The 72,089-nt window shown below is 40.1% G+C and overlaps 1 protein-coding gene across 1 annotated transcript; it reads left to right on the top strand.

The window, feature by feature from the left end:
* Positions 1–11,750: 11,750 nt before the first annotated feature.
* ROR2 (receptor tyrosine kinase like orphan receptor 2) lies at positions 11,751–63,733 on the top strand. The gene is made up of 10 exons (XM_075727097.1): positions 11,751–11,857; positions 13,215–13,243; positions 15,332–15,409; positions 26,256–26,543; positions 27,614–27,644; positions 52,387–52,514; positions 56,390–56,704; positions 58,477–58,722; positions 60,426–60,628; positions 62,291–63,733. Exons 1-10 carry the CDS (start codon positions 11,751–11,753, stop codon positions 63,731–63,733), a joined length of 2,868 nt encoding a protein of 955 aa, XP_075583212.1.
* The last annotated feature ends 8,356 nt before the right edge of the window (positions 63,734–72,089 follow it).

Raw genomic sequence — 72,089 nt, 5'->3', positions numbered from 1 at the left:
ATTTTACCACGAATTGTTAGTCTACTATGAATTACTGTTTTATGACTCAGGCCAATAACGTCACTTCAAATTTGCTTAAAAGCCTTGTTACAGTACCATAATACAGTATATATGTTGCCTCTTTTGTTTATGAAGTAGTTTCAGAAAGTCCTGCCAAACCAAGTTTGCCAAACCAAGACTGAAAGTTTGCAATAGCCTTTGTCTCATGGAAGGTGATGGGTAGAAGGGTGAATTATGGTAAGGGAATTCAACTGTTCTGTGACAACTAAAAGTTGAGTTGCTGTGGTGTGGCAAGGGTACGTGTTCCTCAAAGCTGACTTTTTGCAGTCTATGAATCTCCTTCTTCATCATTATAACTTAATTTTACTTTTGCCATTTTGTAGAACTTTTTTTGGAAAGGGATTTATGCCAATTAAGGACTTTGTCTGTTATTGTTCTTTTCTCAAGCTCCTATCAGCAGTTGTAAGCATGCAAGAATTGCAGTGCCAGATATTCATTTCTGACTTATCTCTCAATTTCTGCATGAGCTGTGAAATTTAGATTCTTTTACAGGTTTTGGAGGGAGGGCTTGAATTTTTTTTCATATTTATTTTTGTGCAGAAGAGGAGAAAAATAGGAGGGAGAAATATGTATATGTAGTGCAACCTGTTTTGTTTCCTCTATATGCACAATAATTCTCTTTTTCTGTTCATTTATTATATTTAGATTGACATGTCATGTTTGCATGTTCAACTTCACTGCTTCTCTCTGTTCTCTATGTTGTGTTAGTGAGGCAAGTATAAGGACAAAATGGAGTTAATTTACCTTGTGTTATAACTAAAATTTCCTGCATTAGTAGTTTGAACTGGCTTGTAGTTTTGTTGGAGATAGATATCTTTATAAACACGCAGAGAATTTTTTTTTTTGAGGAAAAAAGTAATCTACTGTTCATCTTTTTCCAAGCAGGAAAAAATGCAAATAATATACAATTTCATTTAATAAATAAAAAAAAAAGAAAATAAATATTCTTAGAATACATTCCAGGTATGACTTTCATTACCCGAGGAGGCATCTTAATAGGCTTTTCTAATGATATTTTTCTTCTGAAAAGTCATACTAGCAAAAATGATGTCTCTGCCATATCACATAGTCAGGAGATACTCATGGACAGCTAAGTAACTGAGCAGAGCACTTAATAACCTATTATCTGTATGGTGCTTACCTTATCAAATGAGTGAGGGTAGGTATTTCAGATTAATATATACAAGACAGAATACAGAGACAGAGCAGAGAAAAACAAACTAGCCAAGAATGACAAGGTCGAGGGCAATATATCAACTGGTTGGCTTTCTGGGTCATAGTAGTTTTAAATATTTGAGAAGCCATTCCAAGAGTAAAACAGAGTTCTTTGTTTTGTTTTAGCTCTTTGACCAGATCTTATCTACATTCATAGAGCTGGACTGTAAATCACCAAGTCTCTTTCATGTTGGCTGCTTTGTAGAAAACCTAAGAGGCAGTAAATACTAGATGTAGTGGAAGATCCAGAGAAGCTTTTTCCCAGTGTGTTCTTAATTTAATGTCTAGCGATAGAAAGTGCAGCGCATGCAAATAACCACTCCAGTCTTTTCAAAGACACATTTCTTCAGTGCCACAGCAGACAACTAATGATTAGGTTGTGGTTAGCATCTCACTTGGTGCTTTGTACAGAATTCCCTAAAATTTTCCCAAAAGCATGGGAACATGCATACATACCAGGGAAAATAACCTCCCATACCTTTAGTAACACAGTAATTTCTACCTAAACCAAGTACTCTGCCAAGATTTAAAAATTTGGTTGTAGTTGAATTTTGTAATAGGAAGATGTAGATTCTCACATACCCCCAAAGAGTGAGGAGGAAACAGCTGGATGCTCACAAAAAAAAAAAAAAAAAAAAAAAAAAAAGTGGTAAATAACAAATATTTTAAAAAGGTAAGTGCTGAGAAAGTAATGTCTGATGGTACTAGAGAAGAAAAATATCTGTTTCCATGAAACTGGTGGCAGATTTAATAAACTTTCCTGGTCTTTGGTACCATGATAGATCACCTCAGACCACTTTAATGATGGCATCTCTGTGACTGCCAGCAAAGATAGCTAGTGGTTGCTAATTTTTGTGGTAGTCTTTTGCCATGTAAATGGTAAATGTTATTTACTATAAATGAGGCTGAGCCCTGAGACAGCCATCAGATAACTATTTCTATTGCTGTGGAGCTTTGTGAGGTCAAACTCAAGCAACTAGGCTTATTTCATAACAGGAAATCTATGCTTTTGATGGGAAATAAACTTGTTTGCCTTGTATTAATGTTGACTAATGTGTGCAGCAAAATGGTCAGACGACTGAGAAGAAATGCACTCTGCTTTGAAGTCATCTTGCCAGCCAACTGTCTTGTGCTGTTGTGAGCTTCCTTCTCCCACCCTACTTGACTGGGCATGCCTTTGTCACTGCTACAGCTTGGCTCCGTTTGATCTTGAATGAGCCCCTGGTCTGTGTATGCTGAGCTCAGACTGCTGTCTTCTCCATTTCTGGCAGTTCCCTCTCTGAATCAGCTACTATGCCAAATACCACAGATCACAGCTTGCGCAGTAGCGCAGAATGAGCTGGTAATTATCTGACGAGCTCTGTACCAGCCAGACCTGGGAAACTCACATAATGCAGGGAAAGTGGTTTGACTACATGTGCAAGGAAGGATGGAAAGATTTGATTCTAATTCTATTTTAATACCAGAGGAAAGCCAGATAGTATTTTAGAATATACCCAGTACTGAGAATAAACACGAGCATTTGCAGTTAAAAAGTCCCCCATTAAATTCACCAGTTTTATGTCTTTCCATTGTGTATTGAGTGCCAATTATGCATATGTTGCTTCCATGTACATCACACAACATGGGGTGCTTCCATTGAAGCTTCATTATCAACAGAAGTCTTAGATTCCTACAAGCATCTAAAATTATGTAATTTTGCAATGTTATTCTCTGCTATAATGGCTGCTTTGATTGCTGTGTATACATATTTATTCTGGTTCTAGCATCCTCTCCTGCTTATTAGAGTTAGCAGTCTTTTTCTATACTTTAGAGCTAATGCAGTTTTAAAGCAGTCCATAATTAACATTAAGGAAGGCAACTGCTTATACAGTTGAAACAATTTATTTGGCAATTGCTCACACTCATTACAAAAAGTTCATATGTGAGGACGTTTAGATTGGCACAGTTGACTTTTGCTTACAAAACTTTATGGTAATGTATAACACAAGTAAGTAATACCTGTGCAAATATTTGCTTAAGGATAATGTAAACCACGGCTGTCCACTTTGATTAAGTAAACAGTGGTTGCAAGGGACTGTATCAAATATAAAAGTAACATTTGGATCTGAGCAGAATACCTGCTATGTATATTTTGAAATGTTGAAACATAATAAAATGCATGAAAACAGAATACAAGTATGTCCCAGTTTTAATTCTCACTGTGAAGAACATTCTTCTTCCTTAAATCACAGTCTTTTTCAGTCCCAAAGCTGAGTGATCTGCATTATGGCTCACAAGTGTTAGGAATGAAGACCAGCAAGTTTGGCCATTTCTTGGAGTAGCTGTCGGCTTTTGCGCACCTCGCACTTCAGGGTGGAACCAACCAATTTTCCAGCAGTAAATGCTGTTGGTTCCACACAGCCTGTTCCACTCCCATCTGTGATTATGACTGCAATAGTTTACTCACAGATGTGAGCTATTTGTTGCATTTGTTAAAAATAAGAAGCTATCACTTCAAGTGAGTACTTTTCTGAAAGAACGTCTATGAAATCTCAGCTGTGGTTGTATGTGACTTTCAGACAAGATTTGTTCAATATATAAGTAAGAATTCGAGGTCATGGTTCAGTGCCATGAGTTAACCTTAAAATCAAGAATTAGGATGTGTGTGTTGTTTCTCACATGTCATGAAAACAGGTGTTTTACAGCCACAGTATTTTTGATGGTATAGAAGCAAAACTGACCCACATGATGAACAAAAAACTATGTCAGTCCTGCTGTCACAGTAACAAAAAGGTGGGAAGTTTGTAGTTTGCAGAATAGGACTTCCTACATGCAAGATGCAGAGCCCTTTGATGTGAAGACGCAACTTTGAAAGTGCACTGCACTTTACTCAAGTGTTGCTTTCAGGACTAATTAAAAAGGCAGTGTGGCAGCCTTGAATGTTGCTGTTGAAATGAAATTGTAATAAAATGGTTAAGGCTGATCTTGTGATTAGCATCAGTTACAATCATTAAACTGGGTAATGAGGAATGATAGTGTGAGCTCAGGAAATCCCTGCCTAGCTTGGGGAAGTATATAGCATTTGGGTGGAAACTGCTGAGGTGGAAGCTTTGAGCTTGCCTGCTAGTGAGCGCATGCCCAGCTGTCCTCTGCACCGCTGCGTTAGGGAAGCTGCTCCTTGCTTTGCATGCAGGCAGGTATGGCAGAATGGTTCTTCTATTATGTCTCTCCATTATGTCATTTGGAAATGGCCGTGTTGGCTAGTGTCAGTGGGACTCTGACCAGATTTTCATTTAGTTCTTTCACTGTCCACCCACTGAAAATGGCATGTATCCACATCTGGAAACACTCTGCTCACTCTGTTTTCCACCTCAGGGCTCTACTCTTTTTTTATTAATGTTTTTGAGAAGAGTATAAGCAAATAATATCCCATCTCTTTCCATAAAGAAAAGTGTTGCTTGGCTCTGTCAATTAAAGACAAAACCAAAGAACAATGCTATCAAAGTCCACTTATGCATCTGAGCTATTTTTTTCCCCCGTAATAATGAAGGTAGTTTAAACAACAAGAGAAACAGAAATGGCAGTTTCTTTCAGAGCAGACAACCATTATGGCTTCACTGTACGCATTCAGCTGTAATCCAAGAAGTCAAACAGATTCTTCAGTAGGAAGAAAAAGATTTTTCCTATCTAGACTGGACAAGCAGCTCATTAGCAGAAATACTGTGTGGTTTAGACATTTACTCTCAAATGAAGAAATATAAGTATTATTTAAAGTTTATTATTAATGTTATTTAAATAACTAACTCCAAATAAATAACCATGAAAGTGTAGAAAAACCTACTAAAACAGATCAATAACATATCTTTTAAACTTTCAGTTAGAATACCTAGTTTCATTTTTCAATGGCTAAAATATAGATCAGGTGTTAGTTTCCTTTACATCCTGGCATCCTTTCTTATCTTTGTCCTCCATTTTCTACACACAGATGCAAATGTGCATGCACACACACAGACTCACACAATGATGTTTAGCCACTAACAATATTTGATCTGGTCACAAGTGCTGGGAGTGCTCACTTGTGACTTGCCTGGCCAAACCACCTGCACAATGACTTGCTCCCTCCATACTTGCTCCGCAGTCATCAGTACAAACTGAACTGTTAGTGGGGGAGATGAATGACTCTGTTTTTGTGTATATAGACCACAGCTAATTAGTCATTATAAAGAGCACTTTCAGTAGAAAATTAAGAATTTTAAGTGCTTGATCTAGAAACCAAGATACTTTGCATTAAAAAGAAATTTGCTCTAAGAATTGAATCTGGTGTATTTAACTTTATGCCAAATGGTTATGAGCAAAACCTATAGTAAGAAATAATTTTGACTAATGAGCAGCTGCTTCTCTTTGAACACAGTATTTGGTGTTACATATTAGCAGCGTAACTTTGTAAAATCATGTTCAAATATGACTTAGTGGAGACAAATCCTAAGTGGGTAGGTAGAGCTCCACGGAGCCAGAAGCATACTTTTCTATCTCCTTGCGTCTTTTAAAAAATTGTGATGCTTGGTGATAGTAAAGAACATGAGCATCTATTCAATGATTTTATTTAAGGATGAACATTGCCCTATCATTGGCTCTCTGCCAGCCTTGGTTTCTTAGAGTATTGATAACTCAGGCCTCTGAACTCGGTGCCCAGGTTTCTCAAATTAGTGTTTAGTATCAGGCACTGGGGTTCAAGAATTAATTATTCATTGGTCTCCACTGTATCCTTTCTGTCAGGAAGATGGGTATAATACTTCCCTGTAAGTACTTTTATCATTCAAAAAATGCTCTGATTAATATAAATGTGCTATTTACTCTCAGTATTTTCCAGAGAGCAGAGTGGCTGGCTGCAGCTACCCTACCTTCCAAGACGGGTGCTGCAATTCCTGCTTTTCAAATACAATTAGAGAGTGAAAATGCAACAAAGTGTAGGAAGGTTTTTTTACATTTACAGTGGTTCCACTGCCTGTAGTTGTCAACCCAGTCAGAGTAATTATTAGGATAGGTAATAGCAGCTTCTAATATATTCTGTTACACTCAGTTGTGATCTGTGCTGGTTTTATATTACCACCTAGACTGAGGGACATTAATGTTGTTTTTTGTTTCAAATATAGGGAAGCATTTAAGAGTGTGCTTAGAAATAGGCCCATTTTCAAATGTCTGTCTGACTAGGAGCATTTTTCTGAATTGGAGTCTTAAAGATTTCAGCCTAAGGCTGCGAACAGGACTGGCATTTTTGGATTCTAAATTATTTTTCAGGAAAAAAGAGCACTGTGAAAATCATTGTTTATCCCAGTTGATGGAGTGTTATACTCATAAATCATGATTATTTTCAACCTTTTGGTTGAGACTATTTTGTTTTCACAGCCAGAAGCAGTAAAATAATCAATCATGTAATAATGCCATGGATAATTATCATGTTGCTTGGTGTTCTTTGAGCTACTGCAGGTGTGTTCAGAGCCTCTATTGGTTGTGTTTAAACTGTGATTTTACAGCTGAGGTGGTGAAGAGCTTTGGAATGTACCCACAATTGCTTTACTTTTTTTTTTTTACTGTTTTTTTTTTTTTTTTTAGCATAATGCATTACCAACAAAGACCATTTGTTATGAAATCCAGAAAGACGTGTGCTTTTTCCATGGTTCAAGGCTTTTATATGATCTTTGGTATATTGACTTGGACTGCTCAACATATAGTTGTACAGAAAAGCTATGTTTGTGATAGCTAGTAGACTTAGTTCCATTGTTGCTAAACTAGAAATGACATTGAAATGCATTTGTGGTTTAAAAAGCCTCATGTATTTTATGCTGTAAATACTATGTGTTCATTCTTATGTATTCAACATTCAGAAGAGTTTTACTGGCATAATTACATCTTAATTTGTCTCCAAATAGTGCTTTAATTTTTGCCTTTCTTTACTAGGAGCAAAGCTACTACTCTGCGGTGACTGTAAGGTTTCTCTGCCACAGTCTGCAGGAGTAAGGTTTAAGTCTAGAATTTTGTGATGAGTTGAAAGTGGCATAAATGACCACAGTAATCAAAAAACTCCCTCCTGCCTTTTTTCTGCCCATTGCTTCCATGCTGCTCCCTTCCTTGTGATGACTCTAACACTTACGCAGCTGCACTGGGAACCACATCAGGGAGCTAACCTTTCCTCCTGTCAGCCCCGGGCAACCAAGTTACAAAAGATTAAGGGATATTTACTGCAGACATGAGATTTGGGTGCCTACATGCTTTTAAAAATCGTGGTAGACATCTGTCCGCATCTTTTGGCATCAAATGCTTTCAGCAATCTGGCCTAAGGTGACTTGGCCAGGATGTTGCAGGAAGTCCTAAGAATTGAAAACAGGATTTGGATATTCCTTCATGCAGGCTGGGTTCCTGTTTAATGATCTCCGCTCTAAGTTGTAAAATAAGAGGAGCTGGACTTTATTCTAACTTTATCAAAAAAGTGTTTTGGCTGTGAATTAATAGAATCATTTGTAATCCAAAGCTTATCATCTTCAGAACTTGCTTGTGCACTGAAAATGGTCACTCAAAATTAGTATCTTCCTTTCCATGGGTGCTGTTTGTTTTACTGTAATGTTGCGGCAGCTGTTAATGAAGGTTCATCTGTGAATAAAATCTGAATGAATCTTTACCTTCAGTTTGTCTCACTAAGATTTCTGAACTCTCATTTTAAGTGACAAATATGAGTTGCAGGAGGAAGAATCTAAGTTATTTAATAGGGTTGTATAATGAAAGTGTAAAGATTGACGGTACAATTCAAAATGCAGATGTGTGGTTAATGTAAAATATACATTAACAGCATGAGGCATTAAAACAAATCAAAGTATTCATTGAAGTCCGTGTTTGAATCCTTGGTAATAATATTTTAAATGACTTATCTGATTTTGTTCTTTTCACTCTGACTTCATAGTACTTGGTGAGGCGCCTGGCTGATGATTAAGAAGATAAACTGCATCTTCAGTATACTTTTTTTCTGGTTTGGAGGTTCAGTGCAGCTCTGTGTGGAAATCAAGAATCATTCCTCCTCTACAGTTCTGTGCTGGTGGCCAGCTGATTTCTTTTACTGTGTTTTAGAGTGGTTTGGTGGTAGGTTAATAAGGATTGTTTTATTAAATGAGGAAGTTCCTGCAGGAACCTTGTGAAATTTGTAAGGCAGCTTTTTCATCATGCACTTGACTACTAGTTTTCCAAAACAGACAACTGGTATATCTTGAATCTGTCTGTGGACACAAACATTCACAGTAACAGAGATTAATGCAATATCCAGATTCCCTTTTTATGCATTTAAATTACAAAAGGATGTCAAACTATAGGATTTTGAGTCTCTGTTAAGATGTGTTTGAGAAATGAGGTCTCACTGTGCAGAATGAAGGTGGTTCAACATTTGTGTTTGTTTGGAATTTTATTTTAAAATCAATGATAAACTTTCTGTCCAAAACAAATAATGAAGCCCTTTTCATTACTACAGACCATAAACCTCAGATCTGCCTTTGTCCCCTAGTGTAGTCCCCACATTTTGTAACAGAGTGTTTTTCCTGATACTTACTGAAATGAAACCATTTCAATATAGCTATTAGGTAAAATAGAAAAAAAATCTAAAGACGGAAAAATTCATACTAGTGGAACAAGAGATTTGCTTCAATAAGGAATGCTTATAAATTGTGGGAATTTATTCTGTATAACTCAACCCTGGGTCTTGTAAAAGGTTTCTTGTGTGTGTTTTCTACCAGCTTTCTGAAGGTTCTGTGACTTGCAGGCTGGTGTTGGTTTTTCTTTAAATATACTTATTTAATGTTAATTTGATGTTATAACAGAGCAGGCTTAGAAAAGCTTACTGCCTTTCTAATGGTCTCATAGTGAGAGCTTTTTATTACTATGAATTTAGCTGAAGGTAAATTTAAAGAATTTTGGATGGCTAAAGAATAAATTTAAATTAACTAGTTAACCTACTATCCTGTGTATAGTATGATTTGCAAGCTGACAGCAAGCTAAGAAGTGCCTGTTTTTCAGACTTCACAGTTGTCCGAGTAGAGCAAATGCAACAAAAAGTGCAGGTTATTTCCCCCATGTTCAGCTATTTTTATGTGAAGCTGCAACAGTTAAGCAATGTGTGCTGTGGAGGTTCTAATCTGCCATCACTATGAAAGGGGTGCACTGATTTTATGCTACAAACTGCATCTTTTGTAGACTATTCACCACCCTTTACAGGTCTGCCAAGCCCACTCTGCAATTGGTTGCCAGGGGCTGCAGATGTTGGAAAAGAGAAATTTCAATGAAAGGCCCTGATTCAGCAACGCAAGCAGCCTGCCTCTCCCAGCCAAAGTAATCAGATTGGCAGCTGAATCAAAGGGTACAGTGGGCCCTTTGTTTAGGAGCTCCAGAGGTTAGTAATTGACAGAAGGTCAACAAAGTTTTATGAAGAAAAGAACAGAATATTAGAGGGTATTAGGCTGAAGAGAGGGAGTTTGGGAGTTTTATGTTATTGGAAGAAAGTTAGAGCCTGAGTCAAAGGTTACAGCCGCAGGAAGCAAAGGTTGCATATTGCTGTTTAAATCTGAAAATAGTTTCAGCTCCAGAAACAAGATTATTGATGAGTGGAAGGAATGGCTGAACAAAAATCTGCAGTTTCCCTAATTGTAGCTATGTGCAATTGTTAGTGTTGAAGGATTTATTTATAAGCCTTGGGATTTAACATACAATGGTAGGAGGATGGTTGTTTTCCTGATAGAATCATGAGACTGGAAAAGATCTTAAGAAGTCCTGTTTCACCCTGGGAGAAGCAGCATTAGCTGTATCTGTGCAGTGTCATATGCAATAGATGCTTGCCTAATCTGCCACCCTGGAAAATTTCATTCACTGAGATCTGTGTGTTTGAAGAATGCTAGCTCTCAGTCCATGCCTAATCTCCTTCAGACAAAGCAAGCGTAGTAGTCATTTTTCTTTTTGTTGGTCATGTTTTGTAGACCATCCTCTTGGCTCTAGTTGTAGAATTTTAGTTTGACCCACATCCATCTTGAAATGGAATACAAAAAAACTGGAGAAAGCAATCCAGGGCCTTACTAGTGTTGAGTAGACTGGAAGGATTACTACTGTTTATGTGTCCCAGTATGATGTTTGCCTTGTTTGCAATAGCTTGAGATTGTTGACATATGTTCAGTTCTAACCCATGTAAGCCAATTCAGTGTTGGCTTCTATGTTGGTTATTACTCATCTCTCTGCTTTATTGTAAATGCTTAAAAATAACCTCTTTGTTCCATTATTTTTCCAGGAATTGAAGTTAAGCTGATGAGTCTATAATTCTCTGGCACTCCTTTTTACCCTTTTTAATAAATAATAGGAACTATTTGTGCAATTTCCCATCGTTTAAGATCTCATCTGTACTCTGCAAGAACTGAAAGACAGTTAGTAACATAGCATGGCATTGCATCAGCCAGCCTTAACTGCTCTAAATTAATCAGGCCCACTCTGGTTGAAAATACCTGACTTCGTTATTCTCTTCCTGTGTGAGGCTGAGGCCTTGATTTTTCCCTGGTATCAATTATGATAACTGCCTCCTTGTGACTGGCTATTTGATTAAGATTAATGTATTGTTTTGATGTCTGCTTATGGCCATGAGCATTTTGAAATCTGTTTATTGCAATTACCTCTCAAGTAATGAATGATCTGTGAACTCATAACCATTTCAGAGGGGAAAATTTAGCTCTTTTATGATGAATAGTGTATGCCCTGTGAGTTGGCATTGTGATCATTTGGGCAATGTAGTTTCCAAATGTGTGAAAGGGCCTTCCTATCTCAATAATATAGGATGTTTTCTTGGGTATTTTGTTGGTCATTGCTGCCTAAAATGGCACAGTGGGGCTACCTGTGCTGGACCTTGTCAGTAAGCAAATCTTCCTTGTATTTTCAGGAGAAGTGAATTGACCAAAGCAGCCAGAACTATTTATATTCAGTTTGGAAAAGGATTTTCTATCTGCTTGTTTTCTTTCTGCAGTTTCCTATAGTAAATCAAAGGAACAGAATGTATTTTGTACATCAGAAATAGGGAACACTACCTTAAATACGGTTTATCTTTCGGAGGTGGGATTTTTCTTAAATTGAAATAGCTTTCTTTACTGTCTTGAAAAGTTAGGAAATCCTTTTATGTGGGTAAGTATTTTAAAAGAGGTACTATTTATAGCATCTGCATTTTACTCGACTGTGTGATCCCTGAAAAGAGGGGTATTCCTGGGTATCTGACATGGGGCACATCTGGCACATACGTTGTCCCATACTGGCAATTGGCATTCAGGCTGAGTTCCGGTTACACTGGTCTTGTCTGATCATGCAATGTGCAAGGAATACAGACACTGGTGATCTTTTTTTACCTGACATTATCACTGCAAAAGTAAATTGAAGAAGTGTTCAGAAATAAGCTGTGATACATTTACATCTATCTGAGCAGAGAACACATGCAAGTGAAAAATGTGAGAATAACCATACTGGAGCAGATGAGAGATCTATGCAACCCTGTGTCTTGGCTCTCATGGCAGCAAAAACGAGATGCTGAAGTAAAAGTGTAAGAAGAGGTCTGGTGTACATAGTATTACTTTATGCTGGGTATTTACCTAGCCTCCAGCCATTTTGAGACCAGGGACTTCCTTGCCCGCATAGGATTTCTAGGAATTAGTTAGGTCTGAAAGGCTTTTTCTCCATGAACTTGCCCGGTGTCACCTGTAGCCCATGTGAACTCTGCCCACAGCCTAACTACACCTTGTTTGAGAAAATTTTGCCTTGTTTTAGCTTTGCTTTGAAATTGTTTTTTGCTGTTTTTACTCATACTTCCATTTCTTTTACTGAGAGATTGGTCCATCCTTTCAAAGACTCTCATGACTCCATAGACCTTTACTGTCATTGACCTTAGCCATCTCCTTCCCAGAGTGACAAATCCTAGCAGCTTTACAAAATCTGGTTTATCACTTTAATTATGCTTGCTGCTCTTCCCTGAAATGCTTCCAACTTTTCTGTACCCTTTTTGAGATGAAAGGACCTCAACAACATGCAATCTTCAATGTATGAGAGCAGGCCATAGATTTGCACAGCAGCATAGTGATGCTTTCAGTTTTACTCTTTATTCCTTTGCTAGAAATACCCAATACTGGATGGATTTGCTTTTCTTACTGCTTCTGAGAACTGAGCTCAATTTTGATGGAACTAACAATTCTGAGCCCAAGATGATTCTATAATCTTGGTCCTCGTTAGTCATAGAATCATAGAATCATAGAATCGTCCAGTCAGTTCTGAACAAATCTTGTATTAAGAATAAGCTTTCCCCATGTGCACCTTTCCATTTGTCTCCATTACTCTCAGTCAGGTCTGTCTTTACTCGCATTCCCTGGCTGTTTCGCTTTCTTTAGTAGCCTTGGATAAGAGAGTTTCATAGCCTGTATACCCTCTAGCCATTTCTTTTGTCTTCTTCATTCCAGGAACAGCTGGGCCACCCAAAGCCCTCTGCCAGGAACTCTTTCAGGCTTGGACTGTACATGCCTGCACAGTTGTCCAGCCTGCTGTGTGGGTTCCTCATATACCAATGTGGATACGCTCATTGAGACACTTTCCCAAGACCATGGTGATTGATTTGTCTTCAATTAGCTACATATTTAGGTAGTAGCATGCTAGTTAGCATACTTCTTGCCAGTGTGAGTTGATAGCATCACATGTAAAGTTTGAATATTGAGCATTTCTCTTCTTATCAGTTTTTAATAACAACTGTTTCATGGGTTGCTGTTCTGCCAGTTTTGGTTTTTGCAAGTCTACATTTTTTCTTAGCATTGTATGACAATGCTGTATTTGTAATAGATATGAAAAAAGATGTGACTATCTATTATCTTTGTTGTATCTAAAATCAGTTTAATGAAAAATTATATCTTTTCTAGCAGTAGCTGCTTACTGATCAAGACTGACAGTGAAACTTGGACATATAAAATTACTTTGTGGATTTTTCTCCCCTTCAGGCAGTGGAACAACACATAAGAATGCTGCCAGGAAAAGATACAGAAAGTAGGAAGAAGAAAAGCAAAATGGGATACCCTTACTGAAATATTGAATAAACAAAGTGGGAAAAGGGACTATAAGTTAAAAATCAGATGTGGACAGGAGCACAATTATGTAGGTGTCTTCAAACAAGAATAAGACTGCAGAGAGGTGGTGATGGTACATGATCAGGGTGTGTCTGCACTACAGCGAGGGGAATTAAAGAAAAAATTACAACAAGAATTGTTATCTGTTCAGGAAAACACCATGGATTTACTCCTAGCAGGAAAAATGTACAAAGTTATTAATGCAAAATCAGAAAACACTGAAAATAATATTCAACCGGAATACACAGTTTTTTCCTTGAAGTTCTTGACTGCAGTTGTTTTAAATTCTGTTCAGCTCAAGAGGAAATGGTTTTATTTGGCTGTAGTGGCTTGCTGGTCATCTGATCCAGAAGCACTGGTGGTGTAAAAACCATAATATTTCATATTGATAATAACTTTTTCGTGTTTTAAGTTGTGGTACAGAAACTTCAGGGTTAAAGCTTGGAATTCATAATAAATGTGGTTGAAGTGGAATTCTGCAGATTACAGAAAATCTATGTGTTTCTTTCATAAAAGCCTATTTAAGTGACAGACCTCTTTTGTATTTATAATTTACGAAGTACACAAAGGATTTTCAACTTAAACTTGCTTAGTTGTGGACACTTCACTGGTAGGTGTTGTCTATGGTTTGTAATTTTTCTCTGGTAAAGCAAATCTGGAGATTAATGTTTTTTGCAGACATAAACGTATCAAGCACAAGAGTAAATCACACAAAACTATTACTGAAACATTTTCAAATCAGGAAATGCTTTTGTGTCTTTCCATCTTTGTTTTGAAAAGCTTTTAAAAATTAAGAGATATGGGTCTGGGAAGCAGGGAAGAGAGACTAAGACATTTCTGTGCTCATTTATCTGAGCTTCCAATGTTTTTTTCTGTTGTGAATCCCACTAAATTAGCCGGGTTAGCTCAGTTGGTTAGAGCATGGTGCTAATAACACCAAGTTCACAGGTTCAATCCCTGCTTACTGCAGGGGGGTTGGGCTCGATGATCTCTCAAGGTCCCTTCCAACCTAAAGCATTCTATGATTCTATGATTCTATAAATGACTGAAGAAATGGAAACAACTATTTTGAAGTTGAATATGTGGTATTAAACCAAAAGTGCCACTCAGATCTTGGGCAGTCTGGAGTCTGGAGGCAGTTTTATCTGATTTATAAGTTCAGCTCCATTTCTCACAGCATCATATTTTCAAAAGGGAAAGCAGACAGGTGAACCCCTGTTTTATAACGGTCAGGGACTTGTAAGACCTGCAAAAGCGAAGGAACATGGAAGTATTGTCTGCGGTCTGCAGCAACTGCTGGGTAAACATTGTTTCTAGCTTGTTCTGGTATATGTTAGACACAAACAATGAGGGCACACAGAAAGATGTCCATCTGTTTCATCACCCTTTGGAATAGTTGGCTAATGATTATTACATTTTAATTTCTGGGAGATATCTTTTAGGGATGTAGCTGAGAATAGGATAAGAAAGTCAGCAGAGATGATAAGTCTGACCTCTGGAAAAAGAATCTGAATTATTGTAATGTAACTTCAAAAGCAGATTTATGCCATTTTGTAACTGAAATTGTCAGTTAAGATCAGGTACTGCTTAGTTTGCTGGGCCAGCACTGCTTTCAGGAAATGTTTGCATTCTCTGTAAAACCATGAATTTTATTCTGGTAAGAACAGGCAAGTAGTTTTTAATGCTACCCATATTTGCTAAGCACAAGGTAACTCCACAGGGTAAATCATTGTAAAGTTTTCTAATCTATGATGGACAAATCCTGACCTTGTTAGTAGGTGTTTCCTGTGTGCTACTCTGGAACCAGGATCTGGACTGAATGAGTTTGCTGAACTCACTGTTGTAATGCTGTTTAAGAGAAAGCTTAACTCAGAACCTCGACTCAAGAAAATCTTTTTTCTTTTTTTTCCTAGGTGAAATGGAAATTCCAGATTCAAATGAACCCTTAGGTCATGCAGATGGACTTGAGAGACCAATTCCAACACCTAAAGGTAAAATTAATTGTAGTTACTTTTTCTTCCCCATGCCCAAATATAAATATACTTCAGAAAGGACCGGCAAAATCCTGTTATTATATGTTCACTTGATTTAGCTGTGAATACAAGTCTGTAAGAAAGGCAGCCTTGTGTGACTTAATACTTCTGATTCTAAGCAGGGATAGCAAGGTTACAGGAGTCTATAAAAATTAATTTTTAAGCATGTTCAGTCCACTCACACTGAGGGATTAGAGGTTTGACCCAAACACAGAAGGCTATTATTACCTTCCTAGCATATTTTCTGCCACGTTAGTGCCATGAAAATTATTTAATTTTGTACAGTGCCACACTTGGCATCTATAGGTAAATCTTAAGTATTGGTATCTCTAAATATTTTTTGTCTGAGATAATTAAATCTAGCCCATGACAACACAAGAATACTTACTTTTTAAGTAGCTCTGAGCATTAGTGATTTTTGTTTTAAAAATGACAGTAACGGCAGACTTTCTAGTAACTTGTTAGTTAGCATAAATTTTTATGATACTTTATAACTTAAACTATAGATCCAAATGCTATTCTTGGATCTGAAAATGCACATATTTACTGCAAATTGTGATTCCAATGACAATTTGGTGCAACTTTCTAAAGCAGGACATTTTCTGAGTGTTTTCTCACTTGTAGTACAGATTTTTTAATTTGTATGGATGCACTGCTGTAGTACAGTCAACCCTTATGCTTAGAAAAAAGTGTCAGATAATCTCAGTAGCTCAGCCTGCTTTCTGCCTTATCATTAGCATTCTCAGCAAGATAAGCATATGTTGAAGCCTATGAAACTTTGAGGTGCTGGTCAGATGTTCTTCCTGGAGCTTCTTTTTCAGAGGAACATAAATTTTGAGGGTACCTTGGAATATAGTCTCTGTTCTCATGGATATCTGATGTCATGTCATCCTTATCGTGCTTCACCTGAATGTTAGTTATATTTCTTACCTTGACTATGCTTATTAGAAGCTTTTTTTTTTTGCAGAATCTTCCATTAATTTCTGTCCTTAATTGGGTAAAAGAAGATGTGTTTATGTATGCATATCTCTAACCGTGTTCCTACTGATCATCAGTGCAGTACTGTGTCCCTCCTATTTGGGAGGAAGACTTGGTGTACTCCTATTCTCAACCTTTTTCCAGTTCCTGAAGCTTGCAAGTTGTTTTAGAGGATTAAACTTTGTCCCCCACTATGGGATTAAATTTCAGTAAGTCATTCCTGTCAGCAGCACTGTATGCTACAGTTGTTTTATCCATTTTACACTCACATACCCACTACTTTTGATGGGAAAATGTCCATGTTTAATCTTTAACTGCATCTGACAGACTTGTTTACTTGGCAAATTAGTCCCACTTTAGTCTTTTGTTACATCTGAGCTTTTAAAGGTGCAGACATAAAAGAAAATAGTTTTTTCATGTGACATTACTTGGTTAAATTCTTGCTGAGAAAGGAGTTGCAGTTATTTCCTTTTTTTGTAGGGCCACAGGCAATACCTGTCTAAGGAAGTAATTAATTACATCTCAAACATTTCTACATCATAAGGATTTTGTATTTCCTTCAGGAAAAAAAGAGACCCTTGTTCTTGTAAGACTCATTGGTACAGGATCAGTTGTTAGTTTTCAGCATGCCTGGTCTGGAAATGGCCTCATTTTGCTCCCCTTTTATTTTTGTGGCTACAAGATAGGAGACAAATAAGCAAAAATCCCTTCATTGAAATTTTTTTGTTTCTTTGGTTGGAATGTTAACCCATATGTTTCTGTATCACAGTGAGGTAGCAATTTTCGTTTCAAAAAATCACTGGACAGTTCTACTTCAGAGTTAGTGCATACCATTGAGACCATTAGAAAAAGTCCTTCAGCTTCTTCCATCACATTGACCTTCTTTCTTTCCTTGAGAAATGTTTAGTTATTCTGATTTGTTTATGACCTCTATTCTTTTCTGATTGTAGAATAGACCCAAAACAGGGATGAAAATAATAGTAAATAGACTTTAATAATGCCCAAAGTTAAACCCAGTGTAGAAGTACTAAGCATATAGGTCACCCTCTCCTCTAAATCCTCCAGAAGTCCTGAAAAATGGTTCTGTCTCCAAAGAAGTAACCACGTTAAGCAAGGTATTATTAATAATGTGCACTTTTAAAAAGTTGCAGATCTCTGCCTACAAGTGAAATTAGCCTTCTGACAGTTGATGGGACAGGACCATGAACTGGCTAGGGCTTTGAGCAGAATTTATATTCCCCCTGTTTCCTTCAAGTGAGCACCTGAATCACCAGACGAGCACTGCCTCTGAGCAATGTTTCACTGAAAACCAGAGCAGAACAGTGAGCATTTGCCATAGAAGAACTTAGGTCTGCTTTGGAATAAAAATAAAAAGATTTAAACACAAATCTCCTCACAGTCCAGTGAGGCTTTGCAAAGATGATCCTTTTCCCAATCTCGATTTCAATCGAGTGTCTCTTTGTGGCTTTCTGTTTTGCAACAAACACTCTAACAAACTCTAACTGGTTCCTAAAAAGTCTCTTTTCCCTGCTTAGGAGGCAGAACTGTGTCAGCTCCATGCTTCTCTCAGGAAACACCCAGGCTTGCTGCCTGCTGGGTCTTGCTGCTCTCTGAGCACCTTCCCACACTTGGCCAGCTTTTTCTGCTGGTGATGCTGGGGAAGGAGCAAAATTCCCTCTCTCTCTTACTGCAGCAGAGGGTCAACTAGGACAAGGCCAACAGGAAACTTTGCTTTCTGAAGCCCAGAGGAGAAAAAGAACATATCTGTTAATCACAAATAAATGCAAGAGTTCTGGCACAAGCCAAAACCAAGTTCTTCTTTGGTGATGAAGCACATGGTGCATCATCACAGAGGGAGTCACTACTCGTAATCCTGTACTCTTAAAAGAAGTCTGGGGAAGGTATTAAAGGGTAAAATACAAACTCTTTATGCATAGATTAGATGCCAGTAAAATCATACATCATAAATAATGTCTGGTGGTGAGAATGTTAGAGCACTATGCTTTAATAGTTAAACATGTGAGTAAGGGCAACCTGCAATAGCTGAGACATTGAGTGAGTTGGGTTGCTCCAGGGCACATGATGCTTCAAGCCTCTGACCTTAACTGTGGTTTCTGCACAGGTTTGTCTGGGAACTTAGTGGTCTAAGAGGTACCTATATGATAAATCCAAATTATGAGTGGGCTATCCAGGTTGCTTTGACTTGAGATAAGGTAACCTGTCAGGAATCATTCACATATATTCTAAAAGTGGTGGCTTGTTATCTAGGCAACTGGTGACCCAAAGTCTGCATCCTAACTGCACTGTTGTGCCCTCCAAAGATCACTCCGAAATGGGCAGTAGCCTAGGATAGGTGGTACCTGCCTCTTCACAGTCTCATCTGGGAGTTCTGACAGCAAGAAAATAAGACCATTTCACCTCCCTAGAATTGGATTCCTTGGCTAGGTACAATCTTCAGTCCTTCAAGTATGAGAAAATACTGCTCACAAATAGCTTTCCTTCTGCTACTAAGAGAGCTTAAGCCCACTGATTTCGGTGTGGGGGACAATGTGCACATTGTGGCAGTATTTCAGTGCTAATTCCGCTTCATTCCTGAATTGGCTATAATTTGTTCCAAAGCACATTTGAAGTGCATATGATCCAAATCACTTTATTTTACATGCTTCTGGCTGCATTTTTGTACATTGAGATCACAAATAGTATGGAAGATGGGGTGCAAATAATGGGATTAAATTAGGCTCTAAAGGTATCAATTCATCTGGAAACATTATGTGGCAGTATGTAAGTGTAGTTTCCTTAACTGTTTATATGTATTTTGGGAAAACTGCCAATATCCCTTCCATTTCCTAACCTGGCTCCAATATGTTGTAGATTACTCATCTTCATATTGTGGTTAAATAAAGCAGAGGGATGAAGAATTGGTAAGACTGCTTTGTATTTAGGAAAATGGTCTCTGCAAGAAATCATGAGTCTTAGACTTCTCTCTCCCCTCCATATTAGGATGATGTTTCTAAGTGTATTTCCAGTCCTGATTTACTTGTGGAAAGAGTCACTTTACTGGACTCCCACCACCTGCTAAGGTGTGATGGTGTGATCGACACCCCCTAAACTCTTGTGCTTACACCAGCATTGCTCTGCACACATCTAGAAAGAAATGTTTTAAATTTCAGCAACTTTCATTCTTGTTTTCTCTTACGATAGTGTTCAGTTCTTTTATAAGACCAGAACACTCTGCAACTCTTTGATATTTTTTGTAGACTACCTGCTAAATCTGTGAACACTTTATACTTACTACTGTATTCATAACACAGTAAATTTGGGAACAGTATAGTCTTCTTCAAGTCATTCCTTGTTGATAATCAGTCATTCCATAAGCTAAAGTATGCTTCCTAGGTGAAAAATTATGTCATCTTATAGGAAATTACAAATTCACTTCTAATGGAAATATCATTAGATTAATTACTCAGAATGTTTTCCCCAAAAATCTTTTGTATTGGATATAAGATTATATTAGTCTTAAAATGAATTGCAGAAGGTTGTCATTTGAGAGAGTTGTGGTGAGAGACACCATGTCCTTTATTTATATCTAACAAAATGAAGAAAGAGTTATTTGAAGAAAAAAAATGAAAAAGGGTGGGGAGGGAGAAAAAAAGGAAAATCAAGGGGCTGAGGGAAAAAAATCCCACATTATTTTTCAAACAAAACATAACATACATATTTTTAGTGGTTTTGAACATGGGAAAGTTTTATGCCATGAATCTGAAAATGTGCTAAATTTTATGCAGTTATGCAGACAAAAAGTATTTGTTTTTCTATTTAAGCAGCTGATTTTAAATTTTGAGTATCTAAAGACAATTCCTGTAAGTTGTGATGTGTTCTGTAATACTGAACAGATAGGTTTATGGGCTTTTTTGACTGTTGGTTCTAAAGTTATTTAAATACAAATACATATCTTACTGAGAAATGTATTTTAAAAAGTGATAAAACATACATGTAATTATTAGCAATTGTTCTGAGGAGGTGGTTGTATCTTCAGGTGTCTACCAATTTATGACTGAAATTTTCCTTTCTTTTCCTCAGAAATTGGACATTCAGTGTTTGTTTCCCTTTCGCAATGCAGAAAGAAAAGGGAATCACTGTTCCACAGAAATGGATTATTATCTCATTATCTCATACCCTTATTATCTCAGGAACATAGAAAGGTGTGAAGCTCAGTATAGTGTCACACATATTATCACTTAGTCCATGTGTGAATTTGGGAAGTCAATTAAACTCACACAAAGCTGGCTTGAAAATTATGACTGCATAATTATTTTAAAAATCATGTAGGGAAAAAGGAGCAACAACAAAAACCACATAGAAACCAAAACTCAAATTGAAACCAGCTAAGCCATAATTAACTTGATCTAAAGTAACTAGAGGTTTAATTTTTTTTTTTTTTTTTTTAGAATTAACTTCAAAATCACAGCTAAGATCTTAAAATAATAGAAGCAGAGCAATCATTTTGTATTTTGTTTATGCCAAGCATAGCACATATGGTTTGAGCCAATAACTTGGACATCTAAGTGCCAGAATAATATAAATAAAACTAAGAAAAATAATATGCATGTGAGGTCTCAGTGATAGTTGCACCCTTTATGTTTTTAGCTTAATATCTATTCATGTGCATATCTTGACAATGATTTGACATGTGGAAAAAATTCATTTTTATATTCTTGCCAAAACATGCAAAATAGGCCTGTCATCTTAATTTTGATTTGCTGTGGGATCCTGTTTGATATATTTATATCAAATTTATTCCATTTTAAATTATGAAGTACAGGCAACCAAAAAAGACATTTCAAAATATGAAAGAGTTTTGCCAGAATTCATGTCAGTCATTTCCCTAAGCTAGTTTATTCATAGGGTACATAGGGTATGATAGTATAACATAATATACAGATTAAGCTGCATTATCCTTTCATAGATTCTTGACAGAACAGTTTTTACTCTGTTCAAGCAAAATAAATATTAGTATTGGTTGTACACTATGTTAGAAACCATAATAAAAGAGAAATTTAATTTAAAGCATCTTTGCCTACAGCAAATGCAGCAATATCCACCAGATAGCTTTTCCCTTTGAAGTACTTTAAGCCAAGCCAAAGACCACTGAAGGCAAAGGAAGCATTTTCCTTCATTTCATTGACCCTTGGAAGCAAGCCAGAGTATAAAAAATAGTATATAGCAACAGTATTCATATAACACAGAGAATTGCTAACCATTATACTCAGATTTTTTTTTTTTTAAAATCTATTTGGTGTCCATATCCCAAATGAAATGTAATTGTTTATAATACGACATTTACAAGTCTAGTAATGCCGTTTATACATTGCAAGCCCAAAATATTTTATAGAGACTATAAAATAGTAATAGTATAAAACAGTATAAAAAAGTAAACTTCTTTGTTTCAAAGGTATGTCAGTACTAAAAAAGATTAAAAAATCTATTCAAGTTTTTAAAAAATTCTAGCTGACTTGTCCATAACACAAAATATAGGGCACAAGTTAAATACAAGTTCTAGTGCCTTCCCATTTCATTTTCCTCCATACCTGTCTAAATGAATATTTATTAAGAGAGAAAGAGAACTACACTGGAAAAAAATTGCTTTCCACATTGTTGAGATCCCAATTTATCCTGGGAAACAGTTTGTTTTTTCCCCATGGCATCAAACTGGCATCCACATAGTGTTTGTGGTGTGACGTACATCACAAAAAGTAACTGCTGGTTATCACCACAGAAATTAAATAAGGAAAACATTCTTAAGAACATGGTTGGTTAAATTTTCCACTTTGAAAGATTTGCAATTATGGGTTATCTAAAGTGGACACCAAATAACAGAGCAGCACAACAAATGGCTGCCCACTCTGTCATACAATTATTTCAGATTCAGTAAGTATATAAACAGGAGACTTCAGCATCATTTCTCAAAGAGGAAATGAAACTAGCAAATAGAGTGTGTGCACTTCAGCGTATGGACAGAGACAGTGGATAGGTAGCGAGTTGCCCTACTGCTCCTAAGCTGCTCTGCAGAACTTTGAAGAAAACATAAGCGCTTCAAAGTTCAGTAGGTTAAAAATATTTATTACTTGATTTGTAATAACAGGGTAATATAAAACACTGCAGAAAATTCCTATAAATTTGGCAGGAGAAACAATGAACTAAAGCCAAATTCTGACCTGCAGGAAACAGATTCAGTTACACTGACTTCAGGGGTAGTGTACCTAATCACACTGGGTCTGAATTCATCCATAAAATTTTGGCATTGCTTTTGGTGGTAATAGTTTTGTTCTATTTATTAATAGGATCTGATTCATAAATTCATATGAAATATTTTGGATTGCTTAAAAGCTATGGACCAAATTAATTCCTACTGTAACTGGCTTAATTGGTAAACCAGAAAGATCTAACATGGATTTAATCTTGAGTTAATAACATTTGTTGGTCCTAGTAAGTAAATTTAGTATCTGTTTTCATCCAAATTTATTTGAATGTAATATCCATGACTAACCCAAAGCAAAGACTCAACCTGGCTCATTTTAAATCAGGAAAAGTAAAATAGTGGTAACTGTTTGAGCAAGCTATAATGGCTGACCAATGGCACAAAAGCTGACCAATGGCACAAGAACAAAGTAGTCCTTTCATATACTTCTGTGTTAAGAACAAGAAGTATATCAAAGAGGTGGAAGAACCACACTCCCTGGCTGTGAACTTGCAGCACTTGAATTGGCCCCACCTTTATAGAAAGCACCTTCTTGGCCTCTTTCACTTCTTAGGAATCAAGAGCATCTCTAAGCCAGATGATTGTACCTCTGTGCTGGCTCCATGCTGGAAGTGGCCCAATTTCTCAAAAAAGACCTTAAACCACCTCCTTTGCCTCCCTTGTGTGAGCACATTCAGGCTGCCCCCACGATTGCTGAATCATAGACCCATAGAACCACAGAACAGCCCAGGTTGGGAGGGAATTCAAAAGATCATCTAGTCCAATCTTTTTTGGGAAAGGGAGCCTAGATCTAGCACCCTGTCCAATCACATCTTGAAAACATCCAGTGATGAGGACTCCACCACATCTCTGGAGAGGTCATTTTCCAGTGAATAATTGTTCTCACTGCAAAAAATTTCTTTCTTCTATTGAGATGAAACCTGTCCTGATGTCAACTTGCACTCATTGCCCCTAGCGTTCTCCATGTGGCTCCTTGTGAACAGAGAGTTTCTGTCCTCTTTGTGGATGCCTTTTAAGTACTGGAAAACTGTAATGACGTCCCCCCGAGTCTTCTCTTCTCCAGGAGGAAGAGACCTAACTCCTTCAAGTCTTTCCTCATAGGGCAGGTTCTCCCACCCTTTGGTCATCTTCGTGGCCCTCCTTTGGACACTTCGCAGTCTTTCTGTGTCATTTTTGAATCTTAGGGACAGAACGGGACATAATCCTCCAGGTGTGGCCTGACAAGCACTGAGTATATTGGGATGATCACGTCTCTCTCTCTGCTAGTAATGTCCCTGTGGATGCTGCCCAGGATCCAATTTGCCTTTGTTGCCACAGCAGCGATCTGCTAACTCATGTTGGGCTTGTTGCGCACCAGGACCCCCAGCTCCCTTTCAGCAAGGTTGCTCCTCAGCCACACAGATCCTAGCCTGTACTGGGCTCTTTCATTATTCTGACCCAGGTGGAGAACTTTGGATGTGTCCATGTTAAACTCCATAGAGTTCTTGCTCCTCACCTCTTTCAGCCTGTCCAGGTCTCTCTCTAAGATGGCTCTCCCTTCTGCCCACATCACCACCTAGTTTAGTCTCATCAGCAAACTTGGTAAGGGTGCTTTCAATCTCATCTTCCAAGACATTTGTGAAGATGTTGAACAGTGTGGGGCTGGTATCAATCCCTGGAGGAACCCACTTGTGACAGGCTGCCAGCATGAGTAAAAACCATGGATCACCACCCTCTGAGTATGGCCTGTGAGCCAATTTCCTACCTGTCTTGCAGACTACACATCTAATCTGTATGTTGCCAGAACTGTTCCTTGAGTTGGTGCTTTTATGGCCCCATATTGTGGCTCCAGTGCTCTTCCACCCAAAGGCTCAACACCATTACCATGACCAGATACCCTTGCACTTCCTCAAAGACCCAATTGTTTTGCTAGAATTAGTAGTTTTCAGCTTTTCCACTTTTCCATTTCTTTTCATAAATGGATTATTCTGACTTGAGTGGTATTATTAAGTATAACAACTTTTTTGAACCTATTTCAAATAAATGCAAACTTACTACTTCTGTTCCTGACTCTGTACTCTGCCTCGACAGTTCTGATGAGAACAAACTACATACAGATTATGAAAAAGTGGCAAAATAAGTTGTGATACTCACTAAATAATGAGCTAAGAGTGAAATAGGCATGGAAATTTCTTAACTTGTGGTAGAATTGATCGAGCTTTCTTTCTTGCTGCTAGAAATGCTTATATATGTAAAATCTTGGCTTAAGTAATAGTTTTAATGAATTGCTTTTATTCCCTGTATCAACAGGTAATTTACTGTTTTTCATGGTCATGTCAAACGTAAATCAAAGCAGAGCACCAATTTTCTTAAGGTATTTCAGCAATTAGACTGTGAATGTTGACCATTGCATTACTGATGTTAAATTCCTGCACAGTAATATGCTGTTTCCTAATTAAACAACTGCAAAAAAATTTAACTGATAGGAAATGGCACATGAGGACATCCATCGAAGTTATTTGATATTTGGATCCAGATGACATAAAAATGTAATGTAATATGAAGTATTCCTGATGATCTATGTCTAGATGGTATAAATTAATCAAAACAAACATATGAGCGTGACAGTGAGATACTTTTCTTAATTCTTTTGATGATCACATTATTATTTCAGTGGAATTACATGCTTTCAAGCTTTCAATGTATGATGTGTGTCAGTTGCAGGACTCCTAACACCAAATTAAATTTAAAAATAATAGCCTATAGAACTTTTGATTGTCAAGTTTTTACAGTGTTCTTCCATCAATTATTTCTTCTTATCGCTTGAGCTCACCAATACAGCATATGTGCTTCTTCAAACCACCAATAAGTGCTTTTGGTTTCCATTCATAAAATTAAACCCATGAAACCTGATTACTCAATACCCACACAGACCTTTCAGTGTCCAATTCAGCACTATTTTAGGACTTGAAGCAAAAAATGGCAGCCTATAATTAATTTAAAAGTGCACTCTTTTCACAGATTACTTCTGCAATTGAGACATCCTTCCTTTAAATTGAATGTGAGATTTATCATCTTTAAAAATCAATTGTAAGATAAACCTATCCAAATCAGACTGATCTTAAGATTTTCTTGTCAGATGAGTATCTGGCAAGTCCAATTAATATCTAAAAGTAACTTTTCCAGTTTCAGATATTTTTAAGACAAATATATCACCATGTAAGAAGATTAAGTGGTAAAATCATAATGATTTAGCACTAACTGTTTCCCAGGAGATGTAGAAACTAACCAGAAAAAGTCATTATTGCTTCAGCATAGGTGTCCACAAAGGGAGATAGGATTGTAATGGTATTCATTCATGCTTGACCTGCATACCTACCTGCAGACAAACATGAAGTCAATCATGAAAGGCAAATTAGAGTGTGATGCTACGGTGTCTGTAGGACAGTGAATTGCATTTTTTTGCAGTATATGCTTGAAAGAAAACAGAAACCATTTCCAAGATCCTCTCTCAAAAATGTGCCTTTGGGCAGTCTGTTACTGCAACCCAAGTGAAGTTTGATCTTTTCTGACCTTTTACCCTCTTAGGTTACTTCCTGACCTTTTTGGAACCAGTAAACAATATCACTGTAGTTCAGGGGCAAACTGCAATCCTCCACTGCAAGGTAGCAGGAAATCCATCTCCAAATGTCAGATGGCTAAAAAACGATGCTCCAGTGGTTCAGGAGCCAAGACGGATCATCATCAGAAAAACAGATTATGGTTCACGTCTGAGAATCCAGGATCTAGATACTACGGACACGGGATACTACCAGTGCGTGGCTTCAAATGGGATGAAGACAATAACTGCAACAGGAGTGTTGTTTGTAAGGCTTGGTGAGTTCCTGGCTTTTATAATTACTCAGACTGCTTTATAGACTAGATATTAGTTTTCACAATAGCATAATGAGAAATTAATTTGATATTTTAAGAAGAATTCTCAACACAAAAGGAAATAAATAAAGCCATTGCCTGGGGCCTCTCCTCCAGTGCAGAACTTCTTGGTTGAACTCAATACCCGTTTACTGGTAATAAAAGAAAGTAAATACAGATGGAAAGGTCTGTAAATATGTAGCGAAGAAAAAATTTTAAAGAAGTGCCAGTATAAAGTACAAAAAGGTAACATTTCATTGCCTGGAGTTTTCACTCTACTGCTGAACTCAGTCTGTAAAATAGCCTGAATAGAAGAATGAGAAGCAGTTTTCTATGTGATGTTCCTAGTGCTGGGGCCATCCTTGTGAAATATCACCTCTGTACTGCTATGTGAAGCCTGGCCTCAAATTCTGCCCTTTGATAGCTGAAGGTACACCACACCTTTCAAGAAGTACTTATATTGCATTTTTGAGACTTAATCCTGCAGCCTGGGAGGCAAGCTTTTATTTCATTTGCTTCTGAAGCAATGGGGTAAAAAATTCTGGAGACATTTTCCTAAAATTTCTTCTAATTTTGTAATGAAAATAGCTAAGTACACAGTTTAGTTTGTAGTGATTCATTAAGTGCTGGGTATTGGGCCTTGATCCTGCTGTGACAAAGGTTAAGAGCATGCCCTTGTGATACCATAAACTCTGATAATAAGGCTCAGGTGGGGTTTATTAAGAGGCAAGTGATGTGTCAAGATAACACATTGTCTTTTTAACAGCCTGTGTTTTTATGGTGGGAGATGTTTTCTAACAAAAATTAAGTCCACTCAACTTGCTGCCTGAGCAGACAGAAAATTCATGTGATTTTTATTTGTGGCTTTGAAAATAGCAATATATAATTATGTGCAAGAACACAGATGGTTTTGTTTGAATCTTGAGACAAACCTTCCTTAAAAAGACAGTTTCCTTTAGATTGCTATTGACTTTTCTTACGCTGTTGTCCTTGAGCCAAACTTGCCAGCAATGTTGTTTGTTTTATGTTTACAGGTCCAACAAACAGCCCAAATCACAATCTTCAGTAAGTACTTTTTGGAAAATTACTTAATGCACTCTGACCAATTTTGTTCTGTAAGAATTTAGTTCATAAACTCAGTAAGCACTGCTTGCAACCACAGTGTGCTTGCTAAAAATATCTAATTTGACTGAAAACTCACAGAATGGATTAAGTTTTTTCAGACAGGGATAGCATTGTGTTACAGTGGGTTTTGGTTTGATCGAATTTTCTTGAGCAACTTCTGCTTGCTTATTTCATATTTTGGACAAGCAAAATACCACAAAGTCATGATGTTTGAACAGTAATTGTTTACAGGGCAAGTATGGGCTGGGATAGTGGATAAAAATGAATGGGTAAAATGCTTAGGTTGCTGCGGTTGTAAATTTACCCACGTTATATTATCATAACTTGAAAAGTCAGATAAAACAAGGCTAGAATCCTGTCTTTTAGTAGCTAGGTTAAACCTCTGTTTGTTAGTGTCATTTTGACTTTGGTGGTGATTTGGTGATTTTGTTAGCTGCCTGGGCTCCCTTGCTGATCCGGTCATAAGGATGAAAATAGATCAGTTCAGTTTCATCACTGTTGCTTTATGTGCTGATTTTAATTTAAATACTGTGTTGTATAATTTCTTGAAAGAGATTCTGCACTTGATCAATTAAGGGAGTGAGGAATGCATTATGAGGCCTTTTTACGTGTTAATGGTATAAAATTAGTGTTGGTGATAGACTAATTAAAAATAAGGGTAAAAGCAAATTTGTAAAGATATGTAGGTGCTTTTCAGAAGTACATTATTGAACAGTGTTTGTGATCTCTGAAATCCCAATGGCTTGAGTGGAAACACTTTAAATACTGCAGTGGGCTGACCACTGATCCAGCCATCTTGCATGTACCTCACTCAGCTGTCTCACATGTATAAAAATAATACCACATGGTACACGTTCTTGTATTTTATATGCATAGAAAGTGTAAATGAATTTAAAGGATTTCAACAAGTTTTCATATTTTTCTTGAAATTGATTGCTAACTACTGAAGACTAAAAAGCTGTTCATGACAGAGTACAAAAAAAAATGTAACCATTTTTGTAACCACTGAAATCCTACTTCAGATCTTGCAGCACTTTAGAAAACTGTTATGCATCTGTTCTACAAAGGAGAAAAACAGTGAGATACCAGGAAGCCCTCTGATCTTTTATGAGATCAGAAGGGAGAGACTGGTACAAGAGACAGCAAACTGAAATATGCATAGTGAAGCACTGAACTGGAGTTCAAAGAACAGTTCTCAAATGCAACTGAAGAGTAGCAAGCTCTGAGCACGAAGTGAAAAGCTAGGAACCAAGTTTTACATTGATTCACTTTTTGTTACTGAGCAAATAATTAATCTTATATCTTTTGGTTTCCTTAGTATTTCCCAAACTCTTCTCCTGTACTGAACATTAACTTACTAATATTTTACAAATATCAACATAAATACAAACATTCCAACTGATAAAGTGAAAAAAAATTACTATGTGACACATATTTCTTAACTACATGCCCGCCCAAACTGGAAGTGAATTAAGGTTCCTGAGCCATCTTCCATTCTGGTTTTGCCTAGGTTTTGAATGTTTGACTATTCAATCTTTGCTGGTTTTGAGCACTAAGTTAAAATAAATAAAGAAATAACAACAACAACAAAAAATCCTGTCATTTGGATTTTGACACCTCTAAATCGGTCTTGTACCAGTGGTATTGGTGGTGGACCTGGAAGCAGTAGCGTGCCATCATTGCTTTGGACCTGCCATTAAAAGGTGAAGTGAAGAGTACACTGGTGGTAGATTTTTTTTTTTTTTAAATATGCACTAGATTGAGAAGAAAGCTGAAACTTGAGAAAAACAAGCTCAGGTCAAAGGTCTAGTGAGAAGTAGTGAGGGACTTATCATATGAGGTGCAGGAGCTTTCAGGGATTACAGATCTTTGCCTCATTGCATGCCTGTTCCTTTTTCAATTTTTTTTTTCTCTTTCTTGCTTAACCAGGTTTTGCCTAGCTTTCCAAAGTTCCTATCCTTCTTTTTGATACTGTGGTTTTTTTTCTCATGCCTCACAATTGTTCCCATGTTCCTCTGCTCCACGCCTCCAACCTCGTCCTTCAAATAAATGCTGTAATTTGGCAGTATTTTTTTCTTTTCAGAAACTGATTATGATTTCTTTACTGAATATTTTGTATAAAATCGTGCAGGTCAATTTGTAAGCCAGAAAAGAGTAAAGGGGAAAAAGGCAAAAGAAATACCTAATGCTTGGAAAGAGGCTGCATGGAACAAAGGACTCTTTCTGTTTCCTGGCTGCACAGCACAGTCTTGTGTTGAGCCACCCGAGAGCTGTTTCTCCTGGCACTAATGCTTCCAAAAAGATACGCTTCAGTGGAAGCACTGAAACCTAAAACCATTGTAGCTTGGTTTAAAACTATACCTAATGAATTATTAAGGGATAAAAAACATTACCTATGTAGATACCATCTAGCAAGGTATTTTTATGCAGTCCATGTGTTTGTTCTGTTGTGGATTTCTAGAAATTATCTACAATTAAGGATTGCCAGAAATCAAATGTGCATTATGCAGCAAGACTTGCCAGTGCAAAAAAAGGCCCTGACCTCCAGGTAGTGAAGTTGAGACATTTCCATAAAAATCTAAAAGTAAAAATTTTCAACTAAATATGTAGTCTTAAACTGGTGTGGATTTCTTTTGAGAGGGTGGAGACATCTTTATTTTCTGTGAAGGTCTGTATCTGTAAAAATTTCTAGGGAATTTTCTGTAGAAATGGAAAAAATACAATCTATCCAAGTTATTTATCAATAGTATTAAAATTACTGAAAGTATCAAATTAATTTACAAAGGAAATAAAATCAAAACACAGCCAGAAAACTAGTCTCTGACCACTCTTTGCTGTCCAAAGGACTGTGTTACTAGAGAACTGTTCTACTAGAGGACAAGCCAGCAGGCTGAATCTTTTCTCTCACTGAATAATGCTGTTACCTTTTGTATCATTAACTTTACTAGCTTTTGCCCCTCTAAAGAGAGACATTCTGTACATTCAGAAAGGTATGAGTGTGTGGAAATAAAATAAATTGGTAGCAAATACCAGATAATGGTTTTTTTTAGCATGATTTAAAATTAAGCAATGGATGTTAATCTCTTGGAATCTAAGAGCAGGAGGGCAGAAACAGTTGCTCTCCCTTCTAGAGGTGTTGCTCTCACAAGGTAACGTCATTGTAAAAGACTACGTGTCCTCTAGTCTAATGTATTTTTCTCTTGAGTTGAACGGTTAGATTAAATTTTACCCATTGGGCAAACTCCTGTTTTGAAGCTGTTTAGATTTCTCATTAAGGCTGTGACTGTAGTGGTGCCACCTTGAAGGGAACTTGGGATGGAAGATATCTGACAGTTTGTTGGCTGTAACGCCTTCTGGAAAATCTGATGAGGCTTTAGCAGAAGTGAGGAAGGCACAACAGAGTACAGGCAGAAAGAAGTAGCTATAAACTCAGCCCTTGCCAAGTGTAGGTGAACAGAATGGGCTCTGTTGCCAGTGCTGCACTTTTCCCCACATGACCTTTCTGCAGTCTGCTCAGGATGCCAGGAGGTGAACGTCTCCTTCCAGAGCCCTGAGCAGGGCAGCTGGGTTTTCTAAGAAACTTTGAGAAGTCCCTGTTGTATTGAACTCTACCTAAGATCAGTTCTGAGTTTGCAGTTGCTGATGCCTGTATGCTGGACCCTTAGAAGGAGAAATAGGTGGGAAGAAACACCATCATTAAGTAGAAATTGTCATTCTTTTGGGGAGGAATTTTTGGGGTATTAATCATTTAGAATAAATTTGCATGCTCTCATGCCTTATTTTCTTCAGGTAGTTTGGGACAACAGTAAAAATTTTAAGATTCAGTCCATTGAAGAAAAGTGATGAAGAAATTGTAGTGGAGAAAAAACCAGTTCTTTCAAACAATGGAAAACAGAATGTCTTTAAAAACTAGTAATACATCTGACTTAAAACTGTGGTGAGGAACTGTGAGGCTAGGGTGGGCAATTTATTCTCTGTGGGTCTGCATATTCCATGGCTTTTATCATACAGCCAAAGCACATCTCTTCTGTGACCCCAAAGGGGACCTTTGCGTGATGTGATGGGCACTCATGCAGCTTCATGATGAGGGCAACTATGTTTTCATCATGTGACAAATCTCCTCATAATTATAAGGTGGAAAAGGGAATATGGGACCTTGGGAAAGACGGTGGAAAGGAATGGGTCATCAGAATACTTCACCTTGAGGCCTCCACCCTGCCCATGGCTGGGGTCTTTGAAGTTAAAGACAGTAGCTGTGGGGGCAAATAGTTTTGTAAACTGCATCTGTCTGGCAAACCAAAGGTACCCAACATCATGTTAAAAAGGAAGAATACTTTCCTTACTGTCACACAGCAGCACTACTCATATCTTCCTCCTTTTCTTGGGTGGCATAGCAAACACTTTAATCTCAGTGCAGTTCAGCCACTGCTAACAACATTTTAAATCTTGAAAATTATAAAAGATTATTTTAAAATTCACATAAACAGGTTTTTTTTATAACCAATACAAGGTTGTCTCAACTCAGAAGTTACAGTGTTTATTCAGGCCCATGAGGACCAGGTGTTCAATGACGGGCCTCCTGCAGAATGACATGCACGCCTTTTGTTTCATCAAAATATACACTTGGCTGAGATGATCATATTTGAAGTATATATATTTTTCTAAGATATTTGTGGTAACATGTTGAAGTTACAGAATAAGCACATACTTTGTGTTCTGGTTTCCTGTTTTAATCAAGGAAGAAGGATTTTGTGATTAAAACACTGGACTGTAATTTTAGAGGTCTGGATTCCATTTCTGGCCGTGCCCCTGTTTCAATGTGTGATTGCAGCAAGTTGTTTAACCTTTGTCTCTCCATGTTTTGTACATCAAATGGAGATGGCCGAACTTGGGAATTTTTTACCTTCCTCTATTATGGGATCAGATCACTTCAAAATGTTTGGGGTACATTCTCTCCCCATAAAGCATGGAATGTTATTCCTATTTTACAAATGAGGAACTGAGGCACAGATTATCTCGGGCTGGTCTACATTAAACAACATGTGTTTGCCTTGGCAGATTTCCTGGCTCCCTGACAATCCAATTTGGGGATCTGGCTGTAACATGCTGCAATTCCCTCCTAACCCCTGTGTGTCAGTTTCCTTTTTTCTTTCAAGGTTTGGGGGGAGGCTGTATTTCACTCTGGTGTGGGGTTGGGGCTCCTTTCAGGGAATTTTGATCCACAATCTCAGATCTGCTTCTGGGTCCATCGGTTTAAATGTCCTTTGACAGTTGCTCAGGCTGAGACAGGAAATTCATAGAAGAAGGAAGGAACTGAAACCAAGGCTGCACTAAACCATTTTACTTGCTCTTTTCTCTCTTATCTATTTTAGAGTGTAATTTTTTGGTACAATGATTGTTTTTACTCTAGCTATGTAGGATACAACCTAGCAGGGCTCACAAGTATAATGTATCACAAATAAGATATAACGAAAACTTATACTCTGGTCTGTCCAGAGCTGCAGACTACACTCAGAAGAAGCTGACCCTCTGTCTTACAATGCAAACTGCGAAATTTTTATCCTAAACTTACTTTCGTGTTTCAAAATACATAATTTTTCTCACAAAATCCCCGGAATATATGTAATTCAAGGCAGAGTTAAAGAGCAGTGGAAGTACTGGTTTGGGTTGCTTTGCAACCAAAGATCCCACCTTCTTCCCACACTGTGTTATTTCCTCAGCTGTAATCTTCCACTTAAATCATTTCTAATCACTAGTAAATAAATGATGAATGATCTAATGCATTTCATATTATTTAGTGATAGAAGTAGAAATTCAATATATGCTTACAAAATTGACATTTTAAAAGCCAGATGTGTATTTAAACTAATATGCATTGCATCTTGGAGTAGACACAAGTGTCTGTATTCCTGCAACTTGTTATCTGGGGAAACTATTGCAAGTGGTAGTTTTTTCCTTTCCTTCAAAAGAAGGGAAGGACAAAGGAAAGAAGCTGACAGGGAATACAGAAAAAAAGGATAGTACTTTGTTTCAATCCTTTATGCTGACTAATCCATATTGTTCAGAAACCCCCAAAACCAAAGGGAAGCCAAGCATATGCAAAGGTGATTAAAAATAGACCTCCAGGAAAGCTTTACCTTCTTTGTGCTACTGTATAAATCAAATGCCCCTGAGACTTACTGTGTAATGCAGCTACTTTGCACTGCTTTACTGAGAGAGCCTCGTTGCAAAGACAAGAAAGCAGCCCTATGGGACTTCCCTGCTATTGGGCAAGGCTTCCAAATACCTTAGGAAGAAGTGATTAGTTACAGTTCTGTCTACTCTTACAGTTAAGCTAATTGGGGGTTAAATGTGAGGAAGGACCTTCCCACTTGTGATTAGCAGTACTGTCAAGATACTTTTAAATGAGTTGGATCAAGCAGCATAATGAATGTAATGCTTACCACTTTGCATTTATATATGGGACTACAGCATGCAGTACACCAAAGCACACAAACACTTTCTTTCCTAAGAGTTCTTCTTTCCAAAATTTAGAAATTTAGCTTGTAGGTGGATATTAAAGGAAGTTGATAGTTTCTGTGGGGGAGAATTTACCCACAGCCTGTGCGCTGGGAGAGCCTGCTTCCTATTCTGCAGGGTGGTCGTTAGGTTTTTGATAGTACTGCAGAGCCAAATACAGCTCTGACCTTGCAAATATGTACCCCAACATAGCCTCTTCCAGCAAATTCCAGATCAGCAGCAGGTGCTTATGTTTGGGCAGCTCAGAGAAACAATTTGTATTAAAGTACCAAAGAACTTGCAAGTGAAATAAGATATTTGTTAATCTGTGTAAGGATATATGTAAATTGATATTCAAAGTAGTAATGGCCCTTGGGCTTTTGCCAGGTAACTACTACAGCTGTTGGACATCCCTGATAAAACCAGAAATCTTTAGTTTGTTTTGATTTTACTTCCTCCCTCTCTCCCTCCCTTCCTCTCCTTCGTTCAGTAGCTTAAATAGCTTTCAAAGTATTTATTGTATGTCCTATAAAAGGACAGTTATATGTCCCTGACATTTCCTGTCAGCATTTGATGCCACATTGAGTTTACTTAGAGATGCTGAGTTGCCTCTAAGTGCATACAAGGAATGGGTGAATGTTGTAGTTAGGCACAAAGATAAAGGAACACTATTCTAATGAAAAGTAGGTAATTTAACAAAATAAGATAATGCTATAACACCACACCATAAATCATCCTTTCAATTTTTATGGCTTTATGGTTAATTTTTCCCTACTTTTGTATTATTTTGTTCTCTGTTTCACTTTGAAAGAGCCAAACAAACTATAGATGCAACTAATTTACTGTACTCGAGAAAAGGTGAAACAGATGGTACAAACTGATAAAATCTGAACATTTCCATTTGAAACTAAATAACTTTAAGAGTGATAGAAGGCATTGTTTTGAAAAAAGGAAAAAGAAAACATAGTAAGGAAATCTGCTCTTTTAAATTGGTACTGCTCTGTTAAGTCTAAAATCTGAAGTATTTGAGGTAAAAATACTCCAAAAATAAAGTTGCAAGAAGCACGTCTCACCAGCAGTCTCTCTCATGCTTCTCAAAAAGGTCAATCATAAATGTCTCATTTCTCATTTTTTTCAATGTCATAATAACACAGAAGAGGCAAAGGATTACTTTAGGTGGGACACAAAGAATATTTGAAATATCAGAAACTGTGGTTTTATGCATATGTATGCACACATATACACATACTTCCCCTGCCCCCCAAGTTTAACAGTTCAATTTGCAGGCCAGAAAGCACATTTACCCCTGCCTCACCATGCTTTTCCTCAAGTTGGAAAATCAGTCTCTTTAGTTCAGTGGGAGACTCAGCAGGCTGATCTGCCTATAGAAATCCTGACACTTTCATCTGACTGGGTTTTAAAACTACCTTGAAAAAACTCATTTTCACCTGCCTGATGCCAATAAAGTAGTTCCAGATTGCAAAACAATAAGTAGAGGGGTAAAGGAACAGAACAGAATAGAATAGTTCCAGTTGGAAGGGACCTAAGGAGATCATCTAGTCCAACTGCCTGACCATTCCATGGCTGACCAAAAGTTAAAGCATACTATGAAGAGCATTGTCCAAATGTCTCTTTTTAAGGCACTGACAGGCATGGGGCATTGACCACCTCTCTAGGAAGCCTTTTCCAGTGTCTGACCACCCTCTCGGTAAAGAAATAGTTCCTAATGCCCAGTCTAAACCTCCCCTGACACAGCTTTGAACCGTTCCAACACGCCCTGTCACTGGATCCCAGGGAGAAGAGATCAGCACCCCCCTCTGCACTTCCCTTCCTCAGGAAGCTGTAGAGAGCGATGAGGTCACTCAATCAGGCTCCTTGTCTCCAAACTAGACAAGCCCAGTGTCCTCAGCCGCTTGGCATCCATCTGCCAAAGTTGGGTCCTTTCCAAGCAGAGGAGAAGAAATGCCAGTGCCCAGGTTGGATGTGGAAGAGCGGGAAGAAAGCCCGTGCTCGAGGGCACGGTGTCACGTCTCCCTGGCTGCTTCCCAGGCGGGCAGCCCGCCGCATGTGCTGGTGCCTGGGCTTGTCCCTCCCCAGGTGCCGGACTTTGCGCTTGCCCTTGCTGAACTTCCCGGGGCTCCTGCCCTGGCAGGGTACGACCCCAGGCTGATGCAGAGAGCAGCAGCAACTGGTGACTCCGCGCAGGAGGAGGGATTTGGGTGCAAGGCTGCAGCCAGCGGTGCGGGCTGGTAGGAGAGCAGAGCGCGGGACGTGGGGGCAGAGGGTGCGGTGGGGAGGAGGCCAGGGCTGGGCTGATGAGCGGTGGGGCACGGGCTGGCCCTGGAGACCCCCGGCTGGGAACATCTGCCCCGGGACCAGCTGCAGAGATGCAGGCGCGGAGCTGGGCAGCACTTGCCTTTGGGGGAACAAGAAAATAGTGCCTGGTACGTGCAGAAGGACCCCTCAGCGTTAAGCTCCCACCCCTCCTGGCAAAAAAGCCCAAAAGGGCGAGGATAGACTCACCACCTGTGCCGTTAGTAACACTGAGACGCTTTCTGTAGTTTTTATGCATTTCTTTTATTTGGAGAATAAAGGGCTGGGAGCCCTTGAGGGCTGGCGCATGCCCCAGCTGATGGCCCCGTGCTGGTTTGGGCATGCCCCGAGGCACCCTGCAGGGTCACCGCTGCGGTGCTGGCCTCTTGTTGGCCGGAGAGGCCTCGGAGCTGCCGGTCCTCCTCTTTGGGGGTCGCCGTGGGAAGCGTTCCCTGACGCGGCTGGAAGTGGGGGGCCCAGGCACAGACTCCCCGGGCTCGTGCTGGGGCTCTTCTTGCTCCACAGGGGCGGCAGCGGGAGCAGAGGGGTGGCTGGCGGGACCCCCACCGAGGGCAGCGGGTGAGGAGCCGGGGAGCTCGTCCGCCCCGGATCTCTCAGGGCTGCCGGCGGGGGCTGGGCCGGGGGCGAGAGACCCTCCTCGGGAGGCTGCGGGGCTCGGGGCAGCCGCGGGGCTGCCCTCCCGCCCCCCGGCAGCACAGGTGTCGTGCCGGCCCAGCAGACGGTGGGCCTCTCTGCTGCGCCGTTGCACGGCGACACGTGCACGCTGGTGCACGAACGTCGCCGTGCCGTTTTGGAGGGAGGCCCCCAGTGTGCGGCCCGGCAGCTCTGTGCCCGTCCCGTGGTTGCTCAGGTTGCCTGTGACGGTGTCCTCCAGCATGCCTGCCTCCATGCCCCTGCTGCCAAAGATGTCCTCCATCTCCTGACGGACCCAGTGCCGCAGGGTCTGGTGGAGCACCGGGGCGTTGCGGAGAAGGTTCATCCAGTTTGGGGGCTGGAGGACGGCCACAGGACGCCTGGGCACAACCCCTTGTGCAGCCCACCGTTGGGGTGCTCCAGGGTGGTGGAGGTGGTGGGCGGCTGGGTGCCTGGGAGCTCCTCCGGCCTGGCGGACGGCGACTGGTGGTGCCACGGATGGTGTGAGGACGTGCTCCACGTAGTCATTGTCCGCCCGCACTGAGTGCAAGATGGAGAGCATCCTCCTCTTGCAGAGGGGACACTCGGGCTTGCTCTCGGCCCACCGCAGGATGCACGGGTAGCAGAACTGGTGGAGGCACGGCATCACGTAGCTGGCCTCCTCCCAGCTGTCCAGGCAGATGGGGCAGCGCTCCTCCAGCTCCATGGCCATGCTCTGCGCTTGCTGCAGTGGGCTGGGGGGAGCTGGGGGTGTCGAGCCGCTCCCGCTCGCCGGCACTGCAGCAGCTGGTGTCACGCTGGAAAAGGAAGAGAGGCCATGGTCACTGGCTGGCCTGGGGAGGGCTGGAAGAAATGCCCAGGTCCCTCAGGAAGGCAACCCTCCCAGCTGCCCAGGCTGAGGTGTCCCCGCACAGCTCACCTCTGCTGCTGCGAGCGCGCCTCCGGCGTGCCCCGGCTGCCGGAGGCTGGCAGGGCCGGGGAAAATCCTGCAACGGCTCTGGGGTCGGGCACTGGGAGCTGCAACAAGCAAGCCCCCGAGCACGACACCAGCACCAAAGGCCTCGCTCAACACTCCAAACCTCGCCAACTGCTCAGCTGAAGTGTGGGCACAAGCCAGCTGGGTGAGGCTTGGTGCCCAAATATAAGCAGCGAGGGACGCCTGGTCACAATCCATCGCTCGAGGACATCACAGTCCATTGCTAGGTGACATCACATTCCATCCCACAGGCTGTCCCCGTGCCCCAGCCCTGCTGGCCAGCCCTCGGGGCTCCCCTGCTTCCTCCCACGTGGGTCACAGGCAGCACTTGGCTTGCTCTCGCAGGTTTTCGCCAATCTTTCTCCCCTAGCCTGAGGCTGCAAGGGTGATCACATCTGCTCAGCATCCATCAGGCCTCATCTGGGGTCTTGGAGTCCTCTCTGCGGTCCCAGAGACAGGCTGACAAAGCAGGGGGTGCAGGGGAGGCAAGGAGGGTCTGTGGGGCTGGGGCTGGTTCAGCATGGGACAGAGAAGGCCTCGGGGCTCCTCACAGCACAGCCCGGTGCCAATGGGGAAGGCACCAAGGGGATGGGGACAGGCTCTTCCCAGCACTGCCTGGTGGGAGGGTGAGAGATGGTGGCATCTCCTGAAACCAGACAGGTTCAGGCTGGAGATAAGGAATCAAAAGCAAAATCCTTTTGAGGATCATGAAGCACTGGAGTGGGTTGCCCAGAGAGGTTGTGGGATCCCTGAGCCTGGAGGTCTTCAAGACCTGAGTGGCCACAACCCAGAGCGCAACTGTCACAAGCCCGTGAAGGGATGGATGCTTGCTGAAGTCCTTGAAGAGCAAGCATTGGCAGTAGGAAATATAGCGAAGGTCTCCAAAGGTGCAATAGCTTTCAGAAGTTTTTGACTTTCTGGTTTCATTTGGTTCAGCAACTTTCACAAACATTTGGATAGGATAGGATAGGATAGGATAGGATAGGATAGGATAGGATAGGATAGGACAGGACAGGACAGGACAGGACAGGACAGGACAGGACAGGATGGAGTGGTATACAATAGAATAGTTCTGGTTGGAAGGGACCTACAACAAGAAGCTAGTCTGACTTCCTGATCACACCACAGCTGACCAAAAGTTACAGACTATTATGAAGGGCATTGTCCAAATGCCTCTTTTTAACACACTGACAAGCATGGGACATGAACCACCTCTCTAGGAAGCCTGTTCCAGTGTTTGACCACCCTCTTGGTAAAGAATTGGTTCCTAATATCTTGTCTGAACCTCTTCTGATGCAGCTTTGCACCATTTCCATGTGTTCTGTCACTGGATTCCAGGAAGAAGAGATGAGCACTTCCTCTGTCCTTCCCCTCCTTAAGAAGCTGCAGGGAACAATGAGGTCACCCCTCAGGCTCCTTCTCTCCCAACTAGAAAAACTCAGTGTCCTCAGCCACTTCTCACAGGACATGCCTTCCAGGCCTTTCGCCTTGATGCTCTCCTCTGGATGCATTCAAATACTTTAACATCCTTCCTAAATTGTGGGCCCCAGAACTGCACAGAATACTCAAGGTGAGGCCGCACCAGTGCTAAATACAGTGGAACAATCACCTCTTTTTACTGCCTGGTTATACTATGTTTGATGCACCCCAGCATGTAGTTTGCCCTTTTGGCTGCCAGGGCACACTGCTGACTTGTATTGAGCTTAGTGTCCACGAGCACCCCCAGGTCCCTTTCTGCAGGGCTGCTCTGCAGCCTCTCCTCTCCCAGTTTATACTTGTGTCTGGTGCTTCTCCATCCCAGGTGCAGAAACCATCATTTGTTCTTGTTAAATTTCATGCCATTGATGATTGCCCAATGCTCCAATCTATCTAGATCCCTCTGCAAGGCCTCTTGTCCCTCAAGAGAGTAACCAGCACCTCCCAGTTTAGTATCATCAGCAGATCATTGATAAAAATATTGAACAGAATTGGCCCTGGAATTGAGCCCTGAGGAACACCGCTGGTGACTGGCAACCAACCAGATATAGCCGTGTTCACAACAACTTGAACCCTGCCATTCAGTCAGTTCTTCACCCAGCACACTGTATACCTCCCCAAGGAACACATGCAATATTACCTCAGTCCCCAAAATAGAAAGAGTCTGTCTTTCCTCCAGAGTAAGAAGAGTCTGTCTCAGCAGCAAGCAGTATAAGAAAATACTGTTTCACACAGGAACAAATCTATGCTTTCAACAGGAGGAGTGCAGACTGTCTTTTTACTTTCTTCTGTAATACATTACAGTTTATTACATGAAACCATAGGATCATTTAGGTAGGAAAAGACCCTTAAGATCATTGAGTTCAATGGTAAAATGTTACATATTAGATAAAAACATATTCTTAACTGTAAGGTCTGTACAGAAATCACAAAGGCATGCTTGTGAGTGTGCTATGTTAACAAAGCTGAAACTGTAGCTGCTTTTTGACACTAAGCTGCCGTGGTGATATTACCCATTTATTGTTAGTAGCTGCAAGGCAGTGTGTTCATCCTGTGTTTCGTTAACTAATGTGGAAAAGACAACCTCAGTGGTTTAGCTGAGGTTTAGCTAAATGAAGTTTAGCTGCATATTTTTTTATTTCAGCATTAGATTGAGGAGAAGAGAGAAAAGCAAAAATGTATTACAAGACCAATAGTTCCAAGACTCAGGCACTCCAGCAAGAATGTGCAATGGGTGATCAATGTACTTTTAAATTCTCTGTCATTTAGACTGAGAGATATATCAGTATATACAGGATCTTAGCTTTCAAGCATTAAGAACTAAATGCTGAAATGCTAAACTTGGAGAAGCATTTGATTTCCTATTTGAGTTTTCTACATGTATTGATTCATGAAGAGTTTATTAATGTTAAGCCCAGTTAGATTAACTTAGGAGCTGTGGTGCTGGTACAATTGCTACTCACAGCCTATCAAGCTAATAATGTTTGCGTAGCATCATGTGTGTGGCATCTGAAAATAAATTGTAACTCTGACTTTGGAATGTGAGCTATTTTGCTTTGCCTGAGATACAACGCAGTATTCACTGTTATGTTGTGGGAAGATTTAAATGAAAAAATGTGACATTTAACTATTAATTGGTTATACATAGGGGAAGAAAGAAGAGAGGAGTCTTTGGAAATGAGGTCTGATAAACACTCAGTAAGTGGTTTTAAGTTCAAAGGAAGAAAAGCAAGAGGAAATTATCATTTAGGATTACATGAGGGTTGGATGCATATGAGGCCTCCCAGCAGTTTTGGGTGATTCAAGGTGCTGTGCCCCCAGCCCCAGCAAAGGGTAGCTGCAAAGCCAAATGTTGTTCATTTCTACCTTCTTCCAGTGGCTGAAGTAGAGGAGTGTCTGTTTACTTTTAATTCTTGAGAACTCCAGAGGCTTTGCTTGAAGCTGGCATAGAATTTCCTGTGCACAAAAAGCTAATCTTCCTAATTTGGAAAAAATCAGCAATCCTATTATGTGGAACTATGATGACGCACTAGAATTATTTCATGACTTCTGGATTCCTTAGCCATACCACCCAGACCTCGGTCACTGGAGCAAGCTGACAAGCAGATAGCACTAGTAATAGACTGCTGTCTTCAGTACAGACCAGCCCAGAAGAGGAGACACATACTTATCTATTGGCAGAAAGAAATGTGGAGATACAAAAAATATTAGGTTTTGCTCCAGATTTTGGAGGACCTACCTCTTCCTCCCACTTCCATAATCCCTGTCCTCCCGGGCCCTCAGCAAACTCCTCACACCTTTGCCTCAATTAACCTTAGGTGCTAGCCCTGACAAGGGTGCCAAGCAGTTTTATTTTCTCACACACATCTGCAAAGCTTGCTGTAGACAGGGTATTTGGAGAATGTATTAGCTACATTCTTGTAGGCTGGGCTGAGCACATGAAAACGGAAATGACGTAAAGACTGGACAGATATGGGTAGTGTTTCACGGGAACAGCAAAAGGTATGCCCCAGCAAGTCTCAAATGTCTGCTCAATAGCAAGGGAAAATGATAGCATCACAACCAAATGGCTGTTCCTTTTCCTGGTAATGGTTTTGTTTTGGGTTCTAATTTTTTTTTTTTCTTCTAAAGAGAAAAATGGTAATTTTCTCTGGCCTCATTTTTTGAAACACCTGAACCATTTCTTTTGAAGTTAAAAAAAAAAAAAAATTAGCTTTGGACTGTGGAAAATTTCAGCTCAAATAAGTTCTACAAAGTTAACAGCAGCTGTGAAAACAGCCTCTAACATTGGGAAGTCTTCACAAACTAACTTTCTGCAACATTGCTGAGAATAAATAGTTCATATTGTATATGTAAAAAGTAACAGAGAAGCTAATAAGTATTTTTTATTGTTGCTTAGATGCTTTTAAAGAAGTAATTTAGTTGATGCTGTAATTCAGTTTTCTGATAAATGGAAAAATCACTGTGAAACTGACACGTCAATATTATATGGTTATAAATAGTTGATGTTTTTATAGTTATAATAAAAATATTCTGTGAAAGACTTTGAATATGAACACTTGCACATACATGTAATTATGTAATCAATTTATAGCTGATGCTATGATAATTTCTGGCTGTTTTCCAAAGCTCTCTGCTTTGGATGTGTAATCTCTGTGTTAGCTGAGCTAGAAAAGCCACCTTTGTTATGTTAGAAAAAAGAAGAAGAAGGAAGAAAAAAATTATACCAGTACAGTGATTTTCATTTGCTCAGATATTTTCGTAAGTGATCACATTTTTAATGGCACAGGCAGTTAAAACATTTTTAATTTTGAAACAATTTCTAATTAATAATGGTTTTTAACCTTTTTTTTTTTACAAAAATGTCTTAACTTTTTAACCTCTACTACCTCTGCACTTTGCAGAAAACTTGTATTTCCCATCACTCAAGAAAAAAAACGAAACGGAAAGCTTGAGGCACTTCCATGCGATTTCATTTTTTTATTTTAAATGATCCTTTGTCTTTCTTGTAACCCCCTCTTCTCTTTGGATTTATATAAATGGCTATTTTTGACCATGCTTTCTTAGTCATCTTTTCTCTCAAGACTTTCTACTTCCTACCTGTCTTCCTGGCATGTGTATAAAATTTGATCAATGGATTTTAATGAACCGAACAATAATATAAAATTTCTATTTGTGCATAAAATCTGCCTGTGTAGGTAAATCACAGTGCATGAATATCTACCTGAAAACTTTAAGGATTTTTTTTTTTTTTTTTAAGAATTTATTATGTCATGCATATGCCTGGTGGCTTTTATGGAGCTGGGTGAGTGTTGTGCTGGGCAAGGTAGGAGATGGGCTACCTTTTTCTCACGCACTCCCAGGCAGGAGAAGACACCCCTACCCCAGACCAGCCCCCTCGGTGAGGCCCGGTATCCCTCACTCCCTCCTATGGCATCACAGCCATCAAAGCTGCCCTTTGCGCCTCCTTTCTCCCCTCTCGACTGACGGCTTTCCCACCCCCTGGGCAGCTGACATGGCCTCTTAGCTCTGCCCTCTCAGTGGCATCCCTCCTTCAGCACAGCACAGCAGCCCGGGTAGAGCCCTCCGTCCCCTGCGCTGACCCCCAGGCACAGGCAGCCCCATTGCTGAAACCCTCCCTGGGCTGCCTGGGATGACCCCTACCAGTTTTAGTGCTACTTGGATACAGCAGCAATTATAATGACATTTTCAGCTGCTGGACTCTTCCAAGATCTTTTTGGAGCTGACCTGCATGTACTTACTTAGGGTGGCACGGCAGGAGGAGGAAGGATAAAAGTGAAGAAAAATTTTGCTATCCTCTGGCAGTGCAGGGAATGGGGAGCTGCTCCTTAGAGGCTCTTGAGAGGGCTCATTGGCCCTGCTGTTTTTCCTTGGGGATGTCGGAGGGCGACAATTTATTAGACAGTGGTAGCACACTGAGAGTGGTAACTTGCCTTAAAAAAAAGGGATGGGGCAGGAGACTCATAATGATTTCTTTGGTGAGCAAGAAGTTGGAATGCTGTATGGCCAGGTCCGTGTTCCCATATGTTGAAATTAGTTAGTTTTCTGAAGTTTTGGTTTTGTTTTTTTTTCCCCCCCAATTCTTCAGTAGCCCTGGTTGTAACAGAGATGTTTCTGTTAAAAATATCTGACACTCAGCAAAACAGACCTGCAGCTTTCCTTCAACTGCCAGCTGACTCATCTGATTTCAAGATTTCACCCCAGTATGCTGACACCTATGAAAGCAGAGGGAGAATTTACAAAAATGTCATTTGAATAAATTGAAAGAAAGAGTTTGTAGGTAGAAGTAATATTCGATCATCCGTTCTAAGTTATGTGTGGTAATGAGAGGACTATGGCTGGTTATACCTCCTGGGACAATCCTCCAATCCCCTGTTCCTTGCAGAAATTCAGGACATAGATGTCCTTGTTTAGCTTCGCTTCTTTGGCTGCTTTACCCAGGTTACTGTAGTAAGAGCCATCATACCACCCATGTCTATACTTCTGTATGTGATTACTGTACTTGGGAACAGCAACAGTTTTAGGTACACTGAAATGTTTTCTAAATACGTAAAGCAATAATAAATATATGAATGCCTTGATACTGTCAAACCACAGCAGCATGTAGTGTTATCTAATGAGCATCCTGTCACAGTTTTATATGTTTGGTTCTTTCCTACATCTTTGCTAGTGAGGGCTGTGTGTTTTTCTTGTTGTAGGAGTGATGGAGGATGATTCTGTGAAAGAAAGGAAGGCAATACCATTTTCTGTTGATTTTATCCACTTAAATAATTGAATGTAGTATCTTTTAGCAAGGATGCAGCTCAGCTAGGAGTGCTGACACCCGCTTAAGGCAATGCCTAGTGAGGAGAACAATTTGGTCCGTGATTCAGTGAAGGCGTATCCTTAAACCCTATTGATGTCCTCCCTCCTTCTTGTGTTTAAATGTTTTCTAAATACCTTGCATTAAAAGCATCCTCCTTTCATGGTAACATTGGACTATATGTTTAAAACTTTATTTGGACTACGTTTTAGAGACAGACTTCGGAGCCTGAGTTTTGTGTTTAAAAATACTGATTTTATAATCTGTTGTGGAAATAATTGCAACAGGCTAAAAATAAGGTTGTTTTCTACAAGTTTCTCTTCAACAAACAACTTTTCTTTAGTTTGTCACAAACACTAAGTCCATTTGCAGCTGTGTTTTTACCAGTGACATTTCAATGACTTGCCTTATCTATTACCTGGCTTAAAATGGTGCCTCAAATCCTATGATTAACATTAACAAAGTCATCATTTAGTAGAATCAGTAGAATAAAGACCAGTTGTTATTTTTTTACTGATCTTAGATATTGAATCTGGAGGTTCAGTTCACAATGTACTTTTTTAGGAACTGGCAGATAAACATTTAAATCAAACGTAGCACAATTGCTCTGTTCAGTAAATGTGACTTCTAGTACATTTTTTTAAGGGATTCTGTTATATGTTACTTCTCAGATAAAAAGCACAAAAATAAATGTTATTTGTTAATATTTGTCTATAAATTGTATGCTAGACACAAGGGAATCTTGCTTTTGGGGTCTGTCGTTACACTCAGTGAGCATCTGGTAGCAAAATTCACGGGCCATATCCCTGGTGAGTGTAAATTGTCATAGGTCCATTGACTTCAACTGAGCTATGACTATTTATACAAATTCCCCTGCCTGTTAGTTTTTGACTTTTTAACACTAGACTCCCCTTCTTTTATGATACTATTTATTACATTCCTTTAGTGTATTGGAAAAGTTTTTACATCCCTCTTGTATTTTAGTGAAGTCTCTCTTTGAGGTGTCAACTACTTTGATGGGTATTTTCTCATATCCAAGGAGTGCTGATTTTTAGATGCAGGGGAAGATGTGCAAAAAAAATGATTTTATGTGCTGGACCTTTAGTCAGAGAATGGTCTGAACTGTTTGGTCAGAGCATGGAAACAGGTAGGCAGGAAGCTTGTGCCTTTCTCCTGTGACATGGGTGGGGGGTGCCTCCATCCACGTAGGGGCCTGATACAGCAGTGAAATTGTCTCTGCTGTCCTTTCACTTCTTGGCTTCAGCAGGCTGGACACAGATGCAGGTGTGGGGTTTTTGGTGTTTAATGGTTTGTGGGTTGTTGTTTTGGTGGGGTTAGGGGTTTTTTTTTTGAGGTTTTCCTGTACACCTGGGTTTTGGAAACTTTGCTAAAACCTCCAACCCATTTGTGCATCTTACTGAATTTCTGCCCTGTATGGGTAGAAGTTATGGGCAACATCAGGAGCACCTGGCATTAGCCCAGCCCTTCTCAATGAATGAATAGTAATAGTTCAGGCAATACTGGTTTTGAAAAATCCCATTCTTTTCCTCTATCAAATATTTATATCCCAGTCCTGTTGCCTTGAATGTCAGTAGTAAAACTTCTATTGATCTCCTGTGCACAACAGGATGCCTATTGTTTTATAGCCTATTGTAACTATTACTTTCAAAGTCAACACTCCTGACAAATTTTAATTCATAGTGAAACAAGAAATTGAGTGTTTTATTTGGTGTTTTCCTGAAAGGTAAATATACAAACCTGACTGGAAAGTACCAAGTATTTTTGTATAGTAACATTAATATAAATTCACTGTGTTTTCAACAGGGGGCAAATTTTATAGATGTGATACAGCATATGACAAAGGTAGTGTGTTTCTCTTCTCTCAGGTCTTCTCTGTGACCTGTTTCAGTGGGAGCGAGTGAATATCTGGAGACGTGAACTCATTTTAGCCACTGAAAAGTGATCCCCTTGAGACTTGAATTTGCTCCCCAGCACTATGATATGGTAACATGTCAAGAGTAAGGGTAACAAATTACAAGGGCTGCAGTGCCAGATTATAAGAGGTCCTGATTTTGAGATGCACTATAAACAAACCATGAATACATATGTATATTAAAAACAGAAATTCCTGATATTTTTATTGTAGCCCTTTATAATATTCTTCCCACAGGCCAGAGTGATTTGCCTCTCTGATTAAACATAAACCCTTTATGCCTTTAATTCTTTGTATTGCAGGTCATTTAACTTGTGTGCTTTATGTTTGTGAAGTAGCCACACACAAGGCTAAGTAAACTCATAATCTGAAATATGATGCCTGTCCTTTTCCCTCTGATCTTACTGGTGATTATAATTGTCCTCTTTGCATGGTTTCTGCCATCAGTTTTCAAGCTGTAGCTATCAAAAACTCTGAGACTTTCCCATGAGTGACCATATACCAAATGTTGTATTCCTCTACCCATAGCAAATAGGATGACATAAATTATTTGTCCTCTCCTTCACCTGTCACTGTCTAACTGTGGCTTTCAGTGCATTTTTCCTTGCTTTGTCACTCCACTTGTAATGCAGTATGAAGGGGAGTCCTAATATCCTCTCTTAGTATTTAACAGTTTTTAATTAAAAGCTGTTTAATCCCTGGACAATATGAAAGAGGGTCAAAACTTCAGGTTTGTTATTTGTTGTGGGAAAATTTATAGGAAATTTTAACTGCACTTAGTTTGCTTGTGGGAAACTGCTCTAACAAAGTTTCTACTCTCTTTTATAAAAAACCTAACTTCTGGAATAGCTTGTTATATTCTATGAATTGTTATTAGTGTTGTTTACTTTGGTAAAGTGTAAGCTGATGATGTGTCCCTCCAAATAACTTCTAAATTTATTATTTGAATATATTAAAATAAATTGTCTTCAAACTATAATTTTAAATAACATTTTTGTTCATTTTATTACAAGGGTAGGTTGGTAGGGTATTATTAAATTAGCTGGGTTTCTTTAATGTATGAAATCAAAAAAGTTTTTCTTTCTGAGATTTCTAGAGGATTTCTGAATTTCTTTTTATGGCTGATGCACAGTGTTGTGTCTCTTCTGTTTTCAGCAAAATAGATTTAACTTACAAATTTCTTTTGTCATTGTAAGTTAAGTTTGTGGGATGCAATCAGAAAAAAGGTGTCTTACTAGCAAATAAATATCTAGTACCTGTCAACTCTGCTTTCAGAATCCCTTCATAAAACCTTGCTAAAGATCATTATGCCTTCATGTGTTTTCTCTTTTCCAGCAAAACCACTAGGTCTGCATTCACTGTGTTTTCAGGGGCACCAAATACATACTGAAAGCTCTCATCAGACTTACATGCTTCAGAAGGTGATTTGAACAGAGTTTCCATGGTTGCCTTTTATTTACTGGGACTTTTTTGTTTCATATGCCCTCTGGACTGTTCAGCTGTGACAGTTACATACAATAGATTGTGTTACATAGATATCATATAGTGTATTGTGCCCAGATGTATTCTTTCAGCATTTCAGATGTTCCATTAAGAAAAACCTCTTTGTTTCCTAGGTATTTTCTTTTGTGGTCCTTTGTTCAGTGTTCTTTCTGTGTCACATGTGAAATTGAAGTAATGCTTAATGTGAAGGTGGGGGTGGCGATGTTCAGAATGTTTTTGCAGCACATGCAGCACGCCTAGAAATCTCTCCATATACCTCTAGAGGAGATATCTACCTTATAGAACTCTTGCATGACCTCCATCTAGAGAGATTCCTATTCATGCATGCTGTGTTTTATTGCTATTCAGACACACCTGGTTCTTCCAGTATTTCCTTTATAGACCCAGATGTCCCTGGAAGTTATGGTTTCTGTCATTGGGAGAAGATTCAACTGGCACCGTACCACTGAACCTGCCTCTTTCTTCTACATTGCTTGTTTGATTAATTCTCCATTTCATACAGACTTCTTCTGCCCACAAACCTGAAGGCAGACTGTGTTTAATCAGGCTGTGCAGTGCATGTGTGATAAGGAACTTGTAAATGTCTTATCAGTGCTTGGTACTTCAAGATGTTTCCAGACCTGGTAAGCCTGGTGAATCTTAGAGACACCCCACGTTGTACATAAAGGTAGTATCAGTGTTTTGGTTTTATTTGTGCATGCCTGAAATAGAAGGTTCTCTAAATCTTTAGCTTTATATTAGAAAGGCTAGTTCCTAAATTTATTGTTCTGGCGAAGATCACCTTATGGGCCTGGAAAACTAATGGTATTCATCCTAAGAAATGGAAGTTGGGGTTTTAGGAACAGAGGATCCGTTTGGTCAGATTCTTTACAATTTTATTTCTAAATTCAAACTCTGGTCAAACATCTGGCAAGTAGTTGGGAGGAGAGTTCTCTCGGTAGGAGAATATACTTTACCTCCACTCTAATTGAGTGCTCAGAAAGTTCATGTTCCAAGTACACTGTCTTTGAGACTGCCCTCCAGCAAAGGTGAAAAAAGGTCTACACTTAGGATGTTCCTGATTCTGTTTTGTAAAAAACATAGTTATATAAAAATGGAAGAAAATCACTAGTGAGAAAAGGTAACGGCATCTTGAAACATTCAGAAAGAAAAAATAAAGAACAAAGGTAGAAAAATACTTATGGAAGTTAGCTTGTAAGATTTCTGCAAGTGGAACAAATTGAAGTCTTCTGGATTCCTCTTGTGGAGTTAGATTTCTGCTTTTAGCAGGGTTCTTGATCAGAGCAGACTACAGCTCAAGCAAGAGGAAATTGAAGAGTCAGTATTTCTGCCTATTTTCAGCAGCTTTTACCTTTTGCTCTGATCAGCAGCTGAATTGCTGGCATATGGTTTGGAGCACAAATCAAAGTCACACGTGGTTGCAAGGACTCCTGTTTGAACTGAGCATGATGCCGCTCCTGCACTGTTTTATCAGATTCCCCCCAGCTTGCTTTTTGCTGAGGATGTTTTGCCATGTGCTGAGTGTACATGTAGCTGAGGGAAAGAGTTATCTGTAAGGAGACTCTAAGTACTGCCACTTCTGCATCTTTGTTAAAAGCAACTGTTTTCCTAAGAACACTAATGTTATTTTGTCCCCTCGATCACTAGCACTAGTCAAACTGTATCCACTGAGTTGCCTAACCTGACAAAGATGCATGTAGAATAACAGCCCAGCTTCTGTCAGAGGATCTGACATCAGGTTACTGTTTACTTTTGCTTGCATCCATGGTAATGGTCATATCCAGTTTAGTTTAATCAGCAGCTGACTATAACGTGGGAGAGGGGTGCATATGTGTGTATATATAGTATCTAAGCTGTATTTAGAAGTTCTTGACAGAAATAAATAAACTGAGCTAAGTAAGAGATCACACTGCTTTTGTCACCAAACCCATGCTGTTTGGATTTGGAGTGCTTTTTTTTTTGTGCTGGCAGGAGAGCCCTGCACTGAGAGTTGAAGTGTGAGGTACAGTTTCAGTTAGATACATTGCAGACTTTGTTCTGCAGGATGGGGGTATGAATTTACTCTTGAGAAGGAGGTCAAATAGGGGTTTCATATTCATTCAGCTCCTTATGGGAATTGCTGACTTCCTACTGAGGTGGTCAAGGATCATAAAACAGGCACAGATAAAATGCTTTGATATTTCTGTCCTGAAGGGCATGATGCAGTTGTTGCAAAATTAGAGGTTTTGCTATGAGAGGGAAAGAATTTCAGTGCAGGCATTAATTGATCCTGAAAGACTCTTCCTTCATCCACCATAATCAAAAGCTTACATATCTTTATGGAAGTAGAACTTGTTTCAGAGTTTGTAGACAAAATGCTGTTTTATCAATATTTAACAATCTTACTGCGATAGGAAGTAAAGGCCAGATCTGGACAACAACTACATGAGACACTTCATTCATATCACCATGGTTTATCTAGCAGCTGCGTGATGGATTGGGTCCTGTTGAGTCATTGTCTTTCTGGGACGAAAGGGAGACATGCTGTTCTACTGGTGATGGATGGTTCCAGCTTTTGGCTACACCGTATGGACAGTCCTGCCCAACTTTCCACTTCCAAAGAGTTTATACTTTAAGAAACAGTGCTAACATTTCCCTGAAGAGATGAGCTTTATCAGGGAGACATAGCAGAGGAAAAATGAAAAGAGGTTCCTCAGACAGAATAAGGTATCAGAAATAATGGGCTGCACTTGTCACTGCGTAGGTGTTGGGTGATGTGCTCGTCATGGCTAGCTGTTGTCAGGCAGCAGGTTTTCGTGCTGATTTGGCCCAGCTGGAGTTACGTGGTTTTACACGTATTCACTGACAGTCTTGTCCGGCTCATGTGGCACACTAAGGAAGGGTGAAGGTATTTGTAAGAGAAGTGGAAACATGGGTGACCAAAACAGGTATTGATATCCAAAGATAACAAAGTGCACAATAGTACTGAAGTAATACTTCAAAAATTGCTGGTATGGGAGAGGTACCTCAGACTTTTGAAGTGACTGTTTAGTTACAAAATCTGATTAAGCTTTTGAGTGTCCTAGGATTACTCTAGAGTCATGGTGTTCTAGATTATGTTTTATGCCTTTTTGGTCCACCATGCAGTGAATGATGTGATGTGAATCCATCAGTCTAGTGAATCCTAGCACAGAGGTTGTGCCCTGCCAGAGGAAACACACAGCATACCGGATATTAACTCTGAGAGCGCTCTCACTCTGAAGCCCCTTTTCAGTGCTCAGACAGTTATGACCTACAGATCAGCTCTGTACTATTTACTGGGTCTTCAGGGATGTTGTGTTGAACCACTAAGCCTTTAGGCTAATGCTTTTTTGCCAAAATATTTATGTTGATGTAAGGGAGTAAAATTTGGCCCAAAACCTCTTTGAATTGAAAAATGTATTAAAATACATGTTGGAAGAGGAATTTGGCATTGACTCTTGACTAGAGAGAAGAGAAAAAGAGGTTAAAACCTTGATTACTTTTTATTCTGTTTACCTAATTCAGAGTTCCAAATTATTCTGTGTTTTAATTAAAGCTTGGCAAGGTCTCTTCTGCTGTTCACTACAGGAAATGAAACAAGGGAGAGAGAGGTGGGAGAAGAGAACCAACTGTTTGCCTAATTGTACTGGGTGCAGCTAGATGCCAAAAATGCATGAGGACATGTAACAAGATCTATGTTGCTGTCTCAGTCTAACAGCTTTTTAATAGACTCATCTGTCAAATCCCATTACTATTAGCATATGATTTTTAAGTTAATCTTGGGTTTTGGTTTACTTCTTTCTCTAATGAGCTATTTACAGGGTGCCTCATTAACACTTCTAAGGCAGCGCAGAGAGAATTGGAGGAGAAAACTGCACCTGGGGAATGGAAAAAGTGCAGATTTACAGTCTTTTGGGGTTTTCTCCTTATATAAGAATGTATTTTGCAAAAATTCTTTAGGGACAGCTAGACTTCTGCTTATAAAATCCCAACCTGTCTTTTGCAGAGAAGATTACCATGAAGACGGGTTCTGTCAGCCATACCGGGGAATTGCATGTGCACGAATCATTGGAAACAGGACCATTTATGTGGACTCCCTCCAGATGCAAGGGGAAATTGAAAACCGAATTACTGGTAAGCTCATACATATCTGTGGCAGGGCAAAAAACATTATGAAAGTATCCAATTCAGGTATAAACAGTGCTATCATCCTTTTCAGTTTTATCAATCAATGACTGAGACATCCTTATATTAAGGTTTAGAGGAGGTGAGCCAGTTTCCCACTTGTGCAGCTAGCAAAATTTGGAGCAAGGAAGATGAATATCTGCTGTAATATGTAGAAGCTTCTTCGAGGTCCTTAAGTTGAATGTCACAGTATTGACTTTTTAACAGCTTGTAGTTTATACTGGAGCTCTTTGCATGATGAATTCAAATAGAAGATGTTTTTTAAAATCAGTTTGTGATACAATAAAAAATTACTGGGTTTTGATTTTCTTGAAAAATGTATGGTGGCTTTTCCTTTGGGTTTCCTCCCCCATTGCATAATCCTGGCAGAGTCTAGATTTCACATTGATTTATATAAACCAAGAGCTGACCTTCCTGTGCTCTGCCCCTGCTGAATCTTTCTCCGATCATCATTTTGGTACAGAGTCACAAACATGCATCCAAAACCTTAATGACTTTTAATGGGCTGTACATCAACATGGGTTTTCTTCACTGGACCTCAGTTAGCTGATGTTAGCAGTTGTGACTCTGATGTACACAAGTAGAGCAAGCAAATGAATCTGTGGAATAGAGTAAACTGTTTATCATAATATGTGGCCAATTAACTCAGTCCAGCAGGAGCTTGTGTCTGGCCAGATATGGCTAACTAATTGAATCTGCAGTTTTAACATAACTAGTTGCCAAAAAGAGTTAGGCTTCACTTGTCAGCTCTATAGAATCATAGAATCATTTAGGTTGGAAAAGACCTTTAAGATCATCCAGTCCAACCATTAACCTACACTACCAAGTCCACACTAAACCAATCAAGGGTAGGTAGACTAGACTAAGCCATGTCCCAAAGTGCCACATCTACCCGTTTTTTGAACACTTCAAGGGATGGTGTCTCCACCACCTCTCCGGGCAGCCTGTCCCAATGCTTGACCACCCTTTCCATGAAGAAATTTTTCCTAATTTCCAACCTAAACCTCCCCTGGCACAGCTTGAGCCCATTTCCTCTCATCCTATCGCTAACTACATGGGAGAAGAGACCAACACCCACCTCACTACAACCTCCTTTCAGGGAGTTGTAGAGAGCGATAAGGTCTCCCCTCAGCCTCCTCTTCTCCAGGCTAAACAATCCCAGTTCCCCCAGCCTATCTCCTTAAAGATATTACCTTAAAGGCTCATTGTCAAGCCAGAAATAGAGGTCAGTTTTTTTTCTGTTCTTGAGATGGTGATCAGATTCTGGGACTGGCAAAATCCAGGTGCTGACCTTTCCTTGTGCTTTATGACTCATTCCTCTCCCTCCTTTCTCCTGTACTCTGTTGTAATTCCAGCCTCTTTTACCATTATGCCATTAATTAATGCGTAATATTGATAGCATTTTTTTCTGCGACATAATCTCTACTCTGTTTGGATGTTTTTCAGCAATATGGAAATGTTCAGCTCTCTGAAATGATTAAATTTCTAACTCCATGAATTAGGTTCATAATGTCCTTCTTTTAAAAAAAAGAAAAAAACAACCCCCCAAAAACTCTAATATCTTCCAGAAAGTATTTATTGATCAAGTTATACTTGTTTCTGGAATATACAACATGGGCATTCATGACCTGTCTGCTGGATCCTTAATACCACTGATTATTGGTTAGATTTTGGAGGCTGAGGCTGGGACTCTGTCCCGGAGCTGAGGAGAATTTCTGACAGAACCGTTCTTCTTTAGGAAAACTCTGTGAACAACCATGTAAAGCTGCCTAGTGCCTAGTTAAGCAGTAATGATAATCCATTAATAATATGGCATTTTCAAACTATATACATTTGAAGGACCTAGCAAATGCCTTATGCAAAATAACCCTGAGGCTTTCACAACATACTTGGTTCTTATGAGTCTTAAATGTAAAACAGGTATTGCAAGACTGGGTGTTCTCTGTCCAAACGACAGGGTATGTTTGAAATTGCAGTAACTCGTTAGATTTAAAAAAAAAAAAAAAAATAAATCTGCTGTATAACTACTGCTAAGATTTGGCTTATACTTCTGCCCATAATTCCTAAATGCAGCTTTTGGTGGAAGATCTTTGTGCTCACAGCCGTAAGGCACGCAGCCGTAAGGCATGAGGGGAGGCTGTGCGTGGGAAACGGTGACACCTACCGCCCGACACCGAGAACATTTAACAAGGTTACAGCCGACATCTGCGGGGAATTTTCATTCTGGATTTTCATTTCCCTGCTGTGCTGATGTGTGAAATATACTCCCTTTGTCTCTACGGTCCCTGGTGCTATTCAGTCCTGGCTATGCGGTTAGGTGGGAATTGCAGCCTTCTATTAAAAATGAAGGACGCTTCTGGAGAAAAAACTTGAGGCATGGTTTGAAAGACTGGAAGGCCAGCAATAAAGAATGCATGGACCTGACCCCTGACCTGTGAATATATGTGATTAGCAATGTCTTTGCTGTGCTGTTTAATATCTGTTGAATAACTCAAAAAATAAAGCCCTTAGATGCCACCACACAGTCCTGCTGGCTTCCATCAAAATAAGGACATGATTGTCAATTGTGCACTCTACACTCATGCTGATCTAAATTCTGTAACACCTTCACAAAAATTAGCGTGGTGTTTCAAATAGCCAACACTGACCACTTCACTCCTCCAGGTTTATTTTTTCCCTGTTAGTCTTCGGGACAAACACATGTCACAGCTGTCTTTTGAGGCCTGATACTGTGCTTGCATGCAGTGTTCCCTGCATGACTGATAAATGGTTATATTCCTGTGTTAATATTCCTGTATTAAAATAAACAAAGGTGTAAACAGTACAAAAGGCTGGAGTTGGGGCTGCTTGCTGCATGTGTGGTGTTTAGGAAGAGACAGGAGAATCTCTGATAGCAGGTGGCAGGAGGAAGTAGACGGTTGAAAGAAGAGAGCTAGACAAGAGAGAAAGAATTGATTTGTAGGTTGTAAATAGACTGCTGAATGACTTGAACTGCTCATTTCCTCTCTTTACAGTGTGCATTGGTGGAACGTGCAGTCTAGCAAGACTCACGCACAAATGATGCTTTCTGGTGTGGGAATGAATGTTCCTACATTTAAAGCTTGATTCATCTCCAGATACATGATGCACATGCATATTTGTCTTTCTTTGCAATGTGCAAGAAAACTCTTAGATAAAATTTAGCATGTAGATGCTGAGAGCTGAAGGGGATGATTAAGTTCCTAACTCATTATGACATTCATCTTAATGTGATCAGTATCCTGAGATTGATTACATTCATTTTTCCCAAAACTGCTGCCTGTTAAGCTTCTCATGTCTATTAATAGCAATATCTCCCCAAATGCCAATGGCACACTTCCTTTTGCCTGTCAAGACTTGAAAAACACTTGTCTTGTTTATTGATCAAAATGTCTACATGAGGAAGAAGTCAGGTGATCCTCATTCAGATTTTACCTAATTAGGAACTTTGGAAATACATGTCAGCATCTTGGCAGGTGTATCTTGCCTTCAGTCTTTAGCCTTTCAAGTTAAAATTAGCCAAGTGCCAACAGTTTGCTCAATGCTAGTCACTTGGGTAACTTCCTAAGAACTGAGGTCCTAGAAGCTCTGTGCAGATGTCAGAGGGACTCTGGGATGCTGGGTTTGCTTTCTGCATTTGTCAACTCTCTTTCATAACAGAAATGACCTCATTTCCCCACTGCTCTGTAGACTTTCAGACCCTCAAGAAAAGATGGAAGTTGTAAAAGACAAATTACATGAAAATTATGTTGTTTCTGATGCTTTTTGTGAATTAGTACTTAAGCAGTATTTTTGTTCCTTTCCAGCTGCATTTACCATGATTGGCACTTCCACGCATTTGTCTGATCAGTGCTCACAGTTTGCTATACCATCCTTCTGCCACTTTGTGTTTCCCCTGTGTGATGAGCGCTCTCGGACCCCAAAGCCACGGGAGTTATGCCGGGATGAATGTGAAGTTCTGGAGAATGATCTCTGTAGGCAGGAGTACAACATTGCTAGGTCAAACCCCCTCATCTTGATGCAGCTACAGTTGCCTAAGTGTGAGGATCTCCCACGACCTGACACCCTGGAAGCTGCCAACTGCATAAGGATTGGGATCCCTGTGGAGAGACTCAGCCGATGTAAGTCTGGTGTTTCATCACTGGGAAAAAGTAGGGTTTGTTGCTTCCTCAGGTTGGGTCTGAGAGACAATATTTTATCAGTCATTCTTTTTCTAAAGAAAGTGCTGCTATACTGGACACTACTACTTTTTATCATGTTAATATTGACCATAATCTTGCACTGTTGTAAGGTATAGGTAGGATGGCGAGAAAGTTTAAAGGATGTTGCTTAGTATTGAAAAGGGTTATACCAACCACCCTGGGATATAAAACTGTGTTCACACAACCAATTTGACTCAGATTTGCAAGGGGCAGCAGCACTTTGCAGGGTTCCCTTCCCACATGCGTACACCTACCTGTGGCTCAGTCTTTGCCTTTCTGGATGAGTCTCCCCATACAGCCATTTCTGAGTTCTGTTTACCTATCTGTAAGCCTCAAATAGGCTGTGGAAGCTTCACTGGAATAATCTGTTAAGTAATTAAACATTTAATGTTCATTCTTTCTATATGGAAATCCACAAGAATATTAATCCTGTAAATTGAGCATGGAGTATAATTGTCTTTCTTCACCCACATAGGATGGGTGAAACCACTGATCTTGCTTCCCTGAATTTATATTTGCATCCAGGAGTAGAAGGGCTGTTCTGTTGTCAGTAATTATGTGCTGACAATTTTTCTGCCTACTCCATTTCCTAGCAATTAATCACCACCCCCTATGATGTTCGGCAAGGAAGCTCCAAGAGACTAAAAGTCTTTAAAGTTCAAAGTGTGATAAGGTTATTCTGAATATCCATTGCCTGAACCCACAGTTAGGAGCAGGCGTCATGGCATAATGGTGGGCATGGAAGACTAGCTGTGTGCCTGTAAGGCAATAATCTAGTGTAGCTGAGAGGCAGAAATAACTGAGAAAATGATGACAAAGTCAAATCAGCCAGGGAAGAGGTATCAAGCAAAAGGAATGAGAATAAAACAACAAAAAGACTGTCAACAGTCATCTGTGATCCTCAGAACCAGTGGTACTCCTCTGTTGGAACAGCTGCAGCATGAGTACCCTGGGGGTTTGGAGGAAGGGCTTTGAGAGAGCTGGATTCCTGAGGGCTAGGGAGAGGGACTCAGAAAAATGGAGAAGGCAATGTTGCAGACATACAGAAAAATGCATTATTCAGTTGAGGTGGTACATATGGGAGACAAGCACTCAAAAAGTACAAAGAGAGGATAGCAGCAAAACAGAGACTAAAGACAGGAGTTCAGTGGATATGAAAGTGATCTATCTAAAGAGAAGAAAAGCCTGAATCCTTTCTTTCTAAAAAAGAAAAGAAGGAAAAATTACCAAGAGGCATTAGAAAATGCAGCACTAACTTGTCTAGGAAGTGAGCAGTGTGAGGAAGACAGGAAGATTATGAGAAATAAAAGTGGCGAAAGTGTACACTGTTGGCATCTGAAGACTTTCCCTGAAGTGAAACTCATATCTCTAATTTAGTTTAACTTATCTTGTCCTGTATCTAAAGGTCCATATATACTCCTTGGTATCAGCTCGCATTCAGAGTTACCAGATACTGGTGTGTATAGCCATAGAGCTGAGGCACTTCAAGACAGAATCCAGAAACAACTGGATATAAGAGTACAGATACTCATAGAACTGAAATTTCAAAACCCACAGCTTTCATTTAAGTCCTGAAGTACCTAAGTTCAAGTACTTTTTGCATACATGGTCTATACATGTCAACCCTTTTGGTCTTGCTGGCTCTTGATTGTTTTGTTATTTGCAATGTTTTGCCAAACCCTGTGTTGCAGATCATCAGTGCTACAATGGTTCTGGAGCAGACTACAGAGGGACGGTCAGTGTTACCAAGTCTGGCCACACTTGCCAACTCTGGGACTCCCAGAGTCCCCACAGCCATGATCTGACAAGCACACAGTTTCCAGAGCTAGGTGGAGGACATGCATATTGCCGAAATCCTGGAGGTCAGATGGATGGTCCCTGGTGTTTTACAAAGAATAAAAACGTACGCATGGAACTGTGTGACATACCTTCTTGTAGTATGTATTCTCTTTCTTATTTCCCCCACTACTGTCCTGAATCCTGTGTAATTTTGAATGTTCCCTGTTTTTACAAGTACAGTTCACTGAAGAGGATTATGCTTTCAAATGTTTCACTTGCTGTAATACGGCGTCCTTGTTTTTTGTTTTAGGTGTTTAATGTTTTCTGGAGATCAGAGCTTGTAACTGAGATATTGTGACTCTTTTTTAGTCCTTATTGGGTGCTTAAGCTGAGATAATAATTAACAATACTGCTGTAGGTTGTATTCTAACTTGTCAAATGCCAAACTTGATGAACCTATCAACTGTATGAGTTTGGTTTGCTCACACTACTCAATGGCACATTGCTTTCACCCTGTATGGCATCTTGGAGGCAGCAAAGATTTTCAGATCCTGTAGAGGGAGATATAGCACCATGCTTGGTTGGAAGGAAACCGTGTGAAGTGCAGAAGCAGAGATGTCATAAAACAGATGATCTTATCAGAAAAGTCCTACACTATCTGCTAGTGGCTCTGTACTGCACAACTGGTAGCAAAAATAAAAGGCACAGCTCTCACAGCTTAATACTGTCCCACTCACTTCCCTGTACTGGTACAGCCTTCACTCTAGGGCTGTTACAGTGGTAACTGTCTTTGGACACGACAAAGCAACTTAATACTCTGCTTCACTAGGAAGAAAAGTATGTTTCCTGCAGCAACAGATGTATCATGGAAGCCATAAAAGTGGTTTTGTTACAGATTGCCTGGATAGTTAAGAGCACTCAAAACTGATATGAAATTTCTTAGTTACTTCACTTTTTTTACAGTAACATGATTTGACATTTATAATAAATTTCTATGTTGCATGTAACACGGTGTAAAGATAACACTGGGATGTGGTTGTGGTGAAAGCAGTAGCCACAAATAGCAAAACCACGTATTGCAGAAAACATCCCAGGCAGTTCCAATGAACATTTCGGACATCACTATGCTTTCCTAGAGTCTCTAAGCATCAAGAAAAAAGCATTTTAGGAAGGTTCCAGAACAGTCTTATTAGGTGTATTGATGGCTTTTTCATGTCTGTCTCGCTGTAACATAAAAACATTTTAATTCTATTAAGTACAGAGCAGATAACATCTCTGGCAGTAAGAAGTGAGATTTATTTTATTCTGGGCAGAAGTAGTACCAGTGGAGATAAAAAGTGGGCAAAGTGCTGATGAAATGGCTGAAGCTGGGTGAGAAGGCCAGACTGCAATGTTGTGCTGTGGTTTATCATATTGAGTTCACTGCTTTATATACTGTGATGAAGACTTGTTTTTCTATCCCCTGGACAAGATAATGCAATGATACTCTGGTCTGTGTTCTGCAGTTTCCACAAACAGACGACTCAAAAATAAAGTGAAATAAACCACATACTGTTACAGCTAACACATTAAATGTGGGGCTCCTAGCTTATCTTTATACTGCTAGTTGCTATATCCATTCAAACCTCTTTGAAATATTTAATGGAAAATTATGCAGAAGGGGGAGAAGGTAATGTGATTTCTGTTTTCAAGCTATGGGAGTTTACTTTTTGTTTAAAATACAATATTAAAAATCATAACATAGGTTTTGGTTTGGTGGTGTTTGTTTCTTTTTTGTTTGGCTGGTTGTTTTGTTTTTGCTGTACTATTGAATGCATTAAAAATAATTGTTGTAAACAATGCATATTTCTGTGCCTGACAGGTCCACGTGACAACAGTAAAATGGGAATCCTCTACATCCTGGTTCCCAGTATAGCCATCCCTCTGGTTATTGCCTGCCTTTTCTTCCTGGTCTGTATGTGCAGAAACAAGCAGAAGGCATCTGCTGCTACACCACAGCGCCGCCAGCTGATGGCATCTCCCAGCCAGGACATGGAAATGCCACTCATTAATCAACACAAACAGGTATTTTTTCCAGAATTTGCTTAGGCCACATATTTCCAAAGTGTCATGATTTTCAGTGTCTCAGGTTGTTGGTGTTCGAATTGAGCTGCGCTGTAAGGGACGCAATTTCCGCACCGTGCTGGCCATCTACTTCAGTGAAAACCAGGTCTTGCAGTGTATCTATAAATCCTGACCTCGGGCAACAGCTTTCAGGACAAAGTATTTTACGACATTTGCCCTTACCTGTCAAACCCCATTTTGCCTGTTGTCTCAGTGACTGGAAATGTTGCTATTTCTGATCCAGTCTTCAGCCTGCAGCTCATTTTTGCTCCTAGTAATGATGTCGCAGGTTTGCTTGTTTAAAGCAGGATGCACAGTGGGGTTTCATGTCTAATCTGTTGGCTCAGTCCACTGGTATTCTGAACCACCAGCGAGTGGGGAGTTGAGCCAGGATGCAACATGTTTCTAAGGCTGTGTATCACAAAGGGCAGTGAAATGAAAATGGCTTCGAACTTCTGTCTACAGATCTCTGCTCCTGCATATGATTTTCTGGGTCAACTAACTGATCTCCATGCTAAAATCCTGTTCAGAGCTCATGCTGAATTTTTAATCACAGCATTTACAAGATGCAAGCTCTAAAATACAATGCTCAATTTGGAACAATTGGCAGCGTCTGTTCAGGAAAGTGTAGAAAATTTGTGGGATATTACCAAATGTAACAAATTGCATTGATTTTGTGTGATAAGGGGGAGGTTTAATGGCTGAGTCTGGCCTGTGCTGGAAACTGTCTGGTCCACTCCACAGTCTGCTGGCCACTAAAATCAGAGCTTGTTCCCAAATCACCTGTTAAAACCCCTTTCCAGCCTGCCCTGCTCCCTCCTGCAGTATCCTGTGTGAGAAGCTGTGTCAGCTGCATTTGGCTCAGCTGGGGACTCCTCCAGCCCATGCTGGTCAGGACAGACCCATTAGATCACTGTCACAAACTCCCTTGCTTTCCCTGCCAGCTGCAGGAGCGAGGCTCCGGGGATTTCTCACTCTTCGCTTTGCCACCTTTTCCTTCATGTACCAGAGAGAAATTCCTTCTTCCTTCTGCTCCTCTTCCACCCCTCTCTTCATCAGAGCTAGAGCGAGGTTTCTCAGCGGGGGTACTGTGTACAGCAGGGGCCATTCCTGTAGTGCAATGGAGGAGAAAGGGCATATCTGCTACTGCAGAACCAAAAAAGAGAGAGGCTTTGTTCCTCCTTCTGCTGGAAGGGATGTTTCACACCGAGGCTGCCGCCTCCTCAGCCAGTGCCCAGAGCTTTTCTGACACATCTCCAGTGGGCACCTCTGGGCAGATCTTCTAGGGCAAGTGCAGCTGCAGTTAATAGACATAATCGTTTGCCAGATTTACTCTGAACCAGTTATTCATGTAGGAATATGGTCGCTGCTTTGTGAAAATGTACTCATCATCTTGCAGCATAATTCAATTTACACTTCTGATAATAGTATAACTCATTTCAAGGCTAACTGTAAAATCAATATATTGATGTGAATATACAAAAAGCTGAAAAGTAATTTTGGCCCAATTTATCTTCCATTTGGAGCAATCTAACCACAGGGAACTTTTCTTTAATAAAAGATTCTGTTGTTTAGAAAACATTGTGATTTTTTTACTGACTGACTTTCTTTACTTCATTTCAGGCTAAACTTAAAGAAATCAATCTGTCCACTGTGCGGTTTATGGAGGAACTAGGAGAGGAGAGATTTGGTAAAGTCTACAAGGGGCACCTTTTTGGTACAGCACCAGGTGAACAGACACAAGCTGTTGCTATCAAGACACTTAAAGACAAAGCAGAACTGGCTCTACGGGAAGAATTCAAACATGAGGCAATGATGAGATCACGATTACAACACCCAAACATTGTTTGTTTGCTGGGAATAGTGACAAAGGAACAACCCATAAGCATGATATTTAGTTATTGTTCCCACAGTGACCTCCATGAGTTCTTGGTGATGAGATCTCCCCATTCAGATGTTGGCAGCACTGATGATGACAAGACAGTAAAATCCACTCTGGAACCAGCAGACTTTTTCCACATTGTGACTCAGATAGCTGCAGGAATGGAATATCTCTCAAGCCACCACGTTGTCCACAAGGACTTGGCCACTAGAAATATATTGGTGTTTGATAAACTGAATGTGAAAATATCTGATTTAGGCCTTTTCAGGGAAGTTTACGCTGCTGATTACTACAAACTGATGGGAAATTCCCTTCTTCCTATCCGGTGGATGTCCCCTGAGGCTATTATGTATGGCAAGTTTTCTATTGATTCGGATATATGGTCATATGGAGTTGTGTTGTGGGAAGTTTTCAGCTATGGCCTGCAGCCTTACTGTGGTTATTCTAACCAAGATGTCATAGAGATGATCAGGAACCGACAGGTTTTGCCATGTCCTGATGACTGCCCCACATGGATATACACTTTGATGTTGGAGTGTTGGAACGAATTTCCCAACAGAAGACCAAGATTTAAAGATATACACAACAGACTAAGAACATGGGGAAACCTTTCTAATTACAACAGCTCAGCGCAAACCTCTGGGGCAAGCAACACCACGCAAACAAGTTCTCTCAGCACAAGTCCTGTTAGCAACGTCAGCAATGCTAGGTACATTGGACCAAAGCAGAAAACTCCAGCTTTCCCTCAACCGCAGTTCATACAAATGAAAGGGCAGATGAGACCGATGGTTCCACCTCCTCAGCTCTACATTCCAGTCAATGGTTACCAGCCAATGCCTGCCTATGGCGCTTACTTGCCAAATTTTTACCCTGTCCAAATTCCAATGCAAATGGCTCCTCAGCAAATGCCTCCCCAGATCATTCCCAAACCAGGCTCCCACCACAGTGGGAGCGGATCCACCAGCACAGGCTATGTAACAACAGCACCTTCCAATGCATCCGTGGCCGACAGGGCTGCTCTGCTCTCGGAGGGCACAGATGACACACACAATGGAACAGAAGACATCGCCCAGAATCCCGTCCAGGAGGAGGAGGAAGAGGAGGGCTCTGTGCCTGAAACAGAATTGCTGGGTGATAATGACACACTTCAGATGGACGAAGCAGAAATTCAATCAGAAGCCTAAGGAATTCGGCCTCATTACTAAGAATTTCACATCACTTCCATGCATGGAGACTGTAGATCCTTAGGCTTAATAGCAGTGATTTTGATGTGACTGAAAGAAACAAAACTAAAAAAACCTACACCCATGTAAAGTGCAGCAGTAATAATATACCAGGTTTATTGACCATTGCCACCATCAAATTTTGCAAATATGATGGTATAGAATTGCTGGGTTTAATCTTTTTTACTGTCCTACAGTTCTTGAGGGAAGCTGCTTTTCAGTTATGTACTGTTGCTGTGCAACGTATTGCAGAGTAGCATTGCACATCATGTATATCATGATATGTGAGTGTAATGTTAGTGAATTATGCTTAAACCAATAACACAAAAAGGAATCCAACTATGGTTGCAGAATTGCTCTGAGCATAAAGAAGTGCCCTGGATGTGATGGACAGCTTAGTTTATAGTATTTATCTCTTTGATATAATGGACACGAGATTGTTGTTTGCTTTTTGAGTCCGAAAAAATAAGTTGAGAATACTGATCTGTGTTTGTATTATGATAACCAGAAAAGTAGGGAAACTGAACATAAAATTGGCTGTGCTGAGTCAGACCATGGGTCTGTCCAGCCCAGTAGCATGTCTCAAAAGGCCATTGATAATGTCTGCTCAGGGAAGACTGCAAGGGCAATTTCCCTTGTAGAATTTCCCCAGGGTATTTCCCTAGCATCCAGCAATTTGTGGCTTAGGGACTTCCCAAGCCAGAAGTGGATTTTTTTTTCTGTTTAATAGCCCTCGATGGAATTTTCTACCATGAATTTATCCAAATGGTTCTGAACCCACATAAACTTATAGCATCCACAACATCCTGTGGAATAACATGAGAGGAGAGAGAATGACTTTCTTTCATCATTCCCAACAAATGACTGCGACAGAAGCTTTCAAATGAGATCGTCTGACTGCATTTGTGGATGAAAGTATTCCTTCTCTGCTGTGTATTTTCAGCAACAAGCAGCCTTAATACACTGTTAACCAAAAATGGGGATATTGTAGGGGATATTGTAGGTGTGCACTAACTTAACAATCCAACTTTAATTGCATATTGGTATCAAGTACAGAAAAGGGCTCCACATCTATGTTCCTACATTGTAAAAGTGTTGGGTTTTGTGCGGGGTTATAGGCTTACTTGATTTACCGCAATTACTGCTGGATTGCATGTGAAACCATGTTTTTTCCTGCCTTTTTAGTGAAAATGAATCTTTGAACTTTAGAAGACCAAAATAAGCAATACTGTACAAAGTGCTGGTTTTGTGCTTCTATTTGCAGGATGAATCATGTACAGACCTTTAAATGTAATTTATGTTTTACTACATTTTATATACTTTTTTCATTGAAATATTTGGATTTTTGAATGAATGACTTTATAACTTAACCATTTACAATATTCACATGTGGTGCAGTTTTATTGTATTGCTGTTTCATTTTGTTAAACATGCAGACAGGTCCGTACATTTCATGACCCTTTCTGTAAGACAAGCAATACGCATTCTCATTGTAGCATTGTAGCCAACACACACTATAGCTATAAGTTGTACATCCAACATGGAGTATTCAATAAAGTGATGCAAAAAGTATGATTAAGTATGTTATCTTTATAGTTTCTACAGCCGCTCTTTTGTTATGGTACTTTGTGGAAATAGAAATGGCCACAGTTCTGTAGGTTACAGGTTCCATACCTAACTACAACTTTTTATTTTATTACATTGGGATTCATTTGTAAGTCGTGTATCATTGTGATCTACACCCTGTGTTCATGGTATGGCAGCATTACTTATTTCCAGCATTTCACCTGGATTTGGAAATGCACTGGTAGGAATAAAATATGAAAGCTTTATTACTTGTGTTAATATAATGCAGCTTTGGGTGCTATTACTAAATAAAGGATAAAGAAATAAAAAAATGTGAAGTTTATTTAATTTAAGTTCTTTGTTTCTTCTAGGTTTCACATTCTCAGATTAATGAACTTCATTAATCAACTACATTGGCTTCCTTTGCTAACTTACTGCCTGAAACATGGAGAGTAAGTGGTCCAGTTACACCACAGATGAATCAGTGAGGGAGGAGATATAAGTCAATGGAAGCTTCTGTACAGCACTGTCTGAAGTTCAGCCCATTCCTGACAGTCAAAGAGTGTTACAACTTTGGGTGCTTTGCATGCAGTTTGGGAAACTCCTCATTCCCTTCTTCAAGCGTCATAAATTCAAGCCTATAAAACACTATAGCCAGAATAAATAGGACAGACTCCTATACTGACTTTCACATCCCCACTAAGATCTGGATGCACTTTCAAAGTGATGGTAGAGGAGCACTATACAATTCTCTAGGCCAGCCTTGGTGATACCTGCAGTATTGCAGAGGGGTTTTCTCCTCTCTGTTGATGTGGATGCACTTCCCTGAGCTGCCACGACTGGAGCCATGACGGCATGCAAATACCTCGGCAGTGGCTCAGGTGAGCACCTCTGCACAAGTGATTACCACTACCAACACTTTAGTGGCTACTGTAAGTCATATGGATTGGCAGTAACTTGTTGCTCTGCAACTCCCCAGGCTACTGCTCCCATGATGTCTGCTGCAAAGACCCAGCCAGGGTCGGGATCTGCCTTTCCTCCTCAAGATTTGGAAGCAAGACCAAGAAAAGCAGGGAAGGGATGTGGCGGTAAGTGGATGGGACAGAGTGGTAAGGTAGGAGTAGAGGAAGGAAGGGCTGGGGCTGGGCCCCAACAAAGCCAGCACAATGCTGCTCACTATGGAATGAAAGTTATTTCTTCCTCCCCGGGCTAGCAAAGCTGGAGTTTGTCCTCGTGGCAGAACAACTTTTCTAGGCAACAAATATATGTCTGGATGTTCAAGAGAGGGCAAGGTGGTTTTGAAAAGACTGTGTGATGTTTCAAAAGTTTTCTCTTGCCTCTTGCTAATTCCCTACTCTGCTTCAGCTGATATGATCTTCCTAAGAAAACAGGGACTGACCTTGGGAGAAGTGGATAGAGCATTGATAGTGTCCACAACAGCCTACTGATGAGGCAGGAGGCTGTGGCTGACAGAGACTGCCGCTTCCCCATCTCCAGTGGTATATGACACTGTACCTGGTGCATGCCCTCCCCCTGCCCATCTCAACTGGTTTAGCTGTCCACAATCAAGCCCAGGTCTCTGATATGGTGCAGGTGTCTGATCTTGGCTCAGACTGTTGTGAAGAAAGAGCTGTTGAAGAAAGAGGTGGAACGAACCCTGGTGGCATCAGTCCCCTTCTTTTATGTGCAGCATATGCCTGCAGAGCACGAAGATGCTCCTGGTATTCACTTCAGGGCAGGGCAAAGCACCCCTGTGCTGAACAGGTGCCCGGCAGGGCTGGAGGTCAGCCCAGCATCAGCAAGCCTGAGGGTCTGCACTGCCTGTGTTCATGAGTCCTGGTGAGGAAGATGGGAGGAGGGAGAAGCTGAAACATGAGGCAGGAGGGCTTTGTGTGTAGCATAGTCACAAGTGACAAGGCAAAGTCTTGACCCATGACAGGACTTTCTTAGGGTTCACATGTTCCAGAGCATAAAGAACTGAAGGTCTATAGGATCCAACAGTGCCTTGGTCAAACAGGCATTTGCCTACACCTGAAAACAAGTGTGGGTCCCTGTTTGCAAAAGCATATGGGGTAGATGGGGAATGGATTTGCAATCACAGGGAAGGGAACATTGGGATAGTTTATAGTCTGAGCGGGGAAACTAAGTGACTGTAGATGTGCACACCTCCTCTACCATGCTAGTGCAGCCTGGCAAGAACACCAGTCTGAATCCTATTCTGATATTGTCTAAGATCCGGGTTATTGTAGAGTGTTTTCATCTGTTTTACCCATTGGCTGTGTGGTAATGAAAGGACGACATCTGATACTTTCTGGGAGAGAGCTCAGGGACACTTGTTGAGTCGGAGCACTCTCAGAAGATGTCAGACCTTGAGGTGTTTGCCAAAACAAATGTAAGGATGAACCACCCAGCTACAAGCACAGTTGTGTCTTCAAATAAAGCCATGCTTTATTGGTTTTAAGTCATAGTTTGTCCCTGCATAGACAGTAACTTTCTGTTCCTAGACAGTCAAACTCTACTGCAAACTGTTCTCAAAAACATTTCAGTTACACAAAACATGAAGAAAAAATCCACTGGCAAAGCCATCCTCTACTTGAGGAAAGGGACTAAATTCATACTGTAAGGAACGATGTATGTTACTCTTCTATAAATAAATCTGTGAAGTGTTAGTGAAACGGCAGGAGTCAAGTTTTGGGGAGTTTCTCAGACACTGGGAAATTGTTATTAGAAGATTAGAAGAGTAGTGGCATACAGCATGAACAATGATGTGGCTCAGTGAACAAGGTTTAGTTAAGTCTTATTAGAAAACTGAATTTTGTTATCATTTTTTAAAAGTGACCTTGTGTAATCTTTCAGTTTTGCCCAGCCTGCAGATATGAGAATTTGTTGGCTCCTTCAATCAGCAATACGAAGTCCAAGCAATCTAGGGACTATGAAGCAATATTAAATGTGCTCAGCTGGCACGATAAACTGAGTCCATGATATCCTGGTTAGGCAGATCTTTCTCTACATCAAAATGTACTATATCTACTGTGACAAAATGCAGGAGAGTTGGTTTGGCAGTGTTTCCTTTCCAGAAAAATGCTGTAAAAACATTTTGCACCTAATATTCCTGTCTTGCCCTGTGTTTGATGTTGAAGAGTTGTAGTGTCTGGACTCTACAGCCACTGCTCCTCCTTGATAGATACGTGGTGGGGGCTCCTAACATAGGGTTCCCACTGCAGAAGGCTTGCTATGTGACCTCACGTAGAAGGCAACCCCTGCATGTGCATATGTGCATGCATGCCTGGTTTTCAAAGAAAATATAACCTGGAATATAGGGCAATAGCTCTGTGTTCAGGGTCAAATGAAATGCGTGTGTGTGCATGCACATACACATGTATGTATACGCACGTGCATACAAATGCAAAACAGCAAAGGGCAATGCATATTCAGATAATTGCAGTTCATTGGGGGGTGTTGTCCCCTTTGTCCTCTCTGTGATGTGCAGATGGTCCAGGGCTGTGTGAGGTCTTTTGCAGCTCTGAATCCAAACCCAGTTCCTCCTAGTCCCTCCCTGGCACTGCTTCCAGTCGGTCACAGTACTCAGGGCTGTGCCAGGAGAAGACTCACGGGGTGAGGCTGGCACAAGGAGCTCCCTAGCAGCACCATGGGGCACTGCCCCCATGTAGGACTTGCAGAGGGGGTTGTCAGTGTCACAGTTATGCTCCCGCTCTTCCTCTGACACCATGCTGAGGGTCTCAGCACTCTCTCCAACCCAGGCCCCGGCCAGTTGCTTTAAATGAAAAGACATGGCTCTAAATCTTAGCTGCATACTGCAAGATTGCACAAGCAGGGGGAAGTAATATAACTGAGGTTATGGCAGGAGCTGGAAATAGTATGGGGTTCACAGGGCTGTAAATCTCCAGGAGAGTCGGAATTTAAAATAATACGATAACTGAGGGAACACAGAATCTGATGTAGCTACTTCTCATTTCTATTGATCTGAAAGAGGAACTTTGCTTTATCTCAATTACAGTGTACCTGATGGTTTAACTGTCCTTTTTAAGACCTGCATCTAAAACTGGAAATAACCCATCTGTTCAGCAGGTTCTTTTGTTAACTCTAAAAGTGGTGGAATTAGGGGAAAAAAAAATTGGATTAACTTTACCACATTCATTTAATTGAGTGTTTGTTTCCATACACCAAGTAATAAATAATCATCATGGAGATTTACAGAAAGTGCTTTTGTTGCCACATGTTTTGTATTTGTTACTGAAGAAGATTTTTTTAGTAGAAGCCACCCTCCACATAGACTTCTTGCAATTTTTTTTTCAAACTACTAAAATAGTCACTGGAGATGTTTGGAGCTGCTGTAATTTTGATTCATAACAATCAGTTTTAACAATCTTATGAAGAAATCTGACTCTAATTCTTAGTCTGCTTTAGAGGTAACTTTTTTATATACACCACCATTAACAAATGAAAGGAATTCCTCTCAGAACTAGAAAAGACATTGTAATTAACAGATGGGATGGTGGGTAGGAAAATAGGCAGCAAACTAAAGAAGTGATTGAGCACATAGGGACTGTCTCTTAAGTCATTTAAAAACAGGAACATTTCAGGTGCATAGCATTAATTTAATTTAGATGTAATATGATTTCAGCTGAGGCTGATTATTCCCAAATGTAGTCTGAGGTTTTACAGCTATGGTAAAGATCTTTGTCTTGCTCTGTTGTTAATCCTATGAATACTTTTTTGATAACTTGATGTGGTTTACTATTTAATTACTTTCATATCAGATTTAAATTAAATATATATCTGAGATGTAACCTGAAATGTTAGGAGAAATATCTTGCAAAAGAGCTAATAGCCATGTGCTTTTCATACCAAGGAGGGAATCTTGTGTTCCAGTTTTTCCCCCTGTCTTCTTTCCACACCAAACTTGTATCTCCTCAGTGTATCTTTCTGTTCCCAGCTCAGTTAGGTGATCATTTCAGTACAAATTACTGAGGAAGCATTTCAAATTATACACTGTTAACACTGAGAGAATTGGGAATAAAGAATTTGTTTCTTTATGAAATGAAAGTATTTCATGCTGTCTTTGCTTCCTCTGTTCCTTGTTCCTTTAATGTACTCCTCGCCCTTGCCCTGTGTTAGGTATTTCTCAGAGGATAACCACAGCGTTCACTAATGCATTTCCTCTACTTGAAATCCTGTTCTCTAAAGGCAGACTAAAAGACACAGTTTATAGATTTATAAATAGGTATGTTTATGAACAAACTCAGTCTTGACATGTTGAAAAGTGTGCAGTGGTAAAAGTGTGAGGATTTTGTTGTTCACTAAAATGCAAACCCAAACACTCCCAAATGAAAGGGTGTATGGAAGCAAGGTCTTTGGTTTTCAGTGGAAGTTCACTGCTGACTTTGCTGTGGCCTGCACTTTTGCATCCTATAAAACATACGTACTGGCTTTTCATGAACATTTTGCAATGTCTTTATTTACAGTTAGTGAATATTTTTGTAATTTCTTTACCCATTCTGTTATCCCGTTATCTGATGTAAGCAGTTCAACCCTTTAACAGTCCTCTGCTGTTGGTGTCTGTTAAGGCTGCTTTTGTGGGAAGAGCTAGCCTGCATTAAAAGAAGCCAATCCAACCAAACCAATGCAGAATTCAGTTCTGAAACAGGTGGGGTGCTCTAAGCTCAGGCATCCTCCTAGCCCTGGGACACCCGGCAAAAGCCACAGCAGGGAATGCTGTGAGTTCTCCTTACCCACCTCAACCTCAAGCCAGTCATTTTGGCTGACTGTATTGGAGGTGCTAAACCACTGACTTGGCGCTGGAGGAGGTCAGGGGATTGGGATGCCTTATCAGGCATGAGCCTCATGCTGAAAGCTGGCGTTGAACTGCTGAAGGTGATAGTCTTCTAAACTGCCCTAAGTAGACTTAAAACTACGGGCCTAGTCAGGCTGAGTATTTTTCCTAACTGTATTTGTCTGAGGAGTGGGGTTAATTCTGCACTGAGTGCCCACCTCTGTCACTGGCACTTTGTGGGACCCCAGGTAAGTTATTTAGGTTTCTGTTGTTGTTTCTCCTGTAAACAACAAAATTGCTGGTGCTTCATACAGGTATTGTGAGGGGAAACTCATGAGGTACAAGGGAATTCGTACTGCAGACAAGCTTAGCAGCCTGATGGTAGATTACGCTTCCTGCTAAATATGGCACGAAGGCATTACAAAAAGGCATCTTTTGTTCCCCAGAAAAGTACTGTATTAACTGGCTGTGGGGTTCTTGGGCTTGGTGCAGGCTATCTGACTACAGACATACTGTGCGCAGATGTAGCACTTCTGTGGGGGACATTGTTCTGATATGAGTAGGTGCATCTTTTAATGACAAATGGTCTTGAGGTCTGAACCAAAGACCATTGAAGTCACTGGGAAAAACTCTTCAGCTTCAAAGGGTTTTGGATTAAGGTCATAAGAAATGTTCATCTTGTTCTTTTAGATAAACACTCCCCAACCTGTAATCACGGTGTTAGTAAAGTATGATTTAAAAACCTTTTTTTTTCTTTAATAGCTTCTATAACAGAATGAACATTGTATTCTTTTCTGAATAACTTAAAAAGCCTGTGATTTTTTTATTTTTTTTTAATGTGGCAGTGTGACATTATAACACCTTAAATTGTTCTATGCATACCAAAAAGTATTCATGGTACATACTGTAATTTCTTGTAATCGTTTTGTTCGCTAGCCTATGCCCTTGGGAAAAACA

The sequence above is a fragment of the Pelecanus crispus genome, chromosome Z (assembly GCF_030463565.1).
Source record: "Pelecanus crispus isolate bPelCri1 chromosome Z, bPelCri1.pri, whole genome shotgun sequence".
Classification (NCBI taxonomy): Eukaryota; Metazoa; Chordata; class Aves; order Pelecaniformes; family Pelecanidae; genus Pelecanus; species Pelecanus crispus.
This window is presented reverse-complemented; position numbering and strand designations above follow the sequence as displayed.

Coding starts and splice junctions, on each gene's coding strand:
- ROR2 (XM_075727097.1), top strand. CDS start 11,751: ATGCAAGTGAAAAATGTGAGAATAACCATACTGGAGCAGATGAGAGAT. Junction 15,410..26,255: donor ACCAATTCCAACACCTAAAG/GTAAAATTAATT, acceptor TTACCCTCTTAG/GTTACTTCCTGACCTTTTTG. Junction 58,723..60,425: donor GTGTGACATACCTTCTTGTA/GTATGTATTCTC, acceptor TGTGCCTGACAG/GTCCACGTGACAACAGTAAA.